The sequence below is a fragment of the Panthera leo genome, chromosome B2 (genome assembly GCF_018350215.1).
Source record: "Panthera leo isolate Ple1 chromosome B2, P.leo_Ple1_pat1.1, whole genome shotgun sequence".
NCBI classification, from domain to species: domain Eukaryota; kingdom Metazoa; phylum Chordata; class Mammalia; order Carnivora; family Felidae; genus Panthera; species Panthera leo.
The window spans coordinates 96,946,209-97,007,156 of record NC_056683.1 but is presented as its reverse complement, the minus strand read 5'-3'; the positions used below and the strand labels follow the sequence as shown (position 1 = coordinate 97,007,156).

Sequence of the window (60,948 nt, the reverse complement as noted above, 5' to 3'; positions counted from 1 at the left end):
AGCTATGACATAAACAGAGACAACTCTCTAGGTAGATTTTTATCCTTCTACCTCAATGTTCCAAATCTGCATTTGCTAGAGATGAACTACCATCTACTTGTTTTAGCTTTTTTTTTTTTCATTTCTTATAAAGGCTTATCTGAGTTTCATTTCAAAATTGTAAAAATACGTTTTTGTTTTGTCTTGAACTTACTGGAACTTTAGGGAAATGAGGGAAGAAAGTTGCAGGTCACCCAAAATAGGTCATGAAAGGCAGATTTCAGCCTACTTACTACGTTATTTTGTTTTAGAGAGCTGACCAGTCCCCAAATGGTGTGACCTTAGTGCTGTGATCTGCCAAGGTCTTTTGTCTGTATTCCACTCTACTACTTTATCTCCCTCCGTTTATCAATCCATACACGTGTATGGTCAAACTGTCAAGTTGATATCAAAATCATGACGTGAGGCACTTGTTAATGGTTGCCTAGAAAGGCATTTTCAGTGGTTCACGGTGAGACGTTTGGTAGGCTGCGACAGTTTTGTTTCGAATGCGGGCACACCCCCCAAAACTCGCCGTTTAACTTTTGTCCCCGCAGCAAGGCCGCGAAGACCATTTCCGTTGTTCCTCCCAACGCTCCAAGCCCAAGCTGCTTGCAAGAAAGACAGGAAGCGCCCACCCCCGCCCGAGCCCCTAGGTCCCGCAGCACCACGGCCGCAGCCAGGCGGCGACGCGCCCTCCCGGTGCATTATGGGCGCTGTAGTCTGGCCGGAACCTGCTCGCGACCAGAAGTCCCGTGACTGCCGCCGCTCCTCCGCCGTCTAGCTTGCAGTCCCCCTCCGCGGCCTCAGCTGGGCTTTCCGAGCCCAGGTCGCGGCGTCCCAGAGAGTCAGCTGTTTTTCCCCTGGGCATAAGAGGCGGAAGCCGAAAGGACGCAGGGAGGGGCTTCGCGCGCTGGGTGAACGCCCGTCCTACGTGCTCGTTCGCTTCGCGACCGCTGTGCGCGAGCCCGGTGTCCCCGCGGCGGGCAGCAGCGGCGGCGTCGGTGGAACTCGGAGGGGGCGGAGGGAGTCCGCGGCGGCGGCGGCTGCAGCAGCGAAATGGCGGAGACCGTGGCGGACACCCGCCGGCTGATCACCAAGCCCCAGAACCTTAATGATGCCTACGGGCCGCCCAGCAACTTCCTCGAGATCGATGTGAGCAACCCGCAGACGGTGGGGGTCGGCCGGGGCCGCTTCACCACCTACGAAATCAGGGTCAAGGTGAGGCCGTCTTTTCCCCTTCCAGGGAGACCCCCCTCCCGCCCTCGGTGGTCGTCCCCAGCCAACCCACTAGCGAATTCCCTCTGGTGGCTACAGCCGCCCCGGCCAGGAGCCCCGGGCTGACTCGGTCGGGCAGCCTTGTCCACGGGCGGGGTCTTGGGCCAGGGCCCTTTTTCATGTAGGGTTTGGAAGGGGGCTGCGGAGTGAGCTGAGCCCAGCACTGGCCCTGGGAGAAGGTGCTGGAAGAAGAGGGCGTGGGTTGAGCGCCGCTTGCCCCTCAAGCAGCTGATCTGGGAATGACATTTGAGTTGGAAAGGTGTAGATCTTTCGAGAACGCTGTACTTCATCGGGAGGGGAGCTACATGTGATTGAAAGGGGGTTTGCGCAAAGTTGAAGTTTTCCCAGTTTTCTTTTCCCGGAGACTTTTTCCAGAGGTGGCCAAGCTGGTTGTTCCAGGCCCTTCCTGAGCTACCAAAGTAATCTAGGTTGTACACTTTTCTGAACAGAATCTAGTGGCAGCTCACAAAAGCCTGACGAATTTGGTAGGGCTGAGCCTGGCGAGAACGGAGAATTGACCTTAGCATTCTGGGCCACAGTCGTGCTAAAGGCTGAGGTGTGGCAAGTGTTGTCTACTTCCCAATCCAAAATTACAACTGCCTTAAGAAAGCCTATTCATTTAGGGATCTTGCTCTCTTAATTTCGAGATTTGCACTTCACTGAATGAAGGAATCAGCTGAAGTAGAAACACACTTATAATTTCATAGCTAGTATTTGATGGCAATAAGTAATTCAGATGATTTGAAAGATGCTAATTGAGAATAATGCTTCACTTTCACTGTAGTTCACAATTAAAGAACTTGCTCGTGTATGGAAGTATCTTTAAAAATTAATTACATAAAACGAATCTAGCTGTTAAAAACGACAACAAACTGTTTTATTAAAAATTAAGTATAATAAGAATTTCACTTCAGAGTAATCGAAATTTACATAACAAGTTACTATAAATAAATTGAGTAATTTCTCATTAACTTGTGCACTTTCGGCGTGTGTGGTTAAAAAAAAAAAAACCAAAACCTGTAATCTACCATCTTAACGCTTTTTAAGTGTACAGTTCAGTAGCGTTAAGTATATTCATATTGTGACACTTATGTACATAAAAATGATTTATCATGTATTGCTATGAAAATGTTAATGATCAAGCTTTAAGATATGAAACTAACAGTTTAGTGTTATAAGCCACCCTTGTGTCCCTTTGGATGTGTAAAATGTGGACCATAAGCAGTCTTATTATAGTGAAATTGCAAACTCCAGGCTCCAGGATACTTAGCGAAGTACTTTACCACATAAGCCTAGTGAAAAAGGCCTTCCTTCCTTTCTTTCTTTTTTTTTTTTTTTTAAACTTTTGGTATGATTTTGGATACATGACAGATTGTTCACTAAGAAGAACTTCCTCTTATACCCTTATTTACCACCATGTTTTCCTTTCTTGTGCTAAAACAGAACTTGGTATTCCTGTTTCTAAACTTCCATAGCTTGTGCTTCCTGTCATGCAACTGAAGCAAAATCTCCTGCCTACACTTCCTCCATTTAATAACTTTGTGTTTATGTTGCTGAGTGCAGGGTATTAAGTACACTCTAGTATAGCTTAATTATTTAAAAAAAATACATCTGATACTTTACTGAATAGCTGATGTGGCATTTAAAATATAGTGTTCATTTGTATTTTTGAGACTAATTTTTTTTAATATTGGTTAATGAGTTATGGAATTAATAAAGTATACACCCACATCGGTTTTTTGGGGGGAATGATGTTTATAGTCATAAATGCAAGTATCCTCTAAAAAACTGTGGGTTTCTAATGCTTATGAAATGCCACTGGAGTTTTTCTTAATATATAATGTGTTAGCTTGAAACTTAGGATACCATATAGTAAAGACAATAGGTTTTAAGGAGCATGTGATTTTTGAGAGTAATTACAATCTTGTGTTAAGGGAGAATGGCCAGCGAGATGAATAGGTAAATCATTTTGTAATTTTATTTATTACTGCCTTTCTAAACTGTTGCTGCTGTCCCTAGCCCCTACTGCCTGCATTTTGCTGTTGAGTTGCCATGTGGAGTTTGGGCCCTTAAACTATCTTCTAGTTACTCTCTAATTCTGGTCTTGAGAAAAATGTTCAATTTTATAGGCTCTGATTGAAATTACTCTAATTTACAGAGTAATTTTATCTAGATGGTGGCACTTTAGAATGCAAGTTTCCCAATCTCCATTTATCTTTTGGTTTAAGGGTAGTGTTTAAGACTATTAGGATCACTTGATTAGTATCTCTGGGCTTTTGAAAATAATTGGTACATTGTTAATGTTTTTAAAAATTGTTCTAATGGGTAGGTACAGCAGAGAGCACCATAAATGATGAAAGGTTTAGGAAAGCTCAGGGTCTAGAATTATTTTGTCATATTAAAGAGAAGTCTAAAGGGGAAATTCAGTCACTGTTTATGAAGTTTGTACTATAATGTAACCTTAATTTTCTGGGGATTTTGAATTAGTTAAGATCTTCTGTTGTAACTAGAGACAGTTGTCTCAAACAGGAATGAAGTTAAGGATCTTTCTTGAGCCCTGAGTTCAAAGAATAGATTTATCATTTATTAGCAGAATAAGGTACACAATCTAAGTTCCACTTCCCCTCTGTAAAATAGGTATGCTAACAATAGCACCTACATTGTAAGACTAAATGAGATAATGCACATAAGTCTCTTGAACATTGACTGATAATACTAAGTGTTCGAAAGTTACCTTTTTCTAAATGTGGGTATCTTCTACTTTAAAAGGCAGTTATCAATTAACTACATTTTCTGTATTACTGTGCAGTTGAATTAACTAAAATTGTTAGATTTTCTTGGCATGGAAGTTTACTTTCATTGAGGCAAGCGTGGCATAGAAGAAGCCGTCTTGTTTAGTACTTAACCAAGTAGCTTGTTTGTTTTAAATTTTTATTTTTTGTGTGATTCCATGTAGAAAGTTGTGATGCCATTTGGAAGGTGGTAAATTGCATATTAAGCCCAAAAATATTGAGTAGAGTATTTCATATTTTAAGGTACCACATTTCCTATGATGGTACTAGTATTTTTTCCAGTTTTATTGAGGTATAATTGCTATGTAATGTTCATGTTTAAGGTGTTCAACAGAATGATTTGCTATATGTATATATTATGATTACCGCAGCAAGTTTAGCTAACATTTAACTCCTCATGTAGTTCATATAGTTACAGAAGTAGCCTTTTAAAATTGAGGCTTATTAAAATATAAAGCTGAATAGTAAAGTTTGATAAACATTTTGACAAGAAAGATGGTCAGTAAAAGTATCATCTTGATAGTGTTTGCCATTCTAAACCTGTATTGGTGATTTTTCTCTAGGCGAGTCCACTCTTTTTTTTTTTTTTTTTTTAAGATTCTTTATTGATTTTTATTTGTTTTTTGAGATAGAGAGACAGAGAACAAACCGGGGAGGGGCAGAGAGAGAGAGGGAGACATAGAATCTGAAGCGGGCTCCAGGCTCTGAGCTGTCAGCACAGAGCCCGACATGGAGCTCAGACTCACAAACTGTGAGATCATGACCTGAGCCGAAGTCAGAGGCTTAACTGACTGAGCCACCCAGGCACCCCGAGTCCTCTCATTTTAAATTGGGAGTTATTAATATCCAGGTTGGAAGCTGAGAAATAAATTAATTCTTAGACTTGTTTTTAGGATTTATAAGAATGTATCATTAAAGGGCCAAAGTAATATTTTAAAGAATCAAGGTATTTTAGTGCCAAAGGACATCTGCAGTATCTATGCAGCTTTCTCAGTTGGTCATGAGATGTCTGATACACATCTTTGCTGCTGGCTAAGGTTGACATCCAGTATCTCCGTTAAGGAAGGGCATGTGGGGGCACCTGGGTGGCTCAGTCGGTTGAGCGTCCGACTTCAGCTCAGGTCATAATCTCACAGTCTGTGAGTTCAAGCCCTGCATTGGGCTCTGTGTTGCCAGCTCAGAGCCTGGAGCCTGCTTCGGATTCTGTGCCTCCTTCTCTGCCCCATCCCCCCTTTCAAAAATAAATAAACATTAAAAAATAAAAAAAATAAAAAGGAAGGGTATATAACTAGCTTTGAAGATTCTGTTCTTACTTAGTCCATCCCTTAAGTTGGGAAGAGGGAGTGGCCTTGCTATATTGGGTTATTAGGGACTGTTCTATCTGTATTGTTCATTTTAGTACATCAGGGACCCAAGGCACAGAAGGTTCTCTCTTACCCAAAGTAAATTATCTAACTAGTATTAGAGCCAGGGTTAGATTTGAAGTATTCTGGTCCTGGTTCAGAACTGCTTCACAGCCACAGTTCATTTAATTCAAAACAGTACATTAAAACCTTTGTTATCAACAGCCTACTGTTGGAGCATCCTCAGGTGTCTGAACCTTTTGAAGGAAATCCCATAGTTGGCACTATGCAGTAATCCACAGTAGGTCGGATGCACGCAGGAGAGAACAACTGCAAAGAGCTTGCTATTAAATTTTGTGCTCTGATGAGATGACCTGAAGAGAAAGTGTTGTTGACTGGCTAATGATGTTATAAAAGAGATTTTTTTTCCTGTGTGTGTTGAAGCTGAAGAAGAGATTTATAACTTGAGTGCTTATTCTGTTCAAGGCATTGTGCCATATATATATATGTGCCATATATATATATGTATGTGTATATATATATATATATATTCATATATATATAAATATGGAATGCTTCACGAATTTGCATGTCATCCTTGTGCAGGGGCTGTGCTAATCTTCTCTGTATCGTTCCAATTTTAGTATGTGTGCTGCTGAAGCGAGCACTGTTAAGTCTATATAATGTGATCTTTGAGGTAACTAAAGAGAACAGATAATAATCCTGTTTTGCAGATGTAAAAGCTGGGGTCCCTGTTGATCCTTTCTTGTCCTTCCCTCATTCTTACTTTTTGTTCCAGTCCTACTGAACTACTTGTATCTCCTGAAGAAGCTGAATTCTCTTTTATCTAGGCCTCTTGTATCTATACACTTCTTCTGCTGTTAAAAACAGTCTTTCTGGGGTGTCCAACTGGCTTGGTTGATGAAGCATGTGACTCTTGACCTTGGGGTTATAGGTTTGAGCACCACGTTAGGTGTGGAGATTACTTAAGAAAATAAAATCTTAAAAAAACAAAACAAAACAGTCTTTTCTTTAGTGGCCTCATTTGGCTACTATTCCTTGTCCTGTAGGGCTTAGCCTTACTGTCACCTTTTTAGAGATTTTGTTCATCCTTAGAATTTAGACTGGATTTCCTTCTTGTGTGCGCTTGTAGCCCTATTGGGATTACGTTGTTTGCTGGTGTGTGATTTCCTTTAGTTCCTGTATCTTCCAGTATAAGCTCCTAGAGGACAGGGACTGTCATTATCACCCTTACTCAACACCTGGCACTGCGCTTGGTGCATAGTGACATTATGAATAAGTGAAATTTAGGAAGGTTAAGTAACTTGCCCAAAGTCATGGGTATTAAATGGCAGAACTTGGATTTGAATCTAGATTCTTCTGACCTTCAGAGCCTGTAGTGAACATTCACCTGGAGCTTTGGACACTGTTGAGATTCTCATTTCATTAGGTAGGGGTGGGATATGGAAAGTGGGAGTTTAAAAAGCACCCCAGCAAGAGCACTTAACTGGTACACAGCAAGGCTTGTTCCTGGTTGCACCATGCTCTCTGTCTCGGAGAAGTATGAGAAAAATATATGGAACCACAGTGATTGGTAGCCATGATGGGATTTAAAAAGGCAAATTCTAAATAAATAGAAATAAACAAATCAACAACTAACCAAAACAAAACAGTGCATCCTGACAGAGATCCGAGAGCAGAGAGGAAAACCAATGACATTTGCCAAAGATAGAAAACTGTTTTTGGAGGGGAGGCAATTTAGATAGTAGCTGAAAGCATAGCAACTTGTACAGCTTAGGTTTTTGGGAAGAAGGGGAGGATTTTACTGTATTCGGCCAAGACAGATCTCTTCCCCCTTGCACCATCCTTGTCTATATCACTGTGTAATCATGGAGGTAAGCTGGGAGTTCAGAAAATGCAAAATATATATCCATATAAGAAATTACTATATTTTATTAGTATTGCCGTTCTGTCTTTAAAGTGGAACAATCTAAAAGCACTTAACCTTTAGCTATCTTGGTGATTCTTTGTTCATAGAGATTTTCTCTCTCTTCACCATCATAATCATGCTTACCAAAAAAAAAAAAAAAAAAAAAACTGAACTGTTGTTTTTAGATACTTTGATGTTGTACCATATTGTGTTGCTTTTATATAAGCAGACCCAGCAATTTTTTGAATATCAGATAAGAAAGATGGTGTCCAAGAAAAGCAATACTATAATCTTGGTACAGCTGTTTACTGATTTATTAGTTAGATGACTTGAGGCTTTCAACCAAAGTTTTACTTCCTTAAGGAAATACTTAATTTAGAGCCTAGGAATTTTGACATGATGGTAAAGTGGGACATTTGATGTAGCTTTTGCAAGAAAGGTTGTATCAGTTAGGATACAGTTTGGGCCGTTCTCATGGAGACTTCAACAGTAGTTTATTTTTTTACATGAGAGGTCTCAAGGGCAGTCCTGGGCTGGTACATGACTTGACTGTCTGCTTCCAGCATCACATCCATCTTCTAGCCAAGGGAAGGCATATTCCTGCCCAATGCCCTTTCCCACAAAGGAAGCTGGGAAATTTAGTCTATCTGGGCAGCCTTGTGAAGATAGGGAGAACACTGTGCTTTGCCACAGTAGCAAATAAGTGATTGGGATTAGTTCCTGTAGGGTGTGGCTTTAGCAACATTCTGATCATCTTTCTTCATTCTTTCCTTTTTTTTTTTTTTTTGTCTTTGCCTGATACTTCAGAGTTTAGAGAGAGTTCATTTGATTTGTAAGAAATAAAATTGATTTCTCATTAGTTTTGACAGTCTTCAATGTGAATGAGTTCTGATCTCTTCCTGAGAATTAATTTTGATGAGTTGAGAAAGGAGACAAACATGAAGATATGGCATATCTGGTACAGGGGTGTACCATGGGATTGGGGTTGGATTAGAGATACTGAAAACAGATGATTAACCTTTTTTTCTTTTCTTTAATGGCTGTATAAAACTATGTAGGCAGTTAGGACTAGCATTTTAACTGATGGCATTGAATGAGTATATAATTTGAGCCACGAATATAAATGAGTGAGATCAGTATCTCTTATCAGAGAATCATATGAAGACTTAAAATAATTTTTATAAAATTACTTTGTGTCTCATAATATCGGAATGGGCACTTTCTAATTCTTTGCTCTTTATACTTTGATTTTATCACTGATAAAAGCATCTACGTTTGCTTGGCTTTCCTTAAATTATTCCCACACCTGCCACCTATAGATTGCTTGCTGTTTTTCCCCATTCCCGCCTTGTGGGATGTTGGTCTATTCCATAGTAAGAAACAACAACATTTTGGGGCACCAAGGTGGCTTAGTCAGTTAAGTGTCCTACTTTGGCTCAGGTCATGGTCTCATGGTTCACAAGTTCAAGCCCCGCATTGGGCTCTATGCTGACAGTTCAGAGCCTGGAGCCTGCTTCGGATTCTGTGTCTCCCTCTCTCTCTCTGCCCTTCCCCTGTTTATGCTCTGTCTCTCTTTCTCTCAAAAATAAATAAACATTTTTAAAAACCCAATATTTTGACAAGTGCAGTCTACTTAGATTTACAAATGCAATGACTTAAGATATGTAAACTCATTATAAAGTCAAAAATATTTCATAGTTTAACTAAAGAGGGGCACCTGGCTAGCTCAGTTGGTAGAGCATGCAACTCTTGATCTCAGGGTCGTGAGTCTGAGCCTTATGTTGGGCTTAGAGTCTACTTAAAAAAAAAAAAAAAAAAAAAAAGTTGGGTACTTTACTTAAATAGGCTGTAGAGGATTATTTTTCCAAACTGAATAGAAAATTACCAAAAGACTAAGTCACTTTAGCTGTTCAGATATAGGTCAAGATTAATACCACTAAATGACCAGTGCAGTTTTGTTTTTTTTCTTTTAAACTGAGTATAAGAGAAAGGAACCACATAGTCTTTGATACAGTGGTTTATCTTTGTGATCTTATGCCTTCTCATATGAAGGCACCAACTTCTAAAACTAGACAAATGTAAAATTATGAGTACTATATGGTGAATACTGTAGGTTATTGGCTTTTGGTTACAATTTAACTCAGAAAAGGTGTCATGCTTATTGTTAGGCCTCTGACCCTCCATAATCCCAAGCAAGGTCTTGGAAGCAATAATATCTTCCATTTACTGCACACATTAGGAGAAAAGTACTTTGAGTTTAGCAACTTGTGATTCCAGGTCTCAAAGTCTAAAATATATTTAAGTATTTCGGGCGATAAATGTATAACTACACAATTTCTTCTGATGTTACATTTTTTTGTTGTTGTTGTTGTTTCTTGGTTTCTATTTTGAAAAGAAACCTGCATGTTAACTTCAGGCATTTATTTATAATGAGCAGGAATAATTTGTTCTTTTAAAAAATCCAGATCCATTTGTGACAGGATAGATTTTAAAAATCCCAACTTAGAAGACTATGAAGTAAGGGCAGCTGGCTGGCTCAGTCAGTAAAGCATGCAACTCTTGATCTCAGTGTTGTGAGCTCGAGCACCACGTTGGGTATAGATATTACTTAAAAAAATTTTTTTTAAATAAATAAAAGGCTATGAAGTAAAAAAATACATGTATCAAATATGTAAGGCACCCAGAGCTGCTATATGAAGTAAGTTTAAGAATGTCAAAGCTAAGGAAGCATTGTAGAAGAATTCTAATTATATAAAATATGGTAAAACATTCATAAAAGTGAGAAAGGCTTTATAGGTTGGAGTAGGCCATCAGTTATGAATACAGTTCAGTGGATTATTTAGAAGGAATATGTTCTTCGATTTGCTTTTCACTAGAATTTTGGATATGCCTTTGTCTAAAAGTGTTCTAATATAGTAGCCATTAGCCATGTAGGGCTGTTTAAATCAAAGTGTTAGATTCAAACTTCCAGACATCTATTTGTCCAGTTTCCCTGGAATGAAAGTTGACTTGTGTTAGTTCATTATAAGTGATAATTGGCCTTGAATATACAGGATGGTTCATATATGAAGGAACCAGTATATATATATATATAGGGCTTTTTCTCCTGAATTTCTTTAACCTTTTTGCCCCTTTTCACTGTGCTTGTAGTCATTGGTCCCTCCATAGTCTGTTCACTGTTCCTCTGTGCCAAACTCCAAGCATGCACTGATTTCAAATACACCCTGTTCTCTGCTGATTAAGATAGACAAAATTGGGGGCTCATCTGTCTCTTGGTTTTGGCTCAGGTCATGTCCCAGGGTCATGGGATCAAGCCTTGCATTGGGCTCCATGCTAACAGTGCAGAGCCTGCCTGGGATTCTGTCTTTTTCTCTATCTCTCTGCCCCTCCCCTTCTCGCTCACGTGTGCATGACGTTTTCTCTCTCTCAAAACAAACACATTTTTTAAAAATGTATGAAAAAAATCTCTAATGCTTTAAGAAAAAAAGGAGGAGGGCACCTGGGTGGCTTAGTTAAGTGTCTGACTTCAGCTCAGGTCATGATCTCATGGTTCATGAGATGCTAACTGACTGAGCCACACAGGTGCCCCAAAAGAGAAAATTTCTTAATCCAGCCAAAGGTTACAAACTTTTCCTTGTAGGATAATGGTTTTATATTAGGAAATTGAGCACACATCTATAAATTGTAGTTAGACTATAGCTTAATATAGCTTAACCGAAAGAACTGGGATGAGAGTAAATGGTGCCATTCAGAATGCATAGAATTTCCCTTTTCTTCAGTCCTGTACAGGTAGATGTAAAATCTGTGTGGTTCAGACAGATTTCAGTTGTATTTGCTTTCAGGTCTGTAGAGAGCCCCAAGGCCTTCCCAGGATATTTACATTAGGGCCCCTGAAGTAATTTCCTATTCTGCACTGAAGTTGGGTCTCTTACAGGCCTTGCTGTGGCCAGTGAAGAGGAAATGCTTCCCAAAATCCCTTCCTGCCCCACTTCCTCAAGGGTTTTTTATGAGGGCCTCAGAAAAAGTCTGTTAGATTAAAACATTTTGAAGTCTTTATGACTAAATTCTCATGTAGGCAAACTAAAAGCAACTCACCAGTGGATATTACGTACAGATTTTAAAGCACTTTCGTAAATCAGTGTTGTTCCGCACTATACACTTTAATACCTTCTTTTCTTAAATACCTGAAGTTGGTGAGGAGTCCGCGTTGGCTGCAAAGGATTGAACAAGCTGTGAAGCAAAAACAGCTTCAGGTGTAGATTCATTGAAATGTCCTAGAGAACTTCCATTTTTATAACTTCCTAACTTAAATTCTTGGTTGTTGTTATAAAGATTGTTTGAATTGTTGCAACACTTTCTTTTAAATTAAAAAAAAAATTTTTTTTAACGTTTATTTTTGAGAGACAGAGCATGAACAGGGGAGAGGCAGAGAGAGAGAGAGGGAGATACAGATCCGAAGCAGGTTGCAGGCTCTGAGCTGTCAGCAGAGAGCCCAATGTGGGGCCTGAACTCACAGACTGCGAGATCATGACCTGAGCCGAAGTTGGATGCTCAACTGACTGAGATACCCAGGGACCCCTCTTTCGCAATTTTTAAAAAAATTTACATCCAAGTTAGTTAGCATATAGTGCAACAGTGATTTCAGGAGTAGATTCCTTAATGCCCCTTACCCATTTAGCCCACCCACCCCCACAACCCCTCCAGTAATCCTCTGTTTGTTCTCCATATTTAAGAGTCTCTTATGTTTTGTCCCCCTCCCTGTTATTATATTATTTTTGCTTCCCTTCCCTTATGTTCATCTGTTTTGTATCTTAAAGTCCTCATATGAATGAAGTCATATGATATTTGTCTTTCTCCGACTAATTTCGCTTAACATAATACCCTCTAGTTCTATCCGCATAGTTGCAAATGGCAAGATTTCGTTCTTTTTCATTGTCAAGTAATACTCCATTGTGTATATATATATATATATATATATATATATATATATATATATACCACATCTTCTTTATCCATTCATCCATCGATGGACATTTGGGCTCTTTCCATACTTTGGCTGTTGTTGATAGTGCTGCTATAAACATTGGGGTGCATGTGCGCCTTTCAAACAGCATACCTATATCCCTTGAATAAATACCTAGTAGTGCAATTGCTGGGTTGTAGGGTAGTTCTATTTTTAATTTTTTGAGGAACATTCACACTGTTTTCCAGAGTGGCTGCACCAGCTTGCATTCTCACCAGCAGTGCAAAAGAGTTCCTTTTTCTCCGCATCCTTGCCAGCATCTGTTGTTGCCTGAGTTGTTAATGTTAGCCATTCTGACAGGTGTGAGGTGGTATCTTGTTGTGGTTTTGATTTGTATTTCCTGGATGATGAATGATGTTGAGCATTTTTTCATGTGTCGTTTGGCCATCTGGATATCTTCTTTGCCCATTTCTTCACTGGATTATCTGTTTTTTGGGTGTTGAGTTTGATAAGTTCTCTATAGATTTTGGATACTAACCCTTTATCTGATACGTCATTTGAAAATATCTTCTCCCATTCTGTCTGTTGCCTTTTAGTTTTGCTGATTGTTCCCTTCACTGTGCAGAAGCTTTTTATTTTGATGAGGTTCGAATAGTTCATTTTTGCTTTGGTTTCCCTTGCGTCCAGAGACGTGTTGAGTAAGAAGTTGCTGCAGTGAAGATCAAAGAGATTTTTGCCTGCTTTCTCCTCGAGTATTTGGATGGCTTCCTGTCTTACATTTAGGTCTTTCACCCATTTTGAGTTTATTTTTGTTTATGGTATAAGAAGGTGGTCCAGGTTCATTTTTGTGCATGTCGCTGTCCAGTTTTCCCAGCACCACTTGCCGAAAGACTGTCTTTATTCCATTGGATATTCTTTCCTGCTTTGTCAAAGATTCGTTGGCCATATGTTTGTGGGTCCATTTCTGGGTTCTCTATTCTGTTCCATTGATCTGGATGTCTGTTTTTGTGCCACTCTTTGGCAATTTTTGATGGCTTGTGGTTCTCATTAGCATTTGTTCTGTATTCACCTGACTTTATTGAAAGAGCACAGTTTATCAGTATCATGTGGTTTCAGAGACATCTTGGCAGTTTTTTGCTATCGGTATTGTCAGAAATTCTATATTCTGTGTCAGAACGTGCCAAGAAATTTTATTCTTTTAATTTATATATGCTGTTATTACTATTAATTCCTACACTTGCCCTGATACTACATTTTGTTGTTCTCATTCTCCATCAGTCCCTGTGTAGGGCTCCATACCCCTACGTCACTAACAGTCCTCGTTTTCTTGTTGGGTTTTGACTGATTTCATTCTCAGGGAAGCTAGACTTCTCTCCCAGTTGGTCTAAGCATCTGAGGCTATCTTTCCCTACCCAGTGATGGTAGAAAAGAACTGGAAACAGACTTGAGTATTATATGTGTGGGGAGGAGGTCGGGCGGGGGAGGTTGTAGCAGAGGAGCAAAACTATTGCGTACCTACATAGCATGGACTTCCTTTTTTAAAAAAATTTTTTTGTAAAGTTTATTTTTAGTTATTTTGAGAGGGAGAAGGAGGGGCAGAGAGAGAGAGGGAGACAGAATCCAAGCAGAATCCACCCTGTCAACGCAGAGCCTGATGCGGGGCTCAGACCCATGAACAGTGAGATCATGACTTGAGCTGAAACCAGGAGCTGGATGCTTAACTGACTGAGCTACCCAGATGCCCCAGCATTTTTTTTTTTTAAGATTTTTTTTTTTTTAAGTAATCCTTGTGCCCAGTGTGGGTCTTGAACTCATGACCCTGAGATCAAGAGTTGTGTGCATCTCCAGCTGAGCCAGTCAGGCACCCCTATAGCATAGACTTCCATTTTTTTAGAATTTCCACTGTTATTGTTCTTTGGGGGATAGTGTTTATCTAAGAACACTTAAATTATGAACATGAATTCATATCCCAGTTTGCCCAGCCTGTTGAGTGCCCTTGGGCAATTAACCCCTCTGAACCTGTTTTCCATCCTAAAGATGACAGTGTTAGTATGTTCCTCAGAGTTACATGAGAATTAAATGATGTGTGTTATGGACTTTAAACACTGTCTCATTAGGGTGCCTAGGTGGCTGGGTAGGTTGAGCATCCAACTTTTGATTTTGGCTCAGGTAAAATCCCAGGTCAGGCTTTGAGCTTGGTGTGAAGCCTGCTTAAGATTCTCTATCCCCTCCATCTCCCCACCCCCCACCTCTTTCCCCAACTCGTGCACTTTCTCTTTCTCTCTCTCTCTCTCAGATAAAAAATAAAAATAAATACTGTCTTATTTAATATTAACTATTATTATTATTATTACTATTATTATTGAGTTGGCTCTAGCTTTCTATTGCACTATCAGAAAAGAGAAGGGGGTGTCTGGCTGGCTCAGTCAATAGAGCATGTGACTCATGATATCGGGGGTTGTTAGTTTGAGCCCCAGGTTAGGGCAGAGTTTACTTTAAAAAAAAAAAGTACCGATTTCAGTAAATGGTTTTCTGACATACAGTACCAAATCTGCATTTTCTCCCAAAACTCTTCAGAATCTCTTATATTATTATAGAGTATATTATTTTAAACATGGCAGTGGATAGGGGCACCTGGGTGGCTCAGTCGGTTAAGCATCTGACTTTGGCTCAGGTCATGATCTTGCGGTTCGTGGGTTCGAGCCTCGTGTTGGGCTCTGTACTGACAGCTCAGAGCCTGGAGCCTGCTTCGGATTCTGTGTCTCCCTCTTTCTCTGCTCCTCCCCTGTTCATACTCTGTCTCTCTCTCTCGCTCAAAAATAAACATTAAAAAAAAAATTTGAAACATGGCAGTGGATGGTAGTGATGGTTGCACAACAATGTTAATGTACTTAATGCTTCAGAATTCTGAGGGGCGCCTGGGTGGCTCAGTCGGTTAAGTGGCCGACTTCGGCTCAGGTCATGATCTCGCGGTCCATGAGTTCAAGCCGCGCGTCGGGCTCTGTGCTGGCAGCTCAGAGCCTGGAGCCTGTTTCAGATTCTGTGTCTCCCTCTCTCTGACCCTCCCTCGTTCATGTTCTGTCTCTCTCTGTCTCAAAAATAAATAAACGTTAAAAAAAAAAAAAAGAATTCTGTATACTTAAAAATGTATATTCTGTAACATAAAATGTGTGTTTTATCATTATAAAAAAAAAACATGGAAACAGAAATAATGGAAGAGGCATAGTTGTTTAAGTTTATATGGTAATCTTTTCTTTCAGATTACCAAAGCAGGGGAGGAAAGCAGTTCTTCATGACCCTTTAACAAGAATCTTGGTCCTTATTCATTTATCTTGTCTTAAAGTCAATTTTACCTGTTATTAATATAGTCACTCCAGCTTTCTTACGATTTTTGTAGGAATATTATTTTCCAACCTTTCACTTTTAACCCATTTCTGTTTTTGAATGTTAAATGTGTCTCTTGTAGACAGTTTATAATGGGATATTAGTTTTTAAAACTTTTTTTTTTAATGTTTATTTCTGAGACAGAGAGAAACAGAGCATGAGAGGGGGAGGGGCAGAGAGAGAGGGAGACACAGAATCTGAAGCAGGCTCCAGGCTCTGAGCTGTCAGCACAGAGCCCGACACGGGGCTCGAACTCACGGACCATGAGATCATGACCTGAGCCGAAGTTGGACGCTTGACCGACTGAGCCACCCAGGCGCCCCGGGATCTTAGTTTTTAATCCAGGCTGAAAATATCTGTTTTTTGATTGAAGTGTTTAATCATTTTATGTTTAGTGAAATTACTGGTGTGATGGGTTTATTTCTGACATTTGATACTTTCTTTCTTCTTTTTTTCAGGTTTTTAGTTTAATTCCAGTTAGTTAACATACAGCGTTTATATTAGTTTCAGGTATGCAGTACTGTGATTCAGCAATCCCATATGTCACCTGGTGCTCATCACAAGTGCACTCCTTAATACTTATTTTCTGTGTCGCATTTTTGTTTTTCTATTCCTCCTTTATTGCTTTTTTTGTTAAATAGATATTTTCTAGGTTTTAATTCCTAAGACCCTTTAAAATTCTTTTTAAAATTATTAGTGTTTGATCTAGGAATTACAGTGACTTAGCTTTTCACAGTGTAACTCAGATTAATGCTAACTTAATTACAGTAAAATATAGTAACTTTGTTCCAATATACCTCTGGTTCCTCCCCCTTCCTTTGTTCTATTATGTCATGTGTATTATATCTTTATATGTTATGGGGGCAACAATACAGGTTTATAATTGTTTCATGCAGTTTTCTTTTTAATCATCTAAGAGAAGAAAAGAGAAAAGCACATTTATACATTTACCTGTGTAATTACCTTTACTGCTGCTCTTTATCTCTTCATGTGGACCCCAGTAACATCTGTTATCATTTCTTTTGAGCCTAAAGGGCTTTCTTTAGTATTTCTTGTAAGGCAGATCTACTTAACTTTCAATCCTTGTTCATCTGGGAATGTCTTATTTCATCTTTATTTTTGGAGGATAGTTTTGTTGGATGTATCAGTTTCCTATTACTGCATTAAAAATTATCATAAATGTAGCACCTCAAAATATTACCTTGCCTGTTTCTGTAAGTCAGAAATCTGGGCATGACTTAGCTGGGCCCTTTGCTCAGATCTTAACAAGGCCTACAGTCAGAGTGTTGTTCAGGATTGTGGTCTCCTGTAAGGCCTGGGATTCTTTCTAGGCTCATATGGTTGTTGGGAGAATTCATTTTCTTGTAGCTGTAGAACTTATAGTGGCCTTCCTCTTCAAGGCCAATGGGAAAAATTTTCTTGATTTCACGGGAACTGAAACCCTCTTTTTAGGGGCTCACCTGATTAAGTCAGGTGCACCCAAACATTTTTTGATGAACTCAAAGTCAAATTGATTAGGGACTTTAATTTCATCTACAAAAGCCCTTCACCTTTGCCACAAAATGTAACCTAATCATGGAAGTGACCTCCATCATATTCATAGGCCTCACCTACACACATATGGGAGGTGTATACAGCAGGGGTTCCCATATCACATTTCTAACACTGAATATAGATTTCTTTGTTGTTTTTCTTTTAGCTTTCTGAATTGAATATTCCACTACTTTTTGGTTTCCATTGTTTAAGGGGAGAAGTCATCTGTTAATCTTACTGTGTGTCTCCCTATATATGATGAGTTGTTTTTCTTTGCCATTTTCAAGATTTTCTGGTTTTTGGCTTTTAACAGTTTGACCATGATGGGTACGTGTGGATATCTTTATGTTTCTCCTACTTGGAATTCATGGAACTGCACGGATGTGTAGATTAAAGATTTTAGTCACATTTGGGAAGTCTTTGGCCATTCTTTTATTGTTTTTTCTCTTACTGTGAGACTCCCATTACGTGTGTATTGGTTCCTATTATGGCGTCTCACAGGTCTTTGAGGCTGTTTGTTCTGTTTTCTTCCTGTTTTTTAGAATGAACAATTTTTATTGATCTGTCATTTACTGATTTCTTTTGTCTGCCAGCTCAAATCTGTTGAGCTCATCCAGTGAATTTTTAATTTTAGTTACTACACTTTTCAACTCCATCAATTCCAGTGTGAGTCTTCCTTATAATCTCTTTGTTGAGATGCTCTATTCATTGAATCACTGTCATCATTGTTTCCTCGAATTCTATAAGCATAGTTTCTTTTAGTTGTTTGGACATATTTATTATGTTAGCTGTTTTGAAGTCCTTGTCAGCTAAGTCCAACATCTGAACCTCTTCAGAGAGTTTTTTTTTTTTTTTTTTAATGTTTATTTTTTTTGAGAGAGTGCACCCATGAGCAGGGTAGGGGCAGAGAGGGAGAGAGGGAATCCCAAACAGGCTTCACACTGTCAGCACAGAGCCCAATGCAAGGCTCAGTCCCATGAACTGTGAGATCATGACCTGAGCCCAAATCAAGAGTCAGATGCTCAACCGACTGAGCCACACAGGTGTCCCAAGATAGTTTCTGTTGAAAACAATTCTATTTTTTCCCTGTATATGGAATACACTTTCCTGTTTCTTTGCATGTTTCATAATATTTTTTTGTTAAGCTGATCATTTTAGATAATAGAGACTCATGAGTTATGTCACCTCTTGCCCCTCTCCAGTTGGGAGAGGGTCTGTTACTATATCTTTATTTTTTTAAGGACCTGCCTGCATGAAGTCTGGAGTATGCTGTTGCTAATATCTCTGATTTTTTCCCCCCACAATTCTTGTTTGTTTTTTAAGCCTGGTTTCCTAGAGGTCACCCTTGGATCAGTATAACTTAATGGTTAGCCAGTGACTTGGTCAGAGGTTGTGCATAAACACCTAGAGCCATGAAAGCTTCTGCCCTTTGATAGTGAATTTGTAGGTAGGTTGAGGAATGAATTCGTATGTAGGTTGAGGAATGAATTCAAAGCATAGGCCGTTTACAAGTTCTAACTTTTAGTTTGTGCCAAGTCTTCTCATGTCCATGGCTCTTCTGTATCTGTGAAAGACCTCACAGCCAGAGATCTGTAGATAAGTAGGGTCCTTGCCATCTTTTCTGAGTCTGCATGCAGCTTTGTGCAAGGACACAGCCTTTCAGACCACCAGGGATAAGGGGGAACTTAATTAAGGCCCATCATGGTTGTGCCATTCTTAGGACATCTCTGCTAAGCTTCCATCAAGTCTGCTGATTTGTTTCTTGTCCTAGTCAACCTTGGAATTGTCCAAAGTCAATCTTTGGCTGCTGCAATATTGGCCTTCCCCTTGTTTGCCACCAAGATCCCTATTGTTCTCAACAATACACCCTGCATCTGGAACTTTTCTGCATTCTTATTTTAATCAAGTCACTCCCCTCTGGCAGTGATGGTGCTGGTTTAACCCCACTGGTAAAACTACCACAGATGGAGCTGTTAAAACAGCACAGACTTCCACTGTTCTTACCTGAGGTTCACTGTTTTTTCTTGAATAAATGTTTTTCGATTTGTTATAGGTCTTTAGTCAGTTTTCAGAATCCTAGTAGGGTTGTCTTTGACATGTTTGTCTAGGTTTTTTGTTTTTTGTTTTTTGTTTTTTGTTTTTTTTGAGAGAGAGCAGGGGGGAGAGGGCAGAGAAAGAGAATCCCAAGCAGGATCTGTGCTGTAGCACAGAGCCTTACACAGGGCTCAAACTCACAAACCGTGAGATCATGACCTGAGCTGAAACCCAAGAGTCAGGTGCTTAACCGACTGAGTCACCCAAGTGTCCCTAGGTTTTTTTGTTTTTTTGTTTTGTATCTAATGTTTATTTGTTTATTTAGAGAGAGGGGGAGGGAGGGACGGAAGGAGAATCCCAAGCAGGCTGCACGCTGTCATTGCAGAGCCCAACGTGGGGCTTGACCTCACAGACCATGAGATCATGACCTGAGCCTAAATCAAGAGTCGGATAGATGCTCAACTGACTGAGCCAGCCAGGCACCCCAACACGTTCATCTAGTTTTTATCACTGATTTTTTTGTGGAGGGGGAGGCTTTGCTTATTAGCTTTTTACTCCACCATTCCAGCAGCTCTACCCTTACCTTTATTTTTTTTTTATTTTTTTTTAACATTTATTTATTTTTGAGGGGCAGAGGGAGACAGAGTATGAGTGGGGCAGGGGAAGAGAGAGAGAGAGACAGACAGACAGACAGACAGAATCCAAAGCAAGCTCCAGGCTCTGAGATGTCAGCACAGAGCCCAATGTGGGGCTCAAACTCATGAACCATGAGGTCATGACCTGAGCCGAAGTCGGCGCTTAACTGACTGAGCCACCCAGGTGCCCCTACCCTTACCTTTTTAAAATTTTTTATTAAAAAAATTTTTTTAATGTTTACTTTTTATTTTTGAGAGAGAGAGAGACATGGAGCATGAATTGGGGAGGGGCAGAGAGAGAAGGAGACACAGAATTCAAAGCAGGCTCCATGTTGCCAGCACAAACCATGAAATCATGACCTGAGCTGAAGTCGGATGCTTAACCAACTGAGCCATCCAGGCACCCCCACCCTTACCTTTTTACATTATACTTTTCTTTGAGATTTCATATTTTTAAGAGATCTTACTAATATTATTATGCTTTTAATGTTAACTTATGTGTGCTCAGAAGCACTTTTTGTGCAATGTTCAAGTGTTTTTATTTTATTTTTTTAATTTTTTTAATGTTTATTTATTTTTGAGAGAGACAGAGAAAGAATGTGAGTGGGTTAGGGGCAGAGAGAGAGAGGGAGACACAGAAGCAGAAGCAGGCTCCAGGCTCTGAGCTGTCAGCACAGAGCCCGACGCGGGGCTCGAACTCACGAGCTGTGAGATCATGACCTGAGCCGAAGTCGGACGCTCAATCGACTGAGCCACCCAGGTGCCCCAGTTCAAGTGTTTTTAAAGGCTTCTTGATCAAGTATTACTTAGTTTCTTGCACATAGTAGTTGTTTAGGTACTTATTAGATGCTTAGTGGAGTTTTTAAAGTTTTATTTATTTAACATCTGGTTTGGGTTAGGTACTATAAGTGTGCCTTAAGAGCATGAACTTTGAACTTGAACATGAATTCCCTCTCTCTCTGCCTATTTGTATGCATGTGACCCTAAGCAAATTACCTCACTCCACATTTTGCGTTTCTTCAGCCATAAAATGAGACTTCAGAGGATTAAATGTGACCTATGGCATGACATTTGCCCTACACTAGGTAGCCAATAAGCGATAATGTGTGAAGTAATAGTAGTTCCTCTTTAATTATTGAGGTAAATGGCAGTATCTTCATTTTAAAGATGATGCAACTCAGATTTAGAGAGGAAAGTAACTTGACATGGTCATACTGTTTATGAGTTCCAGAGGAGAACTTGAGCCCAGGTCTGTTTGAGTAATTTGTTTCTTACTGCTTCCAGAAATCAGAAATGGTATCACAAATTTATGATTAGTTCCTACTATGCTAAATTTAGAAATGTACAAAGGAAACATTGAATGAATATATACTCACATATATTTGCTTGCATTCCCTCCCCCCCCCCCCATAATGTAGCATGTCAGAAACTTCCACTGAAAGTGGAATAACAATAGTTTAAACCTAAGATACAACCATACTCACTAGAACCTTGAATATCCTGGTGAGTGGAAAAAGCAGGGACTTTAAACTCTTCATCTACAGAATTGAACATCTAAACTTGAAGTTTTTTCATACATAATGATGTATACATAAAAGTATACCTAGAAAATATTTTTATTAGCTTTGAAAGGTTGTGTATACATGTCTTTTTCATAATAATGTACTCCCCAAACTGTGTACTGTCTTACAGAAGCTTGCCCCATGGTATCCTACTATTCTTAATTTCTCTGTCCTTACCCTTACCTATCTTTGTCTGTATAAAGTCTGCTAAATCAGGGACCATGTCCATGTACTTAGTGTTCATGGTAGATTCTCAAATAATGCCTTTTATTCTGTATTGTTTTTAGCACTCCAGGTAACAGTAGTGGCTTATGAGACTTCATAATTAATATTTATAGATGTTATGACTTAAAATATATGATTTGCCATACTTCCAAGTAGGGTTTGGGAGCTAGAAGTGAAGGATCTGGAATGATTTCCTTTTCTTACAAACTTCACAATTCAGAGGAGATGGCAGGGAAAGGAAAGTATGAGGAGAAAAGAAGCTAGACTGGGGTGCCTGGGTGGCTCAGTCGGTTATACATCCAGCTTTGGGTCAGGTCATGATCTCGCAGTCTGTGAATTCGAGCTCCACGTCAGGCTCTGTGCTGACAGCTCAGAGCCTGGAGCCTGCTTCAGATTCTGTCTCCCTCTCACTCTGCCCTTCCCCTGCCACGCTCTGTCTGTCTGTCTCTCAAAAATAAATAAGCATTAAAAAAAAATTTTTTTTAAAAGAGGCTAGACCAGGTACTCAGAAATGAACTTAAATTATGAGGGACAGAACCAGAATACCCTGCTCTCCAGCCCCCCACCCCACTGCCAACACTGAGCATACCTAACAGTTAAAGAGAGTATGCTGGCAAGAAAATTTTTTGAATTATACGGACTTAATAATGTATTGAAATCTTTGATGACAAGTTACAACTCCTCTTGTGACCTGCGCTCTTTCCAGTAGTTTATTATGAGGGTTCTTGAGAGAGTTATGTACTGTTTCTAATAAAAGGGTTTTGTGTTAGTGATTTGAGTACCTTCGGGTTATTAGAACAATAATCACTCTTTGTGGGGCTTTATGAAAGGAATAAAGTATTGTAATGACACTGCTGTCAGTTTCTACATTTAAAGCATGCCATGTATATAGTATTTTATATCATTGTCTAGTTGCTTTTATTATAGCTAATCACTCTCCCAAGAAGAGAAAGGAGTCTATTAATATAGGTATCACTCATGTCTTAGAGAATTAAGACTCATTAAATATGCTTTTTCATGTTTTCATGTTACAGGTAATATTTCATTCTTTGAAGAAACACCTCAGCTTCTTTCTTTTATAATGTAGGTGGCAAATTATTTCATACTATCTATTCTTAGAAGTTTATCAGGTTAGTGCAGAGAAAGCAGTTTAGTCTTAAATTACAACTTTTGTTTTGGGACCTTGCTTTTGTTTAGAGTAGGAAATCTTCAGTTCCATCAACTTCTTAAGTTACAGAGGAACACTTCCTTAACCGAATATTCCATAATCAATTAACTATTTTAGCTTTTCTGGGAACCTCAGCTGCTCAGAACATAGTTAAGAGCTAATAAGGAAGCAAAAAAGTTAGCAGCAAGGAGTTAATTAGGTACTGTATTTTTATAAGTGAAATATTGCCCTCTCAATGTGCTTCTTATTTAGCATAATTCTGCCAAAGTCAGATTACTGATTCAGTTATCTGTTACTGTGTAACAGACAACCCCAAAAGTTGGTGGCTTAAAACAACTAACATTCACTTTATCACATTTCTGCAGTTTGGTTAGGTCTTAGAAGGAACATCTTATCTCTGTTTTCCTTGATATCTGCTGCAGCAGCTTGACTGGGGCTGGAGGATTTATTTCCAAGATGATTCAGTCATATGGCTAGCTGGCAAGTTGGTGCTGGCTACCGACTGGGAGTTCAGCTGGGGCTTTTGATCAGGTCCTGAGTTTCCTCCATGTGGATGACTAGACCTTTTTTTTTTTTTATGTTTCTTTATTTTTGAGAGAGAAACAGAGTATGAGTGGGGGAGGGGCAGAGAGAGAGGGAGACACAGAATCCAAAGCAGGCTCCAGCTCTGGGCTGTCAGCACAGAGCCTGATGCAGGACTCGAACCCATGAACCACGAGATCATGACATCCAAAGTTGTACACTTAACCGACTGAGCTACCCAGGCACCCCTGGATAACTAGACTTCTAACAGAATAGTGGTGTCTGGGTGCCAAGAGAGAATGTCTTTATGAACAGATGTTCCAAGAGGACAAGCCCCATTCACAAATACTTGCTAATACACCATTCATCAAAGGCGTTCACATGGCCAAGTCAATATAGGAGACGATACAGAAAGCTACTGGGAGGCATGATTTTTTGCAGGCAACGAAAGTAATAGCCTACTACAGTTATGTACCTCCTTAATCTACAGTATAGTATAACCTCTCTGGAGGATATTTTGAAGCCTTAACATTTACAGCCTTTGGCTCAGTAATTTCACCTTTAGGGCTTTGTCCTAAGGAAAGTATATAAATTCCCTGGATCTGTATCAAGGCTTCATCTAGCTCTCATCCATAGCATTTTGCCAAGGGTGAGATAGCTGGTTAATGCAGGAGTTGGGATTAAAACCAGATTGTCTGGTTCCAGAGCTGCATACTTAATTATTGTATTATACCACCTCTCGTATAAGTAATGTGTATATAATCATGTTAGTGATACCAATTGAGAAGCTCATAACATAGTTAATAAAAATAGAAGTTGTACGCATAAAAGTCTGAAAGGATATATGTCAAAATGAAATCTCTACAAAGGAATGTGTATTACTGTTCTAATTTTTTAATTGTATTGGACACTTTTTGTTTGTTTATTTTGAGAGAGAGAAAGAAAGAGCATGTGCATGCAGGGGAGGGGCAGAGCGAGAGACAGCCTGCATACAGGGCTCAATCTCAGGAACTATGAGATTGTGACCTGAGTCAGAATCAACCTGAGCTTAATTGACTGAACCACTAAGGTGCCCCTAATTTTAAGGATACTTTTTATGAGCCTGCTGTGCAAACTTAATGTGTTCTTCATATGTATGTGGTGGTTTTTGTTTTTTTTTGAGATTTAAAAATTTTTATTTTATTTCATTATTTTTTTAGTGTTTGTTTGTTTATTTTGAGAGAGAGGGGAGAGTGAATTCCAAGCAGGCTCTGCACTGTCATCATGAGCCTGATACGGAGCTCAAACCCATGAACCATGAGATCATGTCCTGAGCCAAAACCAAGAGTGGGACATTTAACTGACTGAGCCACCCAGGCACCCCTTATTTTATTTTTTAAGTTTATTTATTTTGAGAAAGAAAGTGCAAGTGGGGGAGGGGCAGAGAAAGAGAGGGAGAGAGAATCCCAAGCAGGCTCTGCACTGTCAGTGCATGGCCCAATGTGGGGCTCAAACCCACCAACTATGAGATTGTGACCTGAGCTGAAGTCAGATGCTTAACCAATTGAGCCACCCAGGTGCCCCAAAATTTTTTATTTTTAATCTCTACACCCAATTTGGGACTCAAACTCACAACCCCAAGATCAAGAGTTGTATGCTGCACTGACTGAGCCAGGCAGGCACCTCTTTATTTTATTTCTACTCTACCTCTTTAAACCCTCCCCACCCTCTGATTTCATGCTGTATCTCTTAAGATCTTTTTTTTTTAAGGTTTTTTTTTAAATTTTTTTTTTAATTAATATTTATTTATTTTTGAGACAGAGAGAGACAGAGCATGAATGGGGGAGGGTCAGAGAGAGGGAGACACAGAATCCGAAGCAGGCTCCAGGCTCTGAGCTATCAGCACAGAGCCCGACGTGGGGCTGAAACTCACAGACTGTGAGATCATGACCTGAGCCGAAGTCGGACACTTAACCGACTGAGCCACCCAGGCGCCCCTCTTGAGATCTTTTTTAGATCCCTGTAGTCCATATGTGCCTGATAGTACATAAATAGAAGTTTAGAATACACTTAATGAATAGAGTTTCTTAACTAATATTCTTTCATTGGTTTCCACATTAAGGTTTTCTTAACAGTGACTTTGCATCCCATTTCCACTTACCCTCCTAAGGATTAGTTCCAAATCACTGTCCTTGAGGAGGTAAAATATTGTTGCCCATAACTGTCCTGGCTAAACTAAACTCACTTGGTGGTCTTACAGATTCCTTAGCTCCCCTACCCTGTTTCACAGTTAGTAGGTATAGGACATTGGTTCTAGAGCAGTGATTCTCGACCCTGGCTGCACCTTAGAATTACCTAAAAATACTGATGTTTAGGTTCCACCTCAAACTAATTTGAATGAAATTCTGTAGGTGGTAGCACTGGGGATGTGTGTGTGTGGGTTGTGTGGAGTGGGTGGGACAGTTCTAACCATGAGGCATGTTGGGAAAATACAGAAAATAATTTTGCACTTTTAAAATTGTTCAAAAAAGCTCGTAAGCTATTAATAGGCAGTTTTCTTTCAGGAGAAGCCTATATAAGCTTATGTAAATGTTCATAAACTATTACAAACATTTTTCTTTACAGTAGAATTATTACTGCTCGGTTTCCTTAAAGGTTGCTCATTGGAAACCTTGCATGAGCTCATAAAATGAGTCTTGTTGCCGATTCACAAATGAAGACTATGGACGAAGTAGGAAAAGTATATGGAATTACTTGATTTATGCATTAAAACAGTCTAGATAATTTCTTCTCTACTGTTTTGGAAATTATGCCGTAAAGGATACTTCTTTCGTGTTGTGCACCTGAAACTAATATCATATTGTATGTCAACTATACTTCAGTTTTTTTAAAAAAGGATACTGCTTTTAAAATAATGGGAAATTGTATCACTAGAAGGCCATGTCCTTATTTTTTTTTTTTTTTTAAAGAAAGAAACTAAACTAAATACCTTGGCTTAGTGACAATCTACATTTCAAAGGTTCTCTGGACTAAAAGCTTATTCTTCACTTAAATGACTTCTCCCCAGCCATATTTAGAGTTCATCTAGGTTATAAACCATATCTCCAGTTATTCATGCTGTTCCAGATTGGGTAAAACAAGTATCAAAAGTACTGAAGGGCGAGGTAATAGCTTAAGCACTTCTCAGCTTATCCTTTATCTCTAGATGTAGATATTTGGAGAAATGCAGCCGTTTAATGAGAACTCGAGTGAGGCATCCATTTACATCTCTTAGGATTGTTTAATAGAGTATGGTCTATTGAGTATACTTTTGATGTTGTTGCCAGTCTCTTTTTTTCAAATGTACACATGACACTATCTGAAGAAATACTAGAAACACCTAGTAAACATTTTTCTAATATCTATTGTTAAGCTATATTCAGGTGATCACATTTTGAGGCTTGGTTTTCTGTTTGGCTACCAGTGATAATCAGGTTACATATAGGATATCTATGAGCTGCTGACTTTAATAGGTCAGCCTATGTAAATGTGTAAGACCCAGCTTTTTGGAGACCAGTGTGACTGTTTCCTCTGCTTACATGTGAAGGGAGCACTTATTTCAGAGCTCTATACTGTGGTTTCAAAAATCTGTTCTTCAGTATATAATGTCTGTTTGGATTCCTGATGATTTTACTCTGTGTGATTAGTACTATCTTCTGGGAAATGGCTGGTTTCTCTTTTATACAAATGGCAGGGTTTTTAACTGTTTATATTTGTGTATAGTTGACACAGTGTTATATTAGTTTTGGGTGTACAGCCCAGTGATTTAAAATGTCTACAGGTTGTCCTATGCTCACCACTAAATAGCAGTTTTAGAGTCCAGGCATACAGACATCTCATGACGTTTCATCCTTTTGGAGTTTTGTTTCTAGTATATTATTAGAACAAATAAAAACCAACTAAATAATACTGAATAGTTTTCTTTAAGCCTTTACTCTCATTCTTTTCAAGTTTTCTAAATATCCCAGGTATCTAATTAGCCCATCACCTTTTCATGTGCTCTGCAAAATATATTCCCTTGCAAATGAAAAGGCAAGATATACAGAAGCTTGAGAATTGCCCTGAATTTCTCCTAAAACAAGTACAGATATCCATGGCTTCGTTTAGACTGTAAATCCTCTTCTTAATCTATTTACTAAATCAAATTGTGAACATAATATACTTACAGATCTGTATGTTGACACTATATTTGGCAGAAAGTAGGACTTTCATGCAGTAAGCCAGCCTCCTCATCGTTAAAGTCAGGCAGATAACTTCACCTGAAAGTGTAAATTTCTCCAAGAAGCAGAATGCATTTTGTGCTCTGACGGTTCTGTAAGTTTAAGTTTAGGTGGATAAATTCCAAATGGCACTAAATTTTATTATGAGGACCAAGTGCAAAAATAAGAAAAAACTTAGTATAAAAAGGAAAAAAGGTAACTTTACATTGGAGAAATCTGGCTGACTTAACCTTAATCAAGTGAGCCAATAGGACAAACTGACATCATGTCCCTTCTGATGTGATGATGCACTGAGAAAGCTTCAACATTCCTGCCGTTAGGAACATTGCTGCCAGAAATGCAGGACATGAAGCTGGTCATGAGGAAACAAACTCAAATGTATAAAGTATCTCAAATATCTGGCCTGCACTGTGTAAAATTGTCAATGTCTTGAGTGACAAAAAAGTCAGGAAGGCTGTTCTAAGTTGAAAGACTAAAGAGATAACAAGACAGAACTTGATTCTTTTTTTTCCCCCCTAAAATATTTATCCTTTGTATGGTTTCCCAAGTAGTAAAAAAGAAATTATCTGGGCTAGTTTAACTTCTAAACCATCTATTTTGATATACTTTCACATTATTACCCCCAGTTTATATAGGTGAGCAAATTGAAAAACAGGTTAACTTGCCCAAGTCATACAGCTAAATGATCGTGCTGGAATTTGAACCTAGACAGAGCCTGAGCTCTTAACCACTGTTGTAATGTAGAATATTATAAAGTGTATGCTTTCATATTGAATGAATGAATCTCTGAGATTTGAAGGTAAGAATGACAAAGAGTAGGGTTACTGACTTTAATTTTCTTTGACTATAGAAGGAATAGTATGACTGCCTGTCAAAAGTTTTATAAAACAAGGTATTAAAAATAATCTTAAATTTCACTAAAATGTCATTTATTTGAAGCATTGAATGCTTTTCTTTTATATTTTCCCTTTTTCTGTTCTGTATTTCATTTGTTTCCACTCTGATCTTTATTATTTCCTTCCTTGTTTTTTGTTTAATTTGTTCTTCTAGTTACCTAAGGTGGAAGTTTATTCATTTGAGATATTTCATATTTTTTATTTTATTTTATTTTTTTAAGGTTTATTTTTGAGAGAGAGAGAGAGAGCATGAACGGGGGAGGGTCAGAGAGAGGGAGACACAATCTGAAACAGGCTCCAGGCTCTGAGCTGTCAGCACAGAGCTGACGCGGGGCTTGAACCCAAACTGCGAGATCATGCTCTGAGCCAAAGTTGGTCACCCAACCAACTGAGCCACCCAGGCCCCCCTTGTCTTTTTTAATGTGGACATTTACAGCTGTAAATTCCATCTCAGCACTGTGTAGCTGCTTGTTGTATGATCTTTTGAACCAGTCAGACGTGTTATAGTAATAGTTTCTAAGCTTGTGTATTAATCATCTGGGGAACTTTTCTAAAGGCCTCTTTCCCCTAGAAACTGATATAATGGCTCTGAGGTAATCCTCAAGACTGGTTGTTTGGTTTGGTTTTTAGAGACTACCCAGATTACTACCATTTGAGAACGTATTGAGCTATATGTATACCTCAGTGTTATTTGTTCACTTTTCTCTACTCGTGTTATATTTCCATTTAAGAAATTGTTTTAAGCTGGGCACCTGGGTGGCTCAGTTGGTTAAGCATCTGACTTCAGCTCAGGTCATGATCTCACAGTTCATGAGTTTGAGCCCCGTGTCAGGCTCTGTGCTGACAGCTTAGTGCCTGGAGCCTGCTTCAGATTCTGCGTCTCCCCCTCTCTCTGCTCCTCTCCTGCTCATGGTCTGTGTCTCTCTTTCTCTCAAAAATGAATAAACATTTAAAAAAAAATTTTTTTTTAAAGAAATTGTTTTAAGCTGCCTACGTAGTTCTGAAGCATAACTGGGTTGAAGAATCACTGATGTCTTTGATTTTGGTAGTAGTAGTAGGATATAGAGTAGAAATTTTGGTTTTTTTTTCTCTTTTTAACATTGTGTCCCATTTTTAGATGTGTATTTTAAAGTTCCTTTCAGTGCCAGATGTGAACATTTCTTGTAGTCTCAGCTTTTGCCTCCCTTGATAATATAGGTAATTTATTTTATAGTTTTCCAAAGAAATGTTATTAAGTAGTGGTGACAAATTTACTAGTATTTGGGTTATAATGATTAAAAAGGCATATTTTGGAATGGTGAATAAAATAGTTTTTATAGACTTAGTGAATTCCAGGCACCAACCTACTTACCTTTTTGAGAGGCAAATAAATGTAATTCTTTGCCTTTTAAATGTTAGTTTGGGCCATAGCCCTGACATAGCTTTAAGTGATTGTTAACATTGTGTTTCTTATATAGATCCTATGGGAATAGTTGATGGAAATGTTCGTAGGAGTCTGTGTCTTTCCTTCAGATGTATAGTGACACCTGATTTGTTCAGCTTTCATAATTCCATGAATGTAATTGAGAAGACCAGGCCTATTCAAACTTGCCTTCAGTTCTTACTAATGATACATACTTCCCAAATAGATGAAGACTATGGCTTAGTTTATTGTTCTTGCCTGATAGTGGACTTAAGTTTTACTTCTCTCAATCTTGCCTGTCTCTGGTCACTGTTCCTACTAATAAAATACTGTTATTTTATACAAATGGCTGAGTTTGACACTTTTACTTATTAGGTAAAGTAACAGCTAGGCAGTAAATAGTGGCTTCTAGTTTATGCTCAGTGTGAGTTTAGATCACCTTCTAAAATTAGGGAGAAAATATGAATGTCAGGGTTACAGAATACTAAATGTTGCCTTTTAAAAGATTCAGAAGTTTTAGTCATCTTAAGTAAGTTAACCATATTTAAGTCTAATTTACATTTAATTTCAGAATTCACTTTATTTCTCTCGGGGTAAGTCTAAAGCATTTTAAATGAAATCCAAAGTAAAACTTATAAGGAACTTTTGCTATAATTTGCCTCAGTAGTTTGGCTTTTGTCCATATTCTACAAGCAGATAAACCCTAGAAATAGCTAGAACCAACTATTTTTTTATTTTTAAGGTACAGTTGATGTATTATATTAGTTTCAGGTGTACAGCATAATGATTCCATATTTATGTATACTGTGAAGTGATCATAGGAAGCCTAGTTGTCATCTCTCACCATACATAGTTAAAAATTTTCTTGTGATGAGAGAACCAGCTTTTCTTCATGCTGCCTCATGCACAACATGTAGCTAATCTGTCCAGTTCTGTGGCTTCAACTTTTGTGGTAACTTCTCTGTCCTATTTTTCTGTGTCAGAGTTATTTTCCTGTTGGGAGATGTTTATTAACTCCTGGTTCTAACAGATATATACTTCCACCAGATACTCAGGGTACAGTTTAACCTTTTCAGTTTTCCCATGATCTGTGCACTTTAGACTACTCTGCATGTAGTTCACACTGTTTTCACCATTCTCCACGGTCTTCCTATAGTATGGCTTACTCCGTGTGTTAAAAGAAAACTGGCCAAATCAATTGTCAATTCCTTTATTATTATAGGAATATTATTATAATATTATTATATAGTATATATATACACTTTACATATTTAATATATATAATATATGTTATATTATATATAACAATGCCATTATAATAAAAATGGTATCATACTGTATATACTGTTCTAAAAGTTCTTTTATAAGATTTTATTTTTTTATGTAATCTCTGCCCCCAACATGGGGGTTGAACTCCCAACACTGAGATCCAGAGTCGCATGCTCAAAAAAAAAAAAAAAAAACAGTCGTATACTCTACTGACCGAGCCAGCCAGTCTCCCCTGTTCTGAAACTTATACTTCATATGTCTCAGGCAGGCTTTCCAATCAGTCTGGCTAAATTGTAGTTTGTAAAAGCTGTATAATATTTCATTTTATGTTTGTAACAGTTTTACTAGGTTTTGTTTTACCGTTACATGAACATGCTTAAGTAAATTTCTATATGCCAATATCTTTTTGTATATGTGGAAATATTTGTAGGATTAATTCCTAGTGGGATTGTTGGCTTAAAACATATATGCATTTAAAAGAGTGATAGATGGGGCACCTGGGTGGCTCAGTCGGTTAAGCATCCGACTTCGGTTAAGCGTCCGACTTCGGTTCAGGTCATGATCTCGCCTTCTGTGAGTTCGAGCCCCACTTCGGGCTCTGTGCTGACAGCTCAGAGCCTGGAGCCTGCTTCGGATTCTGCGTCTCCCTCTCTCTCTGCCTCTCCCCTGTTCATGCTCTGTCTCAAAAATAAATAAACGTTAAAAAAAAAAAGTGATAGATGTCACCAAAATGCCTTTCTTAAAGATTGTACAGTTTTTACTTCCATCAGCAGATTTTTCAAGTGTCTCTGTCTCTCCCCATACCTCCACTAGGTATTAAAATGTAATACCTGGCTGTCTGATGAGTGAAAATGGGATCTTACTGTTTTAACTAGCATTTCTTGCATAAGTGAAGTTGAACATTATTGCCATGAGTCTTTCTGTGTTCTGCCGGTTTTATTCATCTTTATCCTTCACTGTCTCTAAGTTCTTTACATTTTAATAAAGTTATCCTTTTGTTTTATGTTGCAAATATTTCTTACAGTTTGTTCTTGGTCTTTCCGCTTTGTTTTTGTTTATGGTGTATGTTATTTTTAACCACGTAGATTTAAACTTTTTAACCTCCCTATTATAGTATAAGCTTCATAAGGGCTGGGGCTCCATCTCAGTCATCTTTATATTCCCCACCTTACCTAGCACTAGCCCTATTACAGATGTTCCCAAACTGTAATTATAGCTTGAATCTTCCTAAACCTGTAGGAAAAAAAGTAATCATCCTAACCCTTCCCTGTTTAAAACACCAAACTGGAACATTTTATGAGTGTTAAATAAGTTGAAAGTGACCCATGAAGTGTTTGTAATTAACAGTGGCTTAAAGAAAACACCTCACTTTTTCATTTTTATTTTGATCAAATTGAGTTGAAAAACAGTGTTGATCAAGAGGAAGTTAACAAGCAAACTTGCCTCTCCAAATGTAATGTGTAAATATTAAGAATTACATGATGCAGGGAGCCTGGGTGGCTCAGTTGGGTGTCCGACTCTTGATTTCAGTTTGGCTCATGATCCCAGAGTCATGGGATCGAGCCCCACGTTGGGCTCCACACCTAGCATGGAGCCTGCTTAAAATTCTCTTTCTCCCTCAGCCCCTCTTCCCTGCCCACTGTGTGCGCTCTCACTCTCTCAAAATAAAAAATTAAATTTAAAATTAAAATTCCCTTACAAAAAAAACAAATTGCATAATGTGACTTGATCAAAACTCTAAAGCAGTTCTCATATAAAGAGAAATCCTACCCAGCTGAGGAAACTAAATAAAAGAATTTTAAAATACATAATCTATCAAACTATTAGCTAATCATAGAAAGGAATGGACTTTTTCTCCATTCTCCCACTCCTCTTCTATTAAAGTGAATCAGATATAGTCATGATTGTGTCAAAAGTTCAAAAGGGAAAATGGAAGGTAAAATGAGCTGAATTGGCACTCTTCCCTCAACATTGTACCTGTAAGCTTGATATGTTGTTTCAGAGATTAACTTTATGGACTTCCGTACCCAGAAGTATGAAAATTCTTAGGGAACTCTTTCACAAGCTTGATCTTAACATATTGAATAAAGAGAGCAGCTAATCCCTTTTGTAAAGTAATTTGAGAGGAGGGAATTCAAAATGTAAAATCTCACCTGCAGAAAACACTCAATTCTATAAAAGCCTTTCTATCTTTAGACACTTACAAAGACTTAATATTTTAATGCGGAAGGGTGAGCTTGGTTAAAAAGCCAATGGGTGAAATTAGAGAGAAATAATCCAGTGCTTTCTTTCTGGGAATTATCATTCTGCTCCCCAGGGGACCTAATTTTATTCCCTGTGGGGAATGAGAATACCCTTCTGTATAGCAAGCCAGCATCTCTAAATATAAGCTTGACTTTTAGTATAATAAGAGTCTTGTTAGGTGCAATTTTGCTCTTAGTCATTAATACAATGAACAAATGTTGTGGTTACCTGGGAAAGAAAATTCAAGTGCTTTTAAACCTCCTGTGAGATTTGGTTTCATGCTTGAAACCTATCCAGTGTTCTGCCCAATAGCATCTGTAGAGGATTCCAAGCTATAAGGTATACAACATAGAGAAGCTAATACACTTTGGAAAAAATTGAGACTACTACAAAATGGGTTTAAGGTCCTGAATAAAAAGCTTTTCTTTTGCTGAATGACAAGAACTTATCAGTGGCATTAAGCTTAACAGATGATTGAAATTTTCTTTTAAGAGTGAGTTTTACATAATGGATGATGTCCCTATATACAATGTATTTCTTCTGGTGACACTTTATTCTTTTCAACTGTAAAACATTTTGCTGTTCTATAAGTGCAGAGACTGAATTAAAGACAAAATGTAATCTAAGAGTGTATAGGTTTTTTTTTTTTTTTTAATTTATTTTGAGACAGAGAAAGCACAGAAAGCACAAGTGGGGGAGGGGCAGAGAGAGAGAATCCCAAACAGGCTCCACACTGCCAGCAGGGATCCTGGAGCGGGGCTTGAACCCACAAACTCTGAGTTCATGACCTGAACCAAAGTCAGATGCTTAACCAACTGAGTCAACCAGGTGCCCCCTAAGAGTGTATAGTCTTAAATAGCATATTCAGTATGGTATGGCATTAATTGTTTTAGATCATTTTGTCCCTTATAAACTTTGTGATATTATATGCATTTTAAGTTCTATTCTTGATAATAAAGTCATAGTGCCATACTGCTTCTGCTAATAGTCCTTAATCATAAGCCATTCTAAATTGGGTTTGGTAGTATATTTTCTCTTTTTATAGGATCAGTATAAGATAATAGAAATCTTTCTTGTTACTTTAAGTTTAGAGGTTGTCATAAGTGGTCCTTGCTATCTTGTAAAGAACAGTGTCCATTCCAATATAACCGCAAAGTACTGGGTATTATATTTTCAATTCTTAAACTTGCTGTCAGCCTGTAAAGCTGTGCATCTATGAACCTGATCTAATGTATGTAACTCATAATTTCACACTAGTAGTAAGAGTGCAGACATTGCACTCTTTCCCTACTAGTTTCTGGCATTCTTTTTGAAGACCATTAAGAATAATCTTTTATTAGAGATCACAACTAACACTGCAGAAATACAAACAATAATAAGGGAATATTATGAGCAGTTATAAGACAATAAATTGGGCAATCTGGAAGAAATGGACAAATTCCTAGAAACATATAAACTACCCACACTGAAACAGGAAGAAATAGAAAACTTGAACAGACCTATAACCAGTAAAGAAATCGAATTAGTAATCAAAAATCTCCCAAAACACAAGAGTCCAGGGCCAGATAGCTTTCCAGGGGAATTCTACCAAACATTTAAAGAAGAGTTGACACCTATTCTATTGAAGCTGTTCCAAAAAATAGAAATAGAAGGAAAACTTCCAGTCTCGTTCTGTGGGGCCAGCATTACCTTGATTCCAAAACCAAAGACCCCACTGAAAAGGAGAACTATAGTCCAACTTCCCTGATGAACATGGATGCAAAAATTCACAAGATACTAGCCAACCAGATCCAACAATACATTAAAAGAATTATTTACCATGATCAAGTGGGATTTATGCCTGGGATGCAGGGCTGGTTCAATATCGACAAATCAATCAATGTGATACATCACATTAATAAAAGAAAAGACAGTGGGGTGTCTGGTTTCTCAGTCAGTTAAGCGTCCGACTTCAGCTCAGGTCATGCATGATCTCACTGCTCACGATTTTGAGCCCTGCATTGGGCTCTGTGCTGACAGCTCAGAACCTGGAGCCTGGTTTGGATTCTGTGTCTGTCTGTCTGTCTGTCTCTCTCTCTCTCTCTCTCTCTCTCTCTCTCTGCCCCTCCCCTGCTTGCGCTCTGTCTCTGTCTCTCAAAAATAAAAAAAACATTAAAAAAATTAACAAAGGACAAGAACCACATGATCCTCTCAATAAATGTAGAGAAAGCATTTGACAAAATACAGAATCCTTTCTTGATAAAAGCCCTAAAGAAAGTAGGGATAGAAGGATCATACCTCAAGACCATAAAAGCCATATACAAAAGACCCACTGTTAATGTCATCCTCAACGGGGAAAAACGGAGAGCTTTCCCCCTAAGATTAGGAACGGGGCAGAGATGTCCATTCTTCACCACTATTACTCAACATAGTACTGGAAGTCCAGCCTCAGCAATCAGATAACAGAAATAAAAGTCATCCATGTCGGCAAGGAGGGTGTCAAACTTTCACTCTTTGTTGATGACATGATACTCTATGGAAAACCCAAAAGATTTCACCAAAAACTGCTAGAACTGATCCATGAATTTAGCAAAGTCACAGGATATAAAATCAGTGCACAGAAATCAGTTGCATTTCTATATGCCAATAATGAAGCAGCAGAAAGAGAGATCAAGGAATCGATCCCATTTACAGTTGCACCAAAAATCATAAAATACCTAGGAATAAGCCTAATCAAAGAGGTGAAAAATCTATACACTGGAAGCTACAGAAAGCTTATGAAAAAATTGAAGACATAAAAAAATGGAAAAATATTTCATGTTCATGGACTGGAGGAACAAATACTGTTCAAGTGTCAGTGCTACCCAAAGCAATCTACATATTCAGTACAATCCCTATCAAAATAACACCAGCATTCTTCACAGAGCTGGAACAAACAATCCTAAAATTTGTATGGAACCAGAAAAGACCTCAAATAATCAAAGCAATCCCGAGAAAGAAAACCAAAGCTGGAGGCTTCATAATTCTGGACTTGAAGCTGTATTACAAAACTGCGATCCTCAAGACATTATGGTACTTGCACAAAAACAGACCCTTAGATCAGTGGGACAGAATAGAGAACCCAGAAATGGACCCGCAAACATATGGCCAATGAATTTTTGACAAAGCAGGAAAGAATATCCAATGGAATAAAGAGTCTCTTTAGCAAATGGTGTTGGGGAAAGTGAACAGCGGCATGCAGAAGACTGAATCTGGACCACTTTCTTACAGCATACACAAAAATAAATTCAAAATGGATGAAAGACTTAAACGTAAGACAGGAAGTCATCAAAATCCTGGAGGAGAAAGCAGGCAAATACCTCTGACCTCAGCCACAGCAACTTCTTACTCAACATGTCTCCAGAGGCAAGGGAAACAAAGCAAAAATGAACTGTTGGGACCTCGTCAAGATACAAACTTCTGCATGGCAAAGGAAACAATCAGCAAAACTAAAAGGCAACCTACAGAATGGGAGAAAATATTTGCAAATGACATATCACATTAAGGGTTAGTATCCAAAATCTGTAAAAAAAAAAAAAAAAACTTATCAAACTCAAACCCAAAATCCAATCCAGTGAAAAATGGGCAGAAGACATGAATAGACACTTTCCCAAAGAAGACATCCAGATGGCTAACAGACACATGAAAAAAATGGTCAACATCATTCGTCATCAGGGAAATACAAATGAAAACCACAATGAGATACCACCTTACACCTGACAGAATGGCTAACATTAACAACTCAGGCAACAACAGATATTGGCGAAGATGTGGAAAAAGAGGAACATTTTTGCACTGTTGGTGGGAATGCAAACTGGTGCATTCACTCTGGAAAACAGTATGGAGGTTCCTCAAAAAATCAGAACTACCCTATGACCCAGCAATTGCACTACTAGGTATTTATCCAAAGGATACAGGTATGTTGTTTTGAAGGGGCACCTGCACCCCAATGTTTATATCAGTGCTATCGATAACGGCCAATGTATGGAAAGAGCCCAAATACCCATCAACAGATGAATAGATAAAGAAGGTGTGGTATATATAAACACAATGGAGTATTACTCGGCCATCAAAAAGAATGACGTCTTGAGGCACCTGGTAGCTCAGTTGGTTAAGCATCCAACTTCAGTTCATGTCAGGATCTCACGGTTCATGGGTTTGGGCCCCACATTGGGCTCTGCACTGACAACTTGGAACCTGGAGCCTGCTTCAGATTCTGTCTCTTTATCAGAAATAAACATTAAAAAAAAAAAATTAGTCTTGCCATTTGCAATAACATGGATGGAACTAGAGTGTATTATGTTAAGTGAAATTAGAGAAAGACAAATATATGACTTCACTCATGTAGAATTTAAGATACAAAACAGACGAACATAAGGGAAGGGAAGCAAAAATAATGTAAAAACAGGGAGGGGGATAAAACATAAGAGACTCTTAAATATAGAGAACAAACAGAAGGTTGCTGGAGGGATTATGGGTGGAGGGATGGGCTAAATGGGCAAGGAGTATTAAGGAGGATACTTGTTGGGATGATAACTGGGTGTTACATGTAGGGGATGAATCACTGGATTCTACTCCTGAAATCATTATTGCACTATATGCTAACTGGGATGTAAATTTTCATATATATATATATATATATATATATATATATATATATATATATATACACACACATATATGTGTGTGTGTGTATGTGTATCTATATGTATGTATTTATATATATGTAAATTTATATATATAATTATATATAATAAAGAATAATCCTTTATTTCTTTTATCGTGAAGCATCTAATCTAGTCATAATAACAAAATATTTTTTATTCCATTTCAAAGTAGTTAAGGTCTCTTTCCCCTGTGAGCATTGTATAGTAAGGTACTATCTAAACCAGCTCACAGCAGTCGGAGCTAGCTTTATTCTCACTCCTGTTCAGTTGACATTTGTACAGCTCACTGAAATAGAAAAAAAAATGGACTATATTTATGTAGCTGACCTCAGGCAGAATGATATCCTAAAGCATATGTACAGACATGCATTTTAAAGGTTGTACTCTAGGGGTGCCTGGGTGGCTTAGTTGGTTTGAGTGTCCCACTCTTAATTTCAGCTCAAGTCATGATTCCAGGGTCGTGGGATCAAGCCCCATATCGGGCTCCGTGTTGAGTGCTTGGAACCTGCTTGAGATTCTCTTTCCCTCTCTCTAAAAATTAAAAATAAATGAATTGTACTGTAGTGTAAATGATACACTTTTTTAACATTTGGTGAAGTTTTATTTTGTTAGAGGTAAAAATGTCATCTTGATAACTTCATGATTTTCTTATCTTAAGATAACCAGGCTTGCCACATTATCAATTTGACAAATAGATCCCCCAGCCTCCTTATTTTGAAGTCCCTGTCCCATGCTTCAACTTAGGAATGATTTTTTTTTTTTAATTTCAGACAAATCTGCCTATTTTCAAGCTGAAGGAATCTACTGTTAGAAGAAGATACAGTGACTTTGAGTGGCTGCGAAGTGAATTAGAAAGAGAGAGCAAGGTAAGAATTATTTGTAATAGGACTTTAAAGCAAAACACTCTGACTTTTAATGTTTAAGGACCTTTCAGAAAACTTACCTAGAATGAAGGAGGTAAAAGCATATATGATTTCTTCATTTCAAGGAGTTTGATTTTATCTTACAGGAGATGGAGGAAGTCTAATTTTTGCTCAGAACTCTTTCTTGTTTACTTAAAGGCCCAGTTGAGGTCTTTACTAAGTCATACTTGAGTAACACTTCTTAGAACTTTTTTGCTATTACTTCCTTCCTTTCCCTCCTCTTCCTATTCAGTCTTGCCCTCCCACACACTCCTTGCCAAGTTTGTCTTCCTTAATACATCTCATGTATCAGTGGATTTCCAGGGTTTTTTTACTGACTCATAAGAAATATTTTATTTCATCATACACATGTACATATAACAAAAATTTTCAAAAACCAGTACTTACCTTACTCTGTGATATGTCCTGATTAGCTTTTTAAATGACGGTCATGGTCTCATAGGTTGCTACATGCGGTTTTTTTTCAAGTTTATTTATTTATTTTGAGAGAGAGCAGGGGAGGGACAGAAAGAGAGGGAGGGAGAGAGAGAGAGAGAGAGAGAAAGAGAGAGAATCCTAAACAGGCTCTGCACTGTCACCGATGCAGGGCTCAGACTTATGAACTGTCAAATCATGACCTGAACTGAAATCAAGAGTCAGATGCTTAACTGACTGAGCCACTCAGGCGCCCAACTACATGCAATTTTAAAACTGTTATATATACCTTGGTAAGAATCATCTCCTCTTAAAAGAAAATTTGGTGACTTTGGCTGCAAAAAAAATCAGCAAGGCAAGGTCTCCTACTAGTTCCTTATTTCAGCCCTATGTCAGAAGAACATCAACAACATAGAGTTCTGGAAGGGCATGGTGTGCTCAGAATGATGAAAAGTTACTTTGTGACTAGAGTGTAATAGGAAACAAGTTGATATGGTAGGAGCCCTGAAGTAGGGTCGCTTCTACTCGTTTCTCAAGTGTGATAAGTTGAAGCGGAAGGAAAACTTCCTTAATCAGACCTGTGGCTGGATAGAGAGCAATATACACAATTCATAGCATTCCATCAAAATTTAAAGGAAAAACAACTTTACTCAACAGACTATCAAAGTATAGGGGCTCCTGGGTGGCTTGGTCGGTTGTCTGACTCTTAATTTTGGCTCAGGTCATGATCTCACAATTCATGGCTTTGAGCCCTGCATGGGGGGGGCTCTGCGCTGACAGTGCGGAGCCTGCTTGGAATTCTCTCTCTCCAGCTCCCCTGCTCATTCTTGCTCTCTCTCTTTCAAAATAAATAAATTTTTTTTAAAAAAAGACCTATCAAAGTATAAAATGTTTATGAGTAAAAAAGAAATGTAAGACCATGTAAAGAAAATTTCAAAACTTAGAAATACTACATTCTTGTTTTGGAATATTCACTTTTTTTTTTAACTTGTTTTATTTTTTATTTTTTTAACTTTACATCCAAATTAGCATATAGTGCAACAATGATTTCAGGAGTAGATTCCTTAGTGCCCCTTACCCATTTTGCCCATCCCTCCTCCCATAACCCTCAGTTTGTTCTCCATATTTATGAGTCTCTTCTGTTTTGTCCCCCTCCCTGTTTTTATATTATTTTTGTTTCCCTTTCCTTATGTTCATCTGTTTTGTATCTTAAAGTCCTCATATGAGTGAAGTCACATGATTTTTGTCTTTCTCTAATTTCACTTAGCATAATACCCTCCCGTTCCATCCACGTAAGTTGCAAATGGCAAGATTTCATTCTTTTTGATTGCCAAGTAATACTCCATTGTGTGTGTATGTATGTGTGTGTATGTATGTATATATACACATACATACACACACATACCACATCTTCTTTATCCATTCATCCATTGATGGACATTTGGGCTCTTTCCATACTTTGGCTATTGTTGATAGTGCTGCTATAAACATGGGGGTGCGTGTGTCCCTTCGAAACAGCACACCTGTATCCCTTGGATAAATGCCTAGTAGTGCAATTGCTGGGTTGTAGGGTAGTTTTATTTTTAGTTTCTTGAGGAACCTCCATCCTGTTTTCCAGAGTGGCTGCACCAGCTTGCATTTCCATGGAATATTCACTTTTTTTAAACTTGTTTTATTTTTACTCTGTAAACATTTACTCTGTAAACATTTGAGAGCTAATTCTTTATGTTCTATGAGTTATAGATAGAGCTGTGAATAAATTAAGTTCCCACTTCTATGATGTTTACATTCAATTGGGAAAGTTGGGGTTGTGGTGAAGGGAAAGCAGAAAAAATAGTAAGATATATAGTATGTCTGATAGGAATATGTTCTAAAAAAACCAAAAACTATAGGAAGCAAGGAATTCGAGGAGAGTACTCTTTTATAGAGTAGTCAAAGGAAGCCCTCACTTAGAGGTGACATTTTAGCAGTAAACCTGATCAAAGTAAAGCATTACCTCCTAACTTACTTATGAATTCATAAAATTCTAACAGAAATCTTAATGTTTTTTTTAATGAACTTGCAGATTTATATCTGAGCTTTATAATCCAAGAAAGCTCAAGAAGAGTCAGAAATTATTTTCAGCATGTACTAATAAGCATATGCAGACATCAGAGTTTATCTTAAGCTATAGTAATTAAAATAGTTTGCTATTGCTTTAGGAATAGGCAAATAGATTAGCTGAATGTTGTAGAACTTAGAATGAATGTATAGATCTTAGCAGCTGACTTGCGTGTTTATTAGAAATTTAGTTCAGAACAAAAATAACATTGTCATTCAGTAGGGAAAAGAATTTATATTCAGTAAATGGAGTTGAAACATTTGGCTGTCTAGGAATAAAAATTTATAACTGTGTATAAATTACATGGTTTTAAGGTCTAAATGTACAAACCAAGTTAGAAAAGTTGTGGGTAACAAAGAAGAAATGTTTTATGACCATAGGGAAGAAGTGTCCTTTTTCCCCAGCTTTAAAATTGAGATATAATTGAGGTGCCTGGTGGCTCAGTCGGTTAAGCATCTGACTTGAGCTCAGGTCATGGTCTCACATCACAGTTCATGAATTCAAGCCCCACGCTGGGCTCTGTGCTGACAGCTCGGAGCTTGGAGCCTGGTTTGGATTCTGTGTCTCTCTCTCTCTCTCTGCCCCTCCCCTGCTCGCACCCTCTCTCTATCTCTCTCTCTCTCAAAAGTAAACACTAAAAAAAAATTTTTTTTTAAATAATAAAATTAGGATATAATTGACAGATAACATTATGTAAGTTTAAGGCATACAGTATGATTTGTTATATGTATATATTGTGAAACGATGAACTCAATAAGCTTAGTTACTATACCATCACCTCACATAGTTACTTTTTTTTTCATGGTGGTGGTGGTAAGAACATTTCAGATATGCTTCTCTTGGCAATTTTTAAATATATGATACATTATTGTTAACTATACTCCCCATGCTCTACTTTAGATCCCCAGAACTTACTCATCCTATAACTGGAAGTTTGTACCTTTTGACCAGCATGTTACCATTTCTCCCACCTGCCAATCCCTGGCAACCACTAGTCTCTGCTACTCTCTGTTGCTATGAGTTTGATTTATTTTAGATTCCACCTATAAGTGAGATCATACAGTATTTGTCTTTCTCTGACTTACGGGAAGAAGTGTCTTGATGGGCTTTGGGCTTTGCTTAACATAGCACATGGCATGTTGGAGTGTTTAATAAACATTTGGTGAATGTATATAGCACTTTTTGAAAAAATAACAGCTTTATTGACATATAATTCACATGCCATACAATTCACCCATTTAAAGTGTAAAATTCAGGGGCCCGTGGGTGGCTCAGTTGGTTAAGAATCTGACTCTTGATTTCAGCTTAGGTCTTGATCTCATTGTTTGTGAAATCGAGCCCTAAGTCAGGCTCTGTGCTGACAGCACGGAGCCTGCTTGGGATTTCCTCTCTCCTCTCTCTCTGTGCCTCCCCCTGCTCACACACACATTCTCTCTCTCAAAATAAATAAATAAAAATAAACTTTGAAGAGTAAAATTCAGTGGTTCTTCATATATTCATAAAGTTGTGCAACAATCACTAGTCAGTTTTAGAACATCTTAATTACTCCATAAAAGAAATCCCATAGCTATTAGTAGTCGCTACCAATTTCTCCCCCAGCCCCTCCTCACCCAACCCTATATAGCCATTAATCTACTTTCTCTATGGATTTGCTTGTTCTGGACATTTCATATAAATAGCATAGAATATTTAGCCTTCTGTGTCTGGCTTCTTTCACTGAGTGTGTTTTCAACATTAAACACTACTTCTTTTTTTCTTTCTTTTTAAATTTTTTTCTTAATGTTTTTATTTATTTTTGAGACAGAGACAGAGCATGAGCAGGGGAGGGGCAGAGAGAGAGGGAGACACAGAATCCGAAGCAGGCTCCAGGCTCTGAGCCATCAGCACACAGCCCGATGCGGGGCTCGAACTCACAGACTGTGAGATCGTGACCTGAGCTGAAGTCGGACGCTCAACCGACTGAGCCACCCAGGGGCCCCACTAGTTCTTTTTTTCTTAACTCACTTCTTTTCATTGCCCAATAATAATATTCTGTTGTGTGGATATAACACATTTATTAATCAGTTTGCAGACATTCAGTTGTTTCTGCTTTTTGACTATTATAGATAATGCTGCTGTGAACATTTGTTTACAGGTTTTTGTTTGGACATATATTTTCATTTATCTTGAGTATATACCTAGAAGTGGATTTACTGGGTCCTGTGACAACTCTCTTTAATTTTGAGGAACTCCCAGACTGTTTACCAAAGCAGCTGCACCATTTTACATTCCCACCAACAGTGTACGAGAGTTCCCGTGTACTCCCCATCCTCATCAACACATAACTATTATGTCTTCTTTATTATAGCTGTCCTAGTATGTGTGAAGTTGGAATATCATTATGGTTTGAATTTTCATTTTCCCAATGGCTGATGATGTTGATCATCTTTCCATGTATTTATCAGATATATATATATTTATTTATATTTGTATTTACATATTATCAGTTATATATATATTTTTTCAGATCCTTTGCCCATTTAATCGAGTGTTTTGTCTTTATTATTGAGTTGTACCTAGAATATACAAAAAACTCTTAAAAGTCTCTTACAAGATAGTTGATTTGCCAAAATCTCTTTATCTATGAATTGTTTCCACTTATTACTGTCCTTTGAAGCACAATACTTCAGTTTTAACAATAGACCAGTTAAATCTCTGAGGGATTTAACCTAAATCCCTAAAGTTGTATTTTTATTATAGTATTGCTAAGAACAATTAATCAAGTTATTTTAAGTACCTTTTTTTTTTAATTTTTAAATTTTTTTTTAGTTTTTATTTTTGAGAGAGGGAGACAGAGTGTGAGTGGGGGAGGAGCAGAGAGAGATGGAGACACAGAATCCAAAGCAGGCTCCAGGCTCTGAGCTGTCAGCACAGAGCTCAACACGGGGCTTAAACTTACGAACTGTGAGACCATGGCCCAAGCCGAAGTCGGATGCTTAACTGAGTGAGGCACCCAGGAGCCCCTGTTTATAAGTATTTTTAATTAAATAAGATCTGTTATATGAGGCTAGGAAGTAGATGATATTTATTGTGTTTACTGGTCATTATAGTGATATCTTTTTAGCTTTTATTTTAGTATGCTTTCACTATATTATGCTGGCCAAGTATTTTCCTGTCTACTTCTAACCCCACGTGTACACACGTATCTTTGGATTAATGATGATTAGATTGGTATAAGAATTCTATCACACTTCAAGCTGTATTACAAATCTGTAATCATTAAGACAATATGGTACTGGCACAAAAACAGACACTCAAATCAATGGGACAGAATAAAGAACCCAGAAATGAACCCACAAATATATGGCCAACTAATCTTTGAGAGAGCAGGAAAGAATATCCAATGGAATAAAGACAGTCTCTTCAGCAAATGGTTTTGGGAAAACTGGACTGTGACATGCAGAAAAATGAACCCGGACCACTTTCTTACACCATACATAAAAATAAACTCAAAATGGTTGAAAGACCTAAATGTAAGACAGGAAGCCATCAAAATCCTCAAGGAGAAAGCAGGCAAAAACTTTTTTGACCTTGGCAGCAACAGCTTCTTACTCAACACGTCTCTGAAGGCAAGGGAGACCAAAGCAAAAATGAACTATTAGGACCTCATCAAAATAAAAAGCTTCTGCACAGCAAAGGAAATAATCAGCAAAACTAAAAGGCAACTGATGGAATGGGAGAAGTATCAGATAAAGGGTTAGTATCCAAAATCTGTAGAGAACGTATCAAACTCAACACCCAAAAAACAGATAATCCAGTGAAGAAATGGGCAAAAGACATGAATAGACACCTCTCCCAAGAAGACATCCAGATGGCCGACACATGAAAAAATGCTCAACATCACTCATCATCAGGGAAATACAAATCAAAACCACAATGAGATACCACCTCACACCTGTCAGAATGGCTAACATTAACAACTCAGGCAACAACAGATGTTGGCGAGGATGTGGAGAAAAAGGATCTCTTTTGCACTGCTGGTGGGAATGCAAACTGGTGCAGCCACTCTGGAAAACAGGATGGAGGTTCCTCAAAAAATTAAAAATAGAACTACCCTATGACCCAGCAATTGCACTACTAGGTATTTATCCAAGGGATACAGGTATGCTGTTTTGAAGGGGCACATGCACCCCAATGTTTATAGCAGCACTACCGACAGTAGACAAGGTATGGGAAGAGCCCAAATGTCCATCAATGGATGAATGGATAAAGAAGAAGTGGTATATATACAATGGAGTATTACTCGGCAATCAAAAAGAATGAAATCTTGCCATTTGCAACTACATGGATGGAACTAGAGGGTATTGTGCTAAGCGAAATTAGAGAAAGACAAATATCATATGACTTTACTCATATGAGGACTTTAAGAACATAAGGGAAGGGAAACAAAAATAATAAAAAAACAGGGAGGGGGACAAAACATAAGAGACTCAAATATGGAGAACAAACAGCATTGCTGGAGGGGATGGGGGCTGGGCTAAATGGGTAAGGGGCATTAAGGAATCTACTCCTGAAATCATTGTTGCACCATATGCTGACTTGGATATAATTTTAAAAAGTAAATAAATTATTAATGAAAAATTAAAAAATAAAAAAAATAAAACAATTCTAACTAGATCTTTCCAGACTTGTTCAGCAAAACTAATTTGATGTTGAAGAGGATCTTTGGAATCTTAGCTGGGCAAGCCACTCAAGATTTTTGTAGATCATTAAATCCTGTTACCTACAACCTCACCATCCATTTCAGTGACTGTTTTGAATATTATGTTAGGAAGAATATATCTCTGCAGATAATACATACTGATCTTAAATTTCATGCTGAATTATGTCCTGAATTAATGGTAGTCATTTGTTTAGTGCATTGGTTCTAGATTCTTTTTTTAATAGTAGTTTCATAGATACAGATGTTTTCCCCTGTCCTTCAGAAAAGCCATTCTGCTGGAGCTCAGTTAATGGTCATGATGTGTTTCTCAGTTGTAAGGTCTCTGCAGGTTTTAACACTCTACTTCACAAATATTAATGTAGGGAGAGAGATTCAAGAATACTGAGGCAGAGTTACAGAGACAAATCTCTAGATGTGTTAATCATTGGTCCTGGAGAGAAGACTACATTTAGGAAAGAATCATGAATTTTATGTTGGGTATTTGGTTTTGTGTTTCTTTTTTTGCTGTCATTTTGTTCTTTGCTATTCTTTATGAAGTTGTGTTGCTCTTTCCCTTTTTTTACCCAGCTGGGTTATTGTTTTAGGATAGAAACTGCATCAGGGGTTTAAAATTTTTCCTCTTTTAGGGTATGTACAATTACTTCTGTTTACTATTTATATTTCTTCTTGTTTGATTTGTCACTTACACCTTTTCTCTGTTTTGGTGTAAGATATGGATCCCGCTAAGTGGTTAGTCATTTAACAGATATTTGAGTGTCTGTTGTGTTGTGTGCCCAACTTTTCTTTAAATAACCATAGGAAGCCTGAGACAGGATCCTTGATTTGAAGGCATTAGTAGGATAAGTTGGTTTTCCACCAGTGCCTGTTTTATCCCCCAGGAGACATTTGACAGGGTCTGGAGGCTGTTTTTATTGTCACTACTGGGTGCTACCCAGTCTAGTGGGTAGAGGCCTGGGATGCTGTTAAACATTCTGCAGTGCACCAAGAAACTCCTTCCCCTACTCTCCCCCCCTCTACAAAGAATAATGTGACTCAAAATGTTAATAGTGCCATGGGCGAGAAACCCTGACTAACCTGTGAAGTAAGTAGCTAGGTGCTATTTAACTCAAATATTTGAGCTCTAGATAATTCCTAGAAGAGATCAGTATAAGTTGACCCTAGAGGATAGTTAGACTTTGAAGGGGAAAAATAGGATATTGCTATGTAGGAAGAAAGAAATGACAGGTCTTTGGGGAAAGATGGAGTAGTAGATTTGGGAGAATGTTGACATGTTTCTTAACATAGAAAAAGGAAGTGTGGGGCACCTGAGCAGCTTAGTCGGTTAAGCATCCAACTCTTGATTTCAGCTCAGGTAATGATCTCATGCTTCAGGAGGTGGAGCCTGCTTGGGATTCTCTCTCTCTCTCCTGTCTTTCTCTCTGTCCCTCCCCCTACTTGCATGTGTGCTGTCTCTCTCTCTCAAATAAACATTAAAAAAAAACAAAATGGAAGCATGGTGACAGAATTGTTGACTTTTTTATCATCACTTCAAACACAAGTAGGAAAGACTGTATGCAGATGGTATGAGGTGGAGGAAATAGACCACAGAATTCTTATCTGCCCATGCTGGAGAGAATGTTGTTAATATTTGATTTCTTAATTAATTGAAAGTTGATTTTGATCTCTGTAGTTTTTCATTGTAATAAAGCATGGTCTTCCCTGAGTGGCATCAAAACTGGAGGCATCGTAGGTTTCATTTCAGCATTGCTTGAATGCTCTTTTTGTATACTTATGCTTCAATAAGTTCAGGAAAACCTTAAGCTATGGGCCATGCCATTAAGGAGCATTGATCTAATGGGCTATTTATTCTGTCTACCTTTGGTTATCTTGCCTCCAAAACATTGACTGTTTTTTAGTGTGGTTTTTTTTTCAATGTGTTCTTTACTGATTTTTTTATTTAAACTAGTTGAACAGTGGAATAGCTGTCACAGTGAACATACACTTTGTCTTCATGTTGTGGTCTATAAATTTTCACAACCCAGTCAGCATCTTCAAGAACTTTCCTATGTTTTTTTAGGTTGTAGTTCCCCCGCTCCCTGGAAAAGCATTTTTGCGTCAGCTTCCTTTCAGAGGAGATGATGGAATATTTGATGATAATTTTATTGAAGAAAGGAAGCAAGGGCTGGAGCAGTTTATAAACAAGTAAGTACTTTCTGTACCTCAAGAGGTATAAGAGCGAATAGTGTTCTGAGACAACTTTAAGCAAATACTCAAAATTTAGATATTAAGCTAAACTGTAGTATTGCTTTTCTTTTTTGGCCATTTCCTAACTAACATTTTGTATCATTTAAATAAAGTAAAGTATATAACAAGTTGAATATCATGTGATAAATATTAACACACTTGAGTGATTAAAATGAGTATCTTTGTGTTGACCTAAGTTTTGTATTTGTTTTTCTTGGTTAATTTATGCAAATTACATTTAAAATTGCAGCATTTAAAAAATAGTTTTACTTATGATTCTTTCTCATTTAAGGTATGTTCTAGCATGAACAATAAAACTTGTGGTACACTTGCAATCATTTTGTTTGATTGCAAATGGAGGTATTATCAGCATGTCTTGTGTAAAGGTGCACATTCAAAATTTTCACAGCAAAATGTTTCTTTCCAAAATGTAAGAAGACTTTCAATTGTTTATCTTTTACTTTAGAAACTCTTAAACCAAAATTTCTAGCTTTTAATTTTATTCTTAATTTGAAATATAGCCATTTTTAAAAGCCAAAGTAACAGAGCTAATGTCAGGAAGGGGCTTGCTATAAATTGTGCATTGGACTTAAATTTGACCAAATGAAGTCAAATGCTGAAGAATATAGTTGTACGAGGTTACATACTAACCAACAACTTCAATTTTTAGTAATTTGAAGATCTGTGAGTGGTAAACAGGAGGGAAAGTTGTACAAAGCCTTTAACTTTTAGTTTAGCACATAGCCTTCATTGTCTTTTATGAACACGCTTTCCTTTTGGAGAAGGCAGTGTTAGCTGAGGTACTTTTGAATTGAGAAATAGAAGTCTGGTTACCCATTTTGATCTTGTGTTTAGTCTGCAATGGGAACCTTTAAAGCAGGCCAAAAAAAGGAAAAAGAAGAAAAACCTGGACACACTTGTGCCTCTTTCTTAGTGTTTTGGGCTTTTATTGAACTTCAGTGTATTTTTTTTTTCAAATTCAGTATATTTCTAATTTTGATCCTATATCTTTTCCTTCTTTAAAATGGGTTCTTAGAATTAATGACGTTTCACTTTTAACATTAAAATTCATTTAGGTTTTTTGTGAATGTACAAACTGCTATATAAAGAAGTTTCTTGGGTACATGTGCCAGAAGCAGTGCAAATACAGTGATTAAATGTTTTCTAAATGACCCTTGTGAACCAAAGGAAATTTCCCATTAGTTGATAGAGCATAGCCTAATGGGCAGTCCAGAATAACACTTATTATTGCTAAATCATACATGCTTTTTAACTATAGAATATGTGTGTGTGACTCCTGACCCCACTTTTATATAAAGTATTGGGACTAAATTTGTAATTTTTATTCCTAGGGTCGCTGGTCATCCTCTGGCACAGAATGAACGTTGTCTTCACATGTTTTTACAGGATGAAATTATAGATAAAAGCTATACTCCATCTAAAATAAGACATGCCTGAAATTTGATGAGAAGGGGCAAAAAAAAAAAAACAAAAACCTCCTGTGACTATTAATGATTCGTATGCACCAGTGAAGAAGTTCTATCTAACTTTTAGCATGCTGCACAGAAACTGGTATAACATGCCTTCAGTATACTAACATTCATATGCTCAGTTTTGTTTTGTTTTGGCAGTTGACAAGAAGTTAATTTGCTTTAGTGAAAATCCCTTGTTCCAGCCTTTCTCGCTCTTCCTTGCTGTTTTAATGTGGTACACACTATAACCCCACAAACCTGTTACTCCAGTATGATCTGCAGTGTCCTAACTAAAGTTACTGACTTGGTCTTATCTGCACAGTTTTTGTGTCCTGTTTGCTTCTTGAATCTGATTAACTAGAATATTTCTCTTACCCCTTTTTAATATGTGATGTCACTTGTCCTAATTTATGTGTAGATGCACTACACCATTGGTTTCCAGTCCCCTACGTGTGAGATACACACTTGTGTGCAGAAAGTATCTCCCTTCAGGCTTGTAATACCCTTCACATGGAAGATCAATGAGGGAAATCTTTATATTCTGTATAAAAACAAAATCCAATTTATATACTAAAATCATTTGTCTAAAAATTTAAGTTGTTTTCAAATAAAAATAAAAATGCATTTCTGATATGCACTGATTGTGTTGCCTCCAGCTTCTTTTTGTCCCCCTTTACGGCTGTCCTACTTAACTCACTTGTTGAGAGGGATTATTTACTAATTATATACTTCTCATTCCTGTAACTCCATTCCTCTTAAACAGGGGTGATATCAAATATGCTACCACCCTTTGAATTGGGGTATTTTCTTTTATACAACAAAAAAAGTGATGTACTAAAAGAAGCATTCCTTAAAGCTTACTGAGTTGTTATGAAGCACTTTGTGTATTTGAAAAATGCTTTGTAATCTCAAGTCATTCTTAAAAGGCCTTTTAAGATAAGTCAACACTGTGCCTCCTGTTTTTCAGAGGAATTTTTTTCCTAGTTCATCTAAGTGACTTGTTTAAACAAACTTAGCAAGGGTATAATAACGCTTTTCTTGATCAGCAGATTCATGCTTTCTCTTTAATTTAGCTTGGGATGGTGGCACACTTTATCCTCTTTAACCAAGGGAGAAGGGCACAGCGTTCTAGCCCGACTTGTATAAGTGGTAAGAAACCAGAAAATGCATGACTCCTTGCTGTCTAACTTGTGTTGTAGCCAGACCTTTGCAGCCAGAATGTGGTCTCTGATTTGAATTTGAACAACATCTGGTGGTTTGGGAGGGTCCCATTGTGACCTAGAGTTAAACCACAAGGTAAGGAAGGTTCGCCTTCCCACTCCAGTGGCGTCTCCTCTAGAGACAGGTCAGTTCATTTGAGAGGACCAGCTTTGGTCTTAGCCAGACTAGGATGTCCACCTAGCAGATTGGAAGTCCTAGGAATTAGAGCAGCCCTGTAAGACCTTTTGTTGCTTAAATAATATTTCACAATTCCATAAACTGGACATTTCTGTTACTATAAATTAAGAAGGTACAAAGCTAAACAACATGTGAACTTTATTTCAGGGAGCTAGAGAAGTAAACTCAAAAGGCTGTCGGTTTTTGGTATGCAGAACAGAGTCATGGTAGCTCTGAATCAGTTCCTCTCAAGCAGTGTTTTTCAAGCAGAGATGAGTATGCCCCCAGGGCAATTTGGCAATATCTCGAGACATTTTTGGTTGTCAGAACTGGGGAATGCTATTGGAATCTAGTGGGCAGAAGTTAGACATGCTGTTAAACCTCCCACAGCGCACAGGACTGCCTCCTACAACAGAAAAACCTCAGTAGTGTGGACGTTTCTGCTCACTGGAATTCTTTTGATTTTGATCATTTATAGACAAAGGAATAATGTGGCTTAGGATGGGTTGTACTGGCCTGCTTACTTTTTTTTTTTTTTTAATGTTTATTTGTTTTTGAGAGAGAGAATGCAAGTGGGGGAGGGGCATAGAGAGGGGGAGACACAGAATCCAGAGCAGGCTCCAGGCTCTAAGCTGTCGGCACAGAGCCTGATGCGGGACTTGAACTCGCAAATGGTGAGATCCTGACTTGAGCCGAAATTGGATGCTTAACTGACTGAGCCACCCAGGTGCCCCTGGCCTGCTTACTTTTAACCTCTACAATTGCATTAGGGCAGGTATAATCCTTAGAAAGTTGAAGATTTGGGGGCGCTCTATAGCTCAGTCAGTTAAGCGCCTGACTTTGGCTCAGGTTATGATCTCAAGGTTCATGAATTCAAGCTCCACGTCGGGCTCTGTGCTGACAGCTTGGAGCCTGGAGCCTGCTTAGAATTCTGTCTCCCTCTCTATCTGCCCCTCCCCCACTCACACTCACTCTCTCTTTTTCAAAAATAAACAAACATTAATTAAAGTCTTTTGCTTTTGTTTTTTAAAGAAAGTTGAAGGTTTTGGGGCACCTGGGTGGCTCAATCGGCTAAGCATCCAAATTTGGCTCAGGACATGTTTTCACAGTTTGTGAATTTGAGCCCCACTTCGGACTTGCTGTTGTCAGCACATGGCCTGCTTCAGATCCTCTGATCCCCTTTCTCTCTGCCCCTCTCCCACTCTCTCTCAAAAATAAATAAGTAAAAAAAAAAAAAAAGTTGAAAGTTTCAAATTAGGTGAAATGTTGCTTATTGCAGGTGATATGTTTTTGCCTAATGTGGGCAGGCACTTCTCACTGTTGTCTCTTAGAGAATTAAAACCATGGTCCATTTTAAAAGGACACCTTTAATCCTGTGAAGTAAAATGTAGTTGCAATTAACTCTAACCATATAGGAGGAGGTTCTGGAAGCCCGTAAGGGTCTCCTAAAAGTAGAAGTTAATTTGGCAGTGAGTTATGTTACAAGAGTCTCAGGCTGTGTCCTCTCAGTAAGTAATTGCCTTATCTTGGCTGTTAGTTGTAAAAGGTGAGCATCAGTGGTACCTTTAGTAACTTAGAGTTTTTGAGGACTAAATGTAAACTCCACAGAACAATAGTATCTGGGACAAAGACTTAGTTATTTGATGGCAGTGATAGTGATCAATACATTAGTAGTAGCAGCAAATGGCACCATTAAACCCATGGCAGTTCGTAGATAGGTTTATCTAGTATTTGGCTTCCTTCTTGGAGGTTCTGCCATCATGACCCTTGGTTGTGATGATGACCTCTGAAGGGAGGATGTGGGGGGGGGGGGGGGGGGGGCACATCTTTTTATTACATCCTGTGGCTTTCAAGCTCAGCCCTCTTGTTATGGTCACCTCTAGATTAAAAGTCCTTGTCCTGGGGCACCTGGCTGACTCAGTCGGTAGAGCATGTGACTCTAGATATCAGGGTTAGGAGTTTGAGCCCCATGTTGGGGGTAGAGGTTACTTAAAAATAAAATCTCTAAAAAAAAAAAAAAAGTCCTCGTCCTGTTGTTTCAGCTTGCTTTGTCTATTTTGGTTAGTGGAGTGAGGATAAGTACAGCCAATCAAGGAGGAGGCTGCTGGCCTCCAGGCCTTCACAGTTAAAATTTGACATGTGGCTGGACTGATAGCATAACACTGCCTGGCATACAGGTTAACTGCTCAGTGAGTACTAGCTGTGATTATTTCAGTGTGCAAGTGTTTGGACTGGAAATGAGCTAGAAACTGCTTTAGGAGGATGGAGTGTAAGTCTTCCTCAACACTTTGTGATCTCTGTCACAGAACCCTATGAAGTAAGTGATATTCTCCCTTATAGATGAGAAGACTGAGGCCCTGCAAGCTTAAGTGACATGCTCACAGTTACCCAGGATGTGATGGCTCTGGATGTGGGTTGTACGGATGTCTGACTCTCAAAGCCATGCATGAGCACAGTTCCTTCTTTTGGACAGGGCCTGTGACTTGGTAACCAGCCCTTACCTGGTGCGCAATAAATTTAGCGAATGAAGAGTGAATTTTTGGTAACATTTCCTGTGTCCTCTAGGCTGAACATGAATGAATGAATGGATCAGTTTTGTTTGTTTTTTTAGTTAGATTAAGTGTGGGTAAAAAAAGCACTTTTGGACATGAATAGCTCACTGATCAGAGGTATCTTATTTTTCTACACTTAGCTGTATACCACAATTACTCCCTAAGACTGAGTCCAAGAATTTTTTTTAAAGCTTCCTAGATAATTCTGCAACAGCTAGGTTTGGACATTTAGCCAGAAGGCCCTTTTCCTAGGATTTGGTCAGATTTGATCTTAACCTAGCTACTTAAGTCATTACAAAATGAAGTCAGGAAATCGAGAGAAAGACAAATATCATATAATTTCACTCATGTGGAGTGTAAAAAGCAAAACAAGCAAAGGGGGAAAAAGAAAGGCAAACCAAGAAACAGACTCTTAACTGTAGAGAACAAACTGATAGTTACCAGAGGGGAGGTGGGTGGGGGAGTGGGTTAAATAGGTGATGGGGATTAAGGAGGGAATTTGTAATGAGCAGTGGGTGTTTTTTGGAACTGTGGGATGACTGTATTGTATACCTAAAACTAGTGTTACACTGTATGTTAGCTAACTGGAATTTATCTGTTTTTTTAAAAAAAAATTTTAATGTTTATATTTCAGAAAGAAACAGTGGTGGGGGGAGGGGCAGAGAGAGAGGGAGACACAGAATCTGAAGCAGGCTCCAGTCTCTGAGATGTCAGGACAGAACCCGAAGGTGGCTCAAACTTGTAAGCAGTGAGATCCATGACCTGAGCCAAAGTCCTACACTTAACCGACTGAGCCACCCAGGTGGCCCCTCTTTATTTTTTAATGTGGGGCTCCACACCCAACCTGGGGCTTGAATTCACAACCCTGAAATTAAGAGTCACAAGCTCTACTGACTAAGCCTACCAGGAGCCCCTAACTAACTGGAATTTAAATAAAAACTTTAAAAAAAATGAAAAGGAAAAAAGAGTAAGGACTTCTCAGATCTTGAGAAGTTACTTTTGTAAATCTCGATTTACAATAAGTGAAATTTGCATTATTCCAACCTTGCTAAGAAAAGAAGACCTTGATTCAGAGATGACAATCATTTATTTAAAAGCACAAAAGGGGGACGCCTGGGTCGCTCAGTCGGTTGAGCATCCAACTTCGGCTCAGGTCATGATCCCACAGTTCATGAGTTCGAGGGCTCTGTGCTAACAGCTGGGGGCCTGGAGCCTGCTTCAGATTCTGTGTCTCCCTCTCCCTCTGCTCCTCCCCTGCTCACACGCTGTCTCTCTCTCAAAAATAAATAAAAATTAAAAGCACAAAAGGAAGTTTAGAGGACACTGGGTAACATCTCACCAGATGCTTTGTACTGTTAGAATGTTAGAACGAAGGCCATAAATGGAAGGGATCCAGTAAAGTCAAACAGCAGCACTAGACGTTTCACATGTACAAAATATGAACATAGGCAAGAGGTTAACCATGGCCTCTTTTCTCAAGAAACTCAGTCTTGTTTCGACATCATGAAAAGACTCAGCTAGCATAGCCAGAGAAAGGTACAGCAAATGTGAAGGCAAGAAGGGACACAGGAGTTCAGATGGAGGGAAGGGAATGGCTGTTCAGAATAAAGGGGACTTCCAGTTTTGGCTCTGACATGTACAGAGCTTAAAAGTTGGCACTCTTGTCCTTACAACAAATAAAAGCTGGACAAACTGAAAATCCGTGTCTTTTCCTGGACCCACCCATCAGAGAATTGAGATTGCAGGGCAAACAAACCATCACCCCAAAGTCTGGAGAGAGGGGCTCATCGAGAATTGATAGTCAAAATCTTTTCCTGCAACAGAAAGTGCTGGAGCCATAAACTGGTAGGAACGCTTACACAGTAATAATGGATTGCCAGAGGTTGAGTGTGGTCTAGCCTGAGAGTAAGAAATTCCTGGAGACTGCAGTGTTAGAGGAACTGCGTATGTTCTTGGGCTTTTTACCCCCAGATACCCACAGTGAAGATCAAGGGAGATCCCCATATGGCTCTGGCAGGGAGAGATGAGTAATCATTGTGAAATACACCCAGAACCTTCTTTATTACAAAGGCCCACTCTCCAGGGTAAAAGACTTTGCCAGAGCCCTATCCCAGTTGGGGGAAGGGCATTCTTCTCACACCAGCCCCTCCAGCCTTGCTATCTCACCTAAGAGGGAAAATATATACAGTCAACAAGGGTCAAGACCTCAAGGAAACAGACTGGGAATGCTGTAGCCAGAGAAGGGAGGGAGGGAGGGGCAGAGGGGCAAGGCTATACCACTGCAGAAATACTCGTAGAGGTCACAGGCCCACCAAAACACAGAGATTTGATCTGGACGTAATAGAATGCACACAAACCCCCTTCTTTACCCCCACACCCGCAGGGCCCCAGTGGAGTCACAGTGGATTCCAGCTGAAAGATGCAAGACAGGGGCACCTGGGTGGCTCAGGCGGTTAAGCGTCTGACTCTTGGTTTCGGCCTTGGTCATGATCTCACGGCTCATGAGTTTGAGGCCTATGTCAGGCTCTGCACAGACAGCACAGATCCTGCTTGGGATTCTCTCTCTCTTCCTCTCTCTCTGCCCCTCCCCTTCTCTTTCTCCCTCTCTAAGTAAACTTCAAAAAATTTTTAAAAAAAGATTCAAGACAGACTGCAGAGGAGTAATGAGGGGAACCCAAAGTTAAGAGACAAAAGCAGACACTAGAGGAATTTGAATCCTGTGGCACTGTAACTACAGCAAACACTGAACACATTCACTCCCTAGCCAGATTACCATAAATCTTCATAGACGCCTATTTACCTCACTTTCTGTTACCCAATACAAAATGGTCTGGCTTTCAACAAAAAATTACAAGGCATGCCAAAAGGCAAGAAGAAGTCTGAAGAGAGAAAGCGGTCATCACAACCAGAGTCAGGAAGGACACAGATTTTGGAGTTATCAAGCAAGGAATTTAAAATAACCGTGATTAATGTTAAAGGTTTTAATAGAAAAAGACAACATGTAAGAACACAAGGGTAATATAATCAGAGAAATGGAAATTAAGAATCAAAAGGAAGTGCTAGAAATCAAAGTCATTGTAATAGAATTGAAGAACACCTTCCATGAGCTCCTTAGTAGGTTTAACAGTTTAGGAGGAATCCACGAATCTGACAATAGAAAGTTCTCAAATTGGGGCATCTGGGTAGCTCAGTCAGTTGGGCATCCAACTCTTTTGACTAAGGTCATGATCTCACAGTTGGGGGATTGAGCCCCTCATTGGGCTCCATGCTGAGTGTGGAGCCTGCTTGAGATTCTCTCTCTCTCGCCCCCTCCCTCTGCCCTGCTTGTGTGCACTCTCTCTAAAATTAAAAAGAAAAGAAACCTCTCAAACAAATGCAAAGAAAAAACTAAAAAAACACCAGCAGAACTTCAAAACCCGTGGGATACTTTCATAAGGTGTAACTGGAATGCCAGAAGGGAAAGAGAACGGAGCAAAAGAAATGCTGAAATAATCATGGCTGAGAATCTTCCAAAAATTAGAGACACTGAACCACAGGTCCAGGAAGCTGAGAGGATAGATATCATGTGGGACAAACTCAAAACAAAACAACATGTAGGCATATCATTTCCTAACTGCAGAAAATGAAAGACCAACAGAGTATCTTGAGAGAAGCCAGAGTGAAAGAGTAAAGGGATCAAGAATCTCAGGCTCTTCCGACTGAACCAGCAAGGAGCCCCTGACTTGACAGTTTTTAAATGCTTTTTATCAGTAGTCTTGAGGCCAGAGGTGGTGATATTGTTTAATCTAGAGTCTGAATCTGGATGGGGAAAAAAGTTGCATCTTTATACTTCATATTCTCTCACTGGAATTTAGGATTTCTTCCATTATGAAAGTAAGAGCAAACCATAGTAGTGGTATAAGCAGAACTTGTGATTGTCACCAATTTTAAAATGCAAGTATGGGGGCGCCTGGGTGGCTCAGTTGGTTAAGCATCTGACTCTTGATCTCTGCTCAGGTCATGATTTCGCAGTTCACGGGTTCAACAACCCCACATTGGGCTCTGTGTTCATGGTGTGGAGCCTGCTTGGGATTCTGTCTTTCCTTCTCTCTGCCCCTCACCTGCTTGCGCTTTCTCTCTCAAAATAAATAAACTTTAAAAAGATGCAAGTATGAATGTCATATTTGTTGTTGCATATCTTGAAATACACTGATCACTACTTTATTATTTTTTTAATGTTTATTTATTTTTGAGAGAGAGAGACAGACAGAGCATGAGTGGGGGAGGGGCAGAGGGAAAGGGAGACACAGAATCCAAAGCAGGCTCCAGGCTCTGGGCTGTCAGCACAGAACCCAACACGGGGCTCAAACTCACAAGCCACGAGATCGTGACCTGAGCCAAAGTCGGACGCTCAACTGGCTGAGCCACCCAGGCGCCCCACTGATCACTACTTTAAAATGATTGTCGTTATTAGACCTACCGTGGACTCTTATTTAACGTGTTAAAGGCCTGTGTATTATTTTAACACAAGTTTTAAAAAACACTTTAAGTGTATTCAACAAACTGGCTTTCTTTGGAGTCATGTGTGTTTCATCTTATACTTTTATAAACATCTGAGTCAGGATCTTTGGTACAAAAAGGGTTAGGAGCCCATGATATAACAGATTCTGAAGCCTCCTGTCACAGAGTAAGATCTGAACGTGGCCCAAGATTGGAAGACAACCAGCCTCCTATCTGTTGGGTTCTTCAGTTTCAGCCTGGGCTTTTCCCATGTATTATCTCATTTAATTCTCAAAACAGCCTATTGCGTGGGTATTCTCATTTTACTAAGAGAAGAACTGAGACAGTGTAAGTTGTTTGCCTAAGGTCACACAGTCAGTAAAAAGTGAAACTGGGATACAAACCCAGGTCTTTCTAATTACAGAACCTGTGCCTGTACGATGCTGACTCCAATGTGCACTGTACCGGCTGCTGGCAGGCCAGGCCCACGCTGAACACCTGCCGTGATAGCTGGTGCCTCCAAACTCTCGTGTGCCAGGGCCTGTGGCCTCCTGGGCATCGATGCTCCTAGCGCTCATACAGTTGCCTTGATACCCGTGTTGTTATCAGAGAGGCCTATGCAAACAGAGACTCGTTATCTGGATCTAAAGGAAAGTTAAACATTTAGGAAAACTTGGTTATAAAACTGGAATGTCCGTCCATGCTTGGTACATATAAACACTGCAGCTTTGTCCTTACTTAGCGTTCTGGGTACATTTCCTTTCCTTTCTAGCTAGATTATACTTTAATCCAGTTGTTTTCATGTTCAGTAAATCCAAACCATGTTTAACCGGTTTATTCATTGGAGAATCTCTGAGGTGAAGAAAGTTTTGTCCTTTCAAGTGAACTGGGGATTTGCTGTCTTCTTTCTGTAAAGGGATTTTCCCGAACCTGTAATCTGAACATTTTGACCTGTGGGGTTTTTCTTCCCCCCGCTATGAGCAAATTTGTGAGGCTTGACCCTTTGTGTGCTGTAGAGCCGAGACAATGCCCTTCGGTGAAGGTCTTCTCCTGAGGACGGTGGTAATTGACGTCAGGAATGTTAATCATTGGGCTGCCCCTCTTCACAGGCTGGCTGCGCCCGGCCGGCCACTGCGGCCACCCCCCACTTGCCTGGGCTGCGTGCTTCAGAATGGACCCACCGTTCTGTGACAGCATTCTGCAGACGTTTGCTCATGAGCATTTCGGGAGCTGGCAGTCGGATAAGACTGAGGTGAACTGGTCTCGCAGACAAGTCTGTGAGGGTGAAACGGCAGGTGCTCATACACATACCTTGCCCGCTGGGAGGAGGAACTGTTGGCACAACTTCCAGGGAAGGCAATTTGGCAATAACAAAACTAGAAGCCCAGCAATTCGCTTTGAGGACTGTATCTCAGACACACTTTTGGTTTTGAGAAAGGATATTTATACGATATGGATACTTTCTCTGATTATTAGTTGAGTATCTCTGAAAGATTATGTAAGAAACAGGTAACACTGGTCCCCTGGCTGGGGAGGAACAGACTGGGTGGCCCAAGGACAGAGGCGAGAGGACAACATGTCACTGTGTGCTCCAAAACAAAACACTTTTTATTTTGAAATAATTGAGAGGCGCCTGGGTGGCTCAGTCAGTTGAGCATCCAACTCTCGATTCAGCTCAGGTCATGATCTCAGGGTTGTGGGACTGAGCCCCTCGTGGGGCTCCGCGCTGAGCATGGAGCCTGCTTAAGATTCTCTCTGTCCCTCTGCCCCTCTTCCCCAGTTCATGCACTCCCTCTCTCCCTCCCTACATCCCTCTCTTTAATTAATTAATTAATTAATTAATTCTACAGAAAAACTATAAAGATAATACAAAGAGTTCCCATGTGGGGCGCCTGGGTGGCTCAGTCGGTTAAGCGTCCGACTTCAGCTCAAGTCACGATCTCACATTCTGTGAGTTCGAGCCCCGTGTCAGGCTCTGGGCTGATGGCTCCCGCGTCAGGCTCTGGGCTGATGGCTCAGAGCCTGGAGCCTGCTTCCGGTTCTGCGTCTCCCTCGCTCTCTGCCCTTCCCCCGTTCATGCTCTGTCTCTCTCTGTCTCAAAATAAATAAACGTTAAAAAAAAAAAAAAGAGTTCCCATGTACCCCCTCACCCAGTTGACATCTCATATGACCAGGGTATTTTTCGCAACACTAAGAAACCAGCACTGGGAGGCACCTGGGTGGCTCAGTCAGTTGAGCGTCTGGCTTTGACTCAGGTCATGATTTCCCAGTTCATGAATTTGAGCACCACATCGGGCTCTCCACTCTCAGCACAGAGCCCTTCGGATCCTCTAGCCCCCTCTCTCTCTGCCCCTCCCCTGCTCATATTCTCTCTCCCTCTGTCAGACATAAATAAACATAATAAATAAATAAATAAATAAATAAATAAATAAATAAATAAATAAATAAATAAAATAAATAGACTTATAGAGTCTAGGATGTTAGAGCTGTAAGGAATCTCAGAAGCAATCCAACCCAAGCCTCTTATTTTTCAGACACAGAGAGGGACTTGTCCAGAACCCTCCCCTAACAGCAGCCCAGAGTC

The 60,948-nt window shown here is 38.9% G+C and overlaps 1 protein-coding gene and 1 non-coding gene across 2 annotated transcripts; one reads left to right on the top strand and one right to left on the bottom strand.

The window, feature by feature from the left end:
• Window positions 1-771: 771 nt before the first annotated feature.
• SNX3 (sorting nexin 3) lies at window positions 772-50,311 on the top strand. Its single transcript, XM_042939498.1, has 4 exons — window positions 772-1,239; window positions 38,892-38,987; window positions 48,318-48,442; window positions 49,837-50,311. The coding sequence occupies exons 1-4, from the start codon at window positions 1,078-1,080 to the stop codon at window positions 49,940-49,942; spliced, it is 489 nt and encodes a 162-aa protein (XP_042795432.1). The 5' UTR covers window positions 772-1,077; the 3' UTR covers window positions 49,943-50,311.
• Window positions 5,993-6,099, bottom strand: LOC122220908. The gene has a single exon (XR_006203054.1). It is a non-coding gene; the product is annotated as a U6 spliceosomal RNA (small nuclear RNA).
• Window positions 50,312-60,948: the final 10,637 nt, after the last annotated feature.

Bases quoted from the DNA above. Each gene is read 5' to 3' on its own strand.
- SNX3 (XM_042939498.1), top strand. From the start codon at position 1,078: ATGGCGGAGACCGTGGCGGACACCCGCCGGCTGATCACCAAGCCCCAG. The intron at 38,988-48,317 runs GTAAGAATTATT...ATGTTTTTTTAG, and splicing joins AATTAGAAAGAGAGAGCAAG to GTTGTAGTTCCCCCGCTCCC. The intron at 48,443-49,836 runs GTAAGTACTTTC...TTTTATTCCTAG, and splicing joins CTGGAGCAGTTTATAAACAA to GGTCGCTGGTCATCCTCTGG.